We start from the raw sequence: 72,089 nt of genomic DNA on the forward strand, positions 1-72,089 counted from the left end.
GTGAGCTTTGCCTTGGGTGGCGTACCGATGATGAAGAGCCAGCTGCTAATCCCATGTGCTAAACCTTATCTCTACCACATTTCGGTGGACAGTCACGCTTGATATGGCCCGGTCGAGCGCAGGCATAACAAACATCCGAACCCAAGTGACACAGTCCAGAATGTGGCTTACCACACTTAGCACATCGTGGTATAGATAATCTCATTTGGCCTGAATCACCCCTGGTCTGGGAACTAGAAGCTCTAGAACTCTGAACCGGGCCTAAACAAGCAGATCTATCAACCCTGGGTCCAAGAAACTGTTGAGGCACACTAGCTATTGAACGAGCTGAGTTCTTATAAAATTGCTGCCTCGGGGCACCTCTAAACTCGCGATCAAACCTTGAAGACCTGACCCTCTTCCTCCAACCCATGCCACCATGGCCTACACCTTACCACTGAGCTTGAGCGGCTACTAACTGGTTCAGCAAAAGGATGGCCTGTCTCATCTCCTAGCCTGAGGCATCAAGTGGAGGAACTAGGGGTGCAAGAGCTAAAGTTAAGGCTCCTCTTTGCTCCTCTGGAGTAGGCGAAGTATGAGAGAACTGAAATAGAACCTTACTCTGGGACTCGTTCTCCTCCCTATCTGTAGGCGGCTCCCGCTCAATCCTTCTTTCGGTCACTGTCTTGCCCTTCTGGGCTGCTGTAGCTTTTCCTTTCATAGACTTTACTAAAAACATAGTGCACAGTTAAGGAAAAGGGAATTCTTATACCGTGGCTCTATTGCAAGATCTATAATAAGAAGGAAGGTCAATCATTCCTAAATGCCCCGCAGCCTCCTGTTTATAAGTATGGCGCGCTTCACACCTATAAACAAGACTCTACCGGACATGGCTCGTAGACACGCCCTAAGACGAACTGCTCTAATACCATTTTTTTCACAACACAACTAGACGGCCATGACGGGTAGCCAGATCTAGCCTACCGTGCAACGCTTATCATGTTCATTAACATATTCAACCTGGATCAATACAATTCTCAAGCAAAGCTTACTATGAAACGATCCTCAACTACTCCTCAAAATATACATATATGTACAAGCCCAAGAGGCTACAAAATAATATACAAGATATACACTAAGAAGATCATGAGACATCTACTACCCACATATGTCTACGAGCCTCTAACTGGAGTACCAAAATCACAAGGGCGGGACAGGACCCCACCATGCCCCAAATGAACACAAAAGAATATACTAATGAACTGCAACACCGGAGTAGTGGAGTGCTCTTGTGTATATGCTGATAAAGTTCCTAAGGATCTGAACCTTCTCTCTGTCTACCTGCGGGCATGAACGCAGCGTCCACAAAAGAAAGGACGTCAGTACGAACAACGTACTGAGTATGTAAGGCATGTATGATAACATAATCAGGAAATAAGAGAGCATGAGATGAAAAGATAACCTGTAACTGATTGCCTCTTATGGTGGAATCATTCATGCTAGCTTTTACTCTTAAAACAGTATCATAGCACATACATATACATAAGTAAACTGTCTGAATCAAATATCAACATTATCCCGCGTCCGGGGTAATCATCTCACGCCGCCCACTAGTGGTGATTGCCCAACCAACTAGGCCCGATGAAATTATCATCCATAAGCCGCCCACTACACCCAGCATAGTGGTGTCTGCCCGGCCAACTAGGCCCAGTGTAATCATACATATATATAACATAAAGCATGCATGAGAGGTCAAATAAAAGTTGTAAATCTATCAAAGTGACATAAGGTCAGTAACCTCCGATTATATTATGGATCAAACATCATCGCTAGGTCTCACCTTGAAGGAACTAGTATCATAAGGAAAGATGGCCAACAATTAATAACATCAAGGAAATTATAAAATAAGATTTAAGCTCATAATAGCATCACTTCATAAGCTTTGGAATCTCTAGAAGTAAAATCATCATCATCATCATTATCATAGAACACATCTTATCTCTTTCTCATAAGAAGCTCTTAAGAATCTTTAACTTTCAACGGATGTAAGAAGGTCATGGAAACATAGCGAGGAAATCGTAACATAGAAGTCATGCCTTTTAAAGCAAGGGGATAGCCTTACATACCTTTATGTCTCCTTAGCGACTAAACGTTCTCCTTTCAAGCTCGCAACTCTACCTTCAATAGAATTGGTACTAAGATTAGGTCATTAGAAACTTGCTTAAGTTTAAGCTAAAGCGACTAAAAGGCTAACGAAAATTAGGCAGCATTTCCTTTGTTTCAACAACTTTCTCCATTTAGTAAATAATTCCCAACATTGATAGCAACATCCATAGTACCATAATCAAGAGGCTTCTTCAAGTTAAGCATTGTTTAATCCTCAAAACCCCCTTTCAGGGTCATTCATAAAAATAGCTACAACATAAAACCATATTCACTTACCTACAATACTTCCCAATATCATTAGTGTCACCCACAACAAAATTATATTCATGGTATACTAAGAATCATAACCCAAGCTAATTTACTACTCAAGAATATCATTAAATCCATATTTGAGCTTCATATTCTACTTTCTTCCCTCATCCAAGACATTCAACAACCAAATACTCTTAATAACATGAGATGAATGTAAAACTCACCTTTGATCATATAAGGATGAAATTTGGATGAATATACTTCACTCGAGAGAAACCCCAACTTCAATACCAAAGGAAATCTTGACTTTTAAAAACCCTAGTGAGCCTTTCTTCACTTGATTCTCTTGATTCTTGGTAATTAATCATTTATTTTGCTTGGGCTTGAGTTAATATGGTGTGAGGAACTTTATAGATCTCTCAAGAAGTGTGGAGAAGATGGGAAATGAGAAATAATGACTTGGGTCATCTATTTTTAAGTAGGGAAAATCTGACCTGATTGAGTTATGCGGACACATACGGTCCGTATAATTTTATACGGTCCGTGTAGGTGACCGTATAATACTACCAGGGACTAACCTTCTCTGGAACAGTTATACGGACCCTTATACAGACCGTATAAAGTTATACGGACCCTTATAACTCATATTTTCCAAAATTGTTCTTGTCGATTCAGTTGATCTCCAATCCTTATGGAACCTTATTAGAACTTGTATAACACCTTATTAAGCATCTAAGGAGACTTATAGCTCCTCCTCAAGATATTACTAAATACACATTAACTCGATAATTGTGAAACCTTCCCAAACACAACTTGCGCTTCACTTCCTTGGACGAATTTAGTTTCACCGATTTGCATAGCTTCAAAACCTCATAGTGTATGATTTAAAGCTAACAAATACCTTCCTTAAAGTCATAAGGAATTCATGTTCACCTTGAACTTGGATTAGTCTATTCACAGCACGACAACCCGAATTTCCGAGGTGTAACATATACATTACTTAGAATTGCCTTGAGGGGAGATATAGGTCCCTTTAGATTATTAATGAAGTTTCATGCAAGTTACAAGAAGGTTCCATAAGGATTGGAAGTCAAACGAATCGAAAAGGTCACATTTTTGCAAAACTAGGGAAATGGAGCAATATGCGGCTGCATATTGGAAGCAAACTCGCCATTTTGGCTGATGTTTCAGCCCAAAACCACCCCTGTTTTTTGGAGGGAGTATGCAGCCACATACTCAATATGCTGAGCCGTATACTCACCGCAACACGGTGCGGTGGGGCGAATTGGACACCTTTTTAAGCCCCAAAGGACCTCATTTTTCACATTAACTTTCCAAACTTATTTCCCCACATTAAAAGAGGGTTCTTGAAGGTTCAACAATGTTCTAATCCTTTCCATATCATCAAGAGAGAAGATAAACATCAAAACATCAAGATAATCCATAGAAGGTGATTGTTCTTATTTTTCTTCAAGGTGATGATGAACTAGATCTTGGAAAGAGTTGAGTAAGGTGAAGTTCTTCCATTATAAGGTATGTTCTTCCTATTATTTACATGATTGAGTTGATGAAAAGATTTAGGAACCCTTGGAAAGGAAAAGAATTAAAGTGGAGAAGTCATAAATTGTTGAAGTGAAGTTGATGACTATGAGATGAACTTGAGAGGGGATTTTGGAAAACATTGAGATTAAATTAAAAATAACTTCTTGATTATGATATTGCGGATGTTATTGTTGTTGTTTAGGATTTGTTGTATAATATGGTGGAAGTTGACAAAATAGGGGAAGTGTTGCCCAAATTTTGTTAGCTCATTAATTACACTAGTTTGAACTTAAGAGTATTTTCAAGACTTAACCTTGGTATAAATCCTCTTGAATGTATATTTTTCGGACTTTGGAGGAGAACGGTAAGAAGAGGTAAAGGTATGTTAAGGCTAACCCTTTCTTTCCAAAGGCATGATTTCCTTATTGTGAATCCATCTAAGATATCTCTAATGTCCTATTCTTAGAAAATGCTCGAAGCTCATGACTTTCAAGATTCTTAAGATATTATTTATAAAAGCTCTTCATAGTGATAATGATAACGATGGTGATTCCACAATAGAAATCGGGGGTTTACCGACCTTATGTCACCCCGATAGAGTTGTAATGTTTCCTTTGGATACTCATATATGTCATATATGTATATAGCTATTTCTGTGACACCGAGCTTATATGGTCGGGTATGATATCTATTACGCGCACACAACTGCAGTTGGGTATGGACAACACCGTGTCCTGTTATGGTCGGGTATGGACACCATCGAGCCCTGATATGGCCGGGTATGAGCAACATCAAGTCTACATAACCAGATATGGTATAGTATATGTGTATGTATGAAATTTCCCCTTTAGAGAAAGTCGAGTATGCATGACAATCGTCTTAAAAGGTATTATGGGTTATAAATTGTTCTCTTCATCCAATGTTATCTTCACGCTTTCATCATGTTGCTATTCATGCCTTACATACTCAGTACATTGTTCATACTGACGTACTTTTATTTGTGTACGATGTGTTCATGCCCGCAGGTAGATAGGGAGACAGACCAGACCCCTAGGTTGTTTCATCTATGATTGCATAGCGGTGCTCCATTTGATCCGGAGCTGCTGTAGTTGGTACTATTCTTTTGTGTACATATTTAGACATGACGAGGTCATGTCCCATCTTTATGATAGTATATACTCCAGGTAGAGGCTCGTAGATAGATGTATATAGCTAGATATTCCATAGTCTTATCGATTCACATTTTGCATATCATTTTGGTAGCCTTGTGAGCTTGTGTATATATATGTGGGCATAGTTAATGATGTTTATATAGATATGCCTGTGTTCGATAGAAGTTCTGTCTTTTTGGTTCGTCGTGATTATGAGTTAGCCATGGGGCTCACCTAGATATGATTATGAGAGTATGTTGAGAGGTGCTCGGTATGTTAGCTCCGGATACCCGTCATGGCCCCCCGATTGGGTCGTGACAAATGTGGTATCAGAGCAGTTCATCCTAGGGTATGTCGATGAGCCATGTCGAGTAGAGTCTTATTTATGGGTGTGAAGCGCACCACACTTATAAACAGGAGGCTACGGGAATTTAGGAATGATTGACCTTTCTTCCTCAATCATAGATAGTGTGATAGAGCCATGATGTAAGAATCTCTCTTTTCTTAACCATGCATTATGTTTACAGTAATGCTTGTGAAGAGAAAAGCTACAGCAGTCCAGAAGGGTAAGACAGTGACAGGTAGGAAGACTGAACAGGTACTGCCAACAGAAGTAGATGAGGCCGAGTCATAGAATGAGGTTCCATCTCAGTCCTCTCACACACCACCTGCTTCAGAGAAGTATGAAGGAGCCTCAGCTCCAGCTCCAACACCCTCAGTTCCTCCACCAGATGCCTCAGACCAGGAGATGAGAGAGGCTATCTAGTTGCTAACCCAGTTAGTCGCCGCTCAGGCCCAACGACAAGGTATGGGTCATGGTGATAGAGCTGTCAGTGCTAGAGCCCGTGATTTTATTAGTTTGAACCCTCCAGAATTCTTTAGGTCAAAATTAGATGAGGACATGCAGAGCTTCATTGATGGAATTTTGAGAACATTGTAGGTAATACATGCTCCGGATGTTGAGTCGGTAGAATTCGCCTCCTATAGATTACGGGATGTTGTGGTTCATTGGTATACTATTTAGACGTCTTCTAGAGGAGTCAACGCACCTCCATTAGTGTGGCAAGAGTTTGTGGATGCTTTCCTCCGATACTATTTGGCGCCAGACGTTCGACGGGCTAGAGCTAATAGGTTTCTGCATCTTAGACAAGGGACTACGAGTGCCTTAGAGTATAGCCTTCATTTTAATTCTTTAGCCAGGTATGCTTCCACCATGGTAGCTAATATGGGAGACCGTGCCCAGAATCTGGAAGAGCGGCAGCAACAGCGGAGAGGTGAGCGTAAGCATAATAGGGGTTATAGTAAGAGGGCTGGATCCTCAGGCCCTATTAGTGAGTTCAGAGGGTGTCAGAGGCAACAGTATTCCACGCCCGCAGGCCATTCAGCGACTAGTGCACCTCCACGATTTTTAGGCCAGGCTCTACATTATCGGTATCTTCTCATGATGTCTATGCATTGATTGATCCAGGCTCTACATTGTCATATGTTACTCCTTATGTTGCTGGTCGATTTGAGGTGAAACCTAAGTCAATTAAATCTTTCAAAGTATTTACACCCGTTGGTGACCCAGTGATAGCTAGTCGGGTATATAAAAATTGTGTGGTTATAGTCTGTGACTATCGCACCATGGTAGATTTGATTGATTTGAATATGGTAGATTTTGATGTTATTATGGGTATGGATTTTTTTTATTCTTGCTATGTCAATGTAGATTGTAGAACAACAGTGGTTTTTTTCTAGTTTCCAGGAGAACCAATTTTAGAGTGGAAGGGTAATACAACGTCTCTGAGAGATAGGTTTATTTTCTATCTCAAGGCAAGGAAGATGATTGCCAAAGGTTATATATATCATTTAGTCCGGGTTCAGGATATAGAAGCGGAGTCGCCAACTCTTCAATTTGTCCCTGTGGTGAATGAATTTCCAGATGTGTTTTGGATGAGGATCTAGGCCTTCCACCCGAGCGAGAGATTGATTTCACGATTGATGTGCTATCGGATACTAAGCCCATATCTATTCCTCCTTATAGAATGGATCCTGCAGAGTTGAAAGAGTTGAAGGAGCAATTAAAGGATTTACTTGAGAAAGCCTTTATTAGGCCTAGTTCGTTGCCGTAGAGAGCACTTGTGTTATTTGTAAGAAAGAAAGATGGCTCCTTGGGAATGTGTATTCATTACAGACAGCTGAATAAGGTGATGATCAAGAATAAATATATGCTCCCAAGAATTGATAATTTATTTGATCAACTACAGGGTGCTAAATGGTTCTCAAAAACAGATTTAAGATCTAGGTACCATAAAGTTATAGTCTGGGAGGAAGACATTCCGAAGACGGCCTTCAGAACCCGATATGGTCACTTTGAATTTCGGGTAATGTCTTTCGGATTCACTAACACACCGGTAGTGTTCGTAGATTTGATGAACAATGTGTTCAGGCCTTTCCAGATTTGTTTGTGATTGTGTTTATTGACGATACCCTGGTATACTCTCGATTCGAGTTAGAGCATTCAGATCATTTACGTACTGTCCTTAGAGTTCTTCAGGCTCGGGAGCTTTATGCAAAATTTTCAAAATGTGAGTTTTGGTTAAATTCTGTAACTTTTCTAGGGCATATTATTTCAACTGATGGTATTTGGGTGGATACCCAGAAAATTAAAGTTGTAAACACTTGGTCGAGACCTACAACACCTACGAAGGTTCATATTTTTCTGGGCTTAGCAGGTTATTACATAAGATTTGTAGAAGGCTTTTCCTCTATTTTTGCACCATTGAAGAAGTTGACTCAGAAATCAGCTAAATTTCAATGGAAGGATGCTTGTGAGTGCAGTTTTCAGGAGCTGAAGGGTAGATTGACTTCAGCCCCGGTTCTGGCACTTCCAGAAGGGTTGGAGGGCTATGTTTTTTATTGTGATGCCTCAGGCATTGGGTTGGGTTGTATGTTGATGCAGCACGGTAAAGTTATTACTTATGCTTCAAGGCAGTTGGGAAACATTAGAAAAACTATCCAACCCATGATCTAGAGTTAGCTATTATGATTCATACATTGAAGATGTGGAGGCATTATTTGTATGGTTTTCACGTTGATATTTATACAGATCATAAAAGTCTTCAATACATTTTCAAGTAGAGAGAGTTGAATTTACGGCAAAGGCGAGGGTTGGAGCTGTTGAAAGATTATGATGTTAGCATTTTATATCATCCAGGGAAAGTGAACGTTATAGCTGATGCTCTTAGCCGTAGATCTATGGGAAGCTTATGTGATGTTCAGCTAGAGAAGAGAGAGTTAGTTCGTGAGCTTCAGCAGTTAGCTAGCCTAAGAGTTCGGTTAATGGACTTGGGCAATATGGGAGTTGCCATCCAAAATTCAGTTGTTTCATCCTTAGTAGTTGAGGTGAAAGAGCGCCAGTATGAGGATCCCGTATTAGTTCATTTATACAGGAATATACTTCCTCAAAAGAAAAAGTCATCTTTCGAGATCTCTGCATATGGAGTTCTCATATGTCGAGGCAGATTGTGTGTGCCTGATGTTGCAGGATTGCATCACGAGATTTTGGAGGAACCCATTGTTCCCATTATTCTGTTCATCCAGGAGCGAAAAAAATGTATCATGATCTTAAATCCATATATTGGTGGGACGGAATGAAGAAAGGCATAGCATAGTTTGTAGTTTAATGTCCAAACTGTCAACAGGTAAAGATTGAGCATCGGAAGCCTGAGGGATTATTACAAGCTATTGAAATTCAGAATTGGGATTAATATGGATTTCATTGCAGGCTTGCCTCATTCTCAGCGTAAGTATGATTCTATATGGGTAATTTTAGATAGACTTACGAAGTCAGCTCATTTTCTACAAGTCAGAAGTACATACAAAGCTAGGATTATGCAAAACTTTACATTAAAGAGATAGTACGACTCCATGGTGTTCCAGTATCTATTATTTCTAATAGAGGAACACAGTTCACAGCTAATTTCTGGAAATCCTTCCATGAAGGTTTAGGGACTCAGGTGAGTCTTAGCACAGCATTTCATCCACAGACTGATGGACAAGCTGAGCGCACCATCCAGACTCTCGAGGATATGCTACAAGCATGTGTGTTAGATTTTGGAGGTAGCTGGGATGATTATTTACCGCTCATAGAGTTCTCTTATAACAATAGTTATCATTCCAGCATTCAAATGGCCCCCTATGAGGCTTTATCTAGGCGCAAGTGTAGTTCACCAATTGGGTGGTTCGAAGTGGGAGAAACTATGTTAATAGGGCTAGACTTGATCCAGCAAGCCATGGAAAATGTCAAGCTTATTCAGGATCGATTATTGACAGCTCAGAGTCGTCAAAAATCTTATGCAGATAACCACCGAGGAGACTTAGAGTTCCAGGTTAATGATTGGGTATTCTTGAAGGTGTCACCTATGAAAGGTGTGATGAGATTGGTAGGAAGGGCAAGCTTAGCCCTCGGTATATTGGGCCTTACAAGATTGTACGCAAGGTAGGACAGGTGGCTTATGAGTTAGATCTACCTTCGGACTTGGAGTCAGTCCACCAAGTTTTCGATGTGTCAATGCTTCGGAAGTGCATTGGAGATCCTTCCAGAATTGTACCTCTAGATGATGTCCAGGTCATTGAGAAATTATCCTATGAAGAGGTTCTCATTGCTATTCTAGATAGACAAGTTCGGAGATTAATAACTAAAGATGTAGCTTCAGTTAAAGTTCTATGGAGAAATAATAATAGAGAAGAACTGACTTGGAAAGCTGAGGAAGACATGAAGTTCAGGTATCCACATTTTTTTCCACTCCTAGAGGAGGTTCAGGCAGAGTCATCATTGTCTTTAAGTACGCAATGCTTTCTTATGATAATTTCATAGTCGTATGTGGCCATTATTGTTGTAGTTATTGTAGCCCTGTGAGGTGTTGTATATTCTTCAGGTACGTAATGCTTCTTATGATAATTTCATGGTCGTGTATGGCCATTATTATTATGATTATTGTAGCCCTATGAGGTTTTGTATATTTTAGGTTATTGAGACAGGATGGCAATGGCATAATTACAAGGGAAACTCTGGCGAAATTTTCGTAAAATCCCTAAGAGACTAACTCTTAAAGGGGGGAGAATGTTACACCTTGGAAATTTTGTGCCATTTGCAATTATGAGTAAACTAACATAATATCAAAGGGGGAATGAAGCCCTTATAAGGTTAAGGAGAGTATCCAATAATTATAAGCATGTACCTTAAAGTTCTAGAGTCATATGAAGCGGCGGAAGCAAGTTTGTTAAGAGATTGGAAAACTGAGTCATGTTTTTGGAAGATTTTGTATCATTTGAGTTATACATTACTTATAGTTTCCTTGAGGGGGAGCTATAGGTCCCCTTAGATGGTTAATGAAGTTTTATGCAAGAGCCAAGAAGGTTCCATAAGGATTGGAGGTCAAACGAATCGAAAAGATCACATTTCGCGAAACCGGGGAATGGAACAATATGCGGCTGGATACTCAGTATGTTGGGATGCATATTGGCAGAAAACTCACCATTTTGGCTGAGCTTTCTTCCCAACACCACCCCCATGTTGTGGAGGGAGTATGCAGCCGCATACTCACCGCAACATTGAGTAGTGGAGCAAATTGGACACATTTTTAAACCCCAAAGGACCCCATTTTTCACATTAACTTTCCTCACATTAAAATAGGGTTATTGAGATTTCTTGAAGGTTCCACAATGTTCTAATCCTTTCCGTATCATCAAGAGAGAAGATCAACATCAAAACATCAAGATAATCCATGGAAGATGATTGTTCTTGTTTCTCTTCAAGGTGATGATGAACTAGATCTTGGAAAGAGTTAAGTAAGGTGAAGTTCTTCCATTATAAGATATGTTCTTCCTATTATTTACATGATTGAGTTGATGAAAAGATTTAGGAACCCTTGGAAATGAAAAGAATTAAAGTGGAGAAGTCATAAAGTGTTGAAGTGAAGTTGATGACTATGAGATGAACCTGAAAGGGGATTTTGGAAAAATTGAGATTAAATTAAACATAACTTCTTGATTATGATATTGCGGATGTTATTGTTATTGTTTGGGATTTGTTGTATAATATGGTGGAAGTTGACAAAATAGGGGAAGCTCTGCCCAAATTTAGATAGCTCGTTAATTACACTAGTTTGAACTTAAGAGTGTTTTCAAGACTTAACCTTGGTATGGATCCTCTTGAATGTAGATTTTTCGGACTTTGGAGGAGAACGGAAGTAGTTAAGAAGACGTAAAGGTATGTTAAGGCTAACCCTTTCTTTCCAAATGCATGATTTCCTTATTGTGAATCCATCTAAGATATCCATAATGTCCTATTCTTAGAAAATACTAGAAGCTCATGACTTTCAAGATTCTTAAGATATTATTGATAAAAGCTCTTCATAGTGATGATGATGATTCCATAATAGAAATCAAGGGTTTACCGACCTTATGTCACCCCGACAGAGTTGTAATGTTTCCTTTGGATACTCATGTATGTCATATATGTATATAGCTATTCTTTTGACACCGAGCTTATATGGCCGTTTATGATATCTATTGCGTGCACACCACTGTAGTGTGGTATGGACAACACTGATCCTTGTTATGGCCAGGTATAGACACCACCGAGCCCTGATATGGCCGGGTATGAGCAACATCGAGCCTATATGGCTGGGTATGGTATAGTATATGTGTATGTATGAAGTGTCCCCTTTAGAGAAAGTTGAGTATGCATGACAATCGTCTTAAAATTTATTATGAGTTATAAATTGTTCTCTTCATCCTATGTTATCTTCATGCTTTCATCATGTTGCTATTCATGCCTTACATACTCAGTACATTGTTCGTACTGACGTAATTTTGTTTGTGGACGCTGTGTTCATGCCCGCAGGTAGACAGGAAGACAGACCAGACCCCTAGGTTGCTTCATTAGTGATGGCATAGCGGTGCTCCATTTGATCCGGAGCTGCAGTAGTTGGTACTATTCTTTTGTGTACATATTTACGCATGGCGGGGTCCTGTCCCGTCTTTATGATAGTACATACTCCAGGTAGAGGCTCGTAGTCAGATGTATATAGCTAGATATTCCATAGTCTTATCGATTCACATTTTGTGTATCGTTTTAGTAGCCTTGTCGGCTTGTGTGTGTGTGTGTCTATATATATGTGTGTGTGTGTGTGTGTGAGAGAGAGAGCTAATGATGTTTATATAGATATGCCTATGTTCGATAGAACTTGTGTCTTTTTGGTTCGTGTTGATTATGAGTTAGCCATCACCTAGATATGATTATGAGAGTATGTTAAGAGGTGCTCGGTAGGTTAGCTCTGGGTGCCTGTCATGGCCCTTCGGTTGGGTCGTGACAAAAATGTTAGAAATGAGAGATGAATTGGACCATGAGATCAGGTGGGAAGTTAAAGGAGGATACAACAATGTGTGGTATGATAACTGGACTAAATTGGGGATCTTCATCTTATAATACCTATTGAATACCCTCTCAATGAAGAGTTAGAGGATGTGGCTGATCTGATTGAATGAGGATGCTAGAAAGAGGAATTCCTACAACAATCTTGTAGTACCTATTGAATACCCTCTCAAACAAGGCTCGCCCAATCTCTCCGGGAATCATGCTATCCATCGCCACAAGTCAAACACACTCTAGCGAGGCTAGAAAAAAGTCAACAGGAGTAAAAGGCCAAAAATGCAATAACGACCAAACGGGTCGTTACACTTATGGCATGATTTGATTACTTTTCTGGAGGACTACAAGCCCATTGTAGTTACTAAAACTTTTTGCTGGAAATTTTGCTGATGAGAGATTGTACAAATGCAACAGTGATGGAGCATCTAGAGGAAATCCTGGACCAAGTTCTCATGGGTTTTGTGTGAGAGATTGGAGGGTCATTTGGTATATGCTCAATGTCAAGAGATTGGGCATAATACTAATGTAGTTACAGAAGAAAAAGCATTACCGGAAGGGCTGTTGTATTGTGTGGAGAATGATTTGCATCCTTTAATTATGGAGACTGATTCTATGATGATGAAGAATATTTTAGAGGGTAGGTGGGAAGCTCCATGGTGCATAATCACAATAGTGGATAGAATAGGACAGTTGCGGGAGAATTTTTAATGTGATCTAACATGTATTTAGGGAAGACAACTGTGTGGCTAATTTTTTAACTAACATAGCTTTTTGTTTTGCAGGTACATCAAGATGTAATACTTTTTCTTAAATGCCCAGTGCAGGGAGGAAATGACAAGCATCAAGTTCCAAATCTTGGGCTTAGGAATGCCAAGAATACTGGATAAAGGATTATACTCGTCCTCCTTTGTAACTCAAATATTGATAAGATCTCTAATGGTGGTATTAGCTTTGACTCGTCTAATTGAAATTTTAGCAATAAATAAAAACGAAGGGGCAATATCATCACTTCAACCAGAATTTTGGCTTGAATGTTTTTGTAGGAAATCAATCTGTGATCTGTATTGATGTATGAAAGTCATTATATACAAAGTAGGTATCTCACTAGCAGCATAATAATAGGCTAAATTATAGGACCTAATTACTATACATAAGGAAGAGAATATTTACAATATTTACGTAGACTTATTACATAGTCTATCACACCCCCGCAGTCGAAGCGAGAGGTTATCGTACGCTTAGACTGTCCCTGAAATCATCAAAGAGCACGCGCGGAAGACCTTTAGTGAAGATGTCTGCGATCTGGTAACGAGACGGGACGTGAAGAACACGGACTTCTCCACGGGCAACTTTCTCACGTACGAAATGTATGTCCATCTCAATATGTTTAGTGCGGTGGTGCTGAACTGGGTTACCTGATAGGTATATGGCACTAACATTATCACAATAAACCAATGTAGCTGTCCAGATGGAACAACGGAGCTCCAACAGAAGGTTGCGAAGCCAACAAGACTCAGAGACGACATTAGCGACGCCACGGTATTCGGCCTCGGCACTGGACTTAGACATAGTAGGTTGCCGTTTCGATGACCATGAGAGGAGATTATCGCCAAGGAAAACACAGTAACCGGATGTGGATCAGCGAGTGTCCGGACAACCACCCCAATCTGCATCTGTATAAGAAACCAGAGAGGCAATGGAGGATTTGTACAGCTGGAGACCAAACTCAATAGTACCTTGAATGTATCGGATTATGCGTTTAAGAGCATGCATATGTGCAACCTTTGGATCATGCATGTGAAGGCATACTTACTGAACCGCATAGGAGATATCTGGTCTTGTGAATGTAAGGTACTGCAACACGCCGGCCACCTTGCAATATTGTGTGGGATCATCACAAGAAGGTCCGATCGTGGCACCAAGTTTGGCTTTGGTGTCGACCGGTGTCTAACTCGGCTTACAGGCAGTCATGCCCGCACGCTCTATAATATCTGTTGCATAATATTTCTGAGAGAGAAACATGCCGTATGAAGTCCGGGTAACAGCAATACCCATAAAATAGCTTAAAGGACCCAAATCCTTCATAGCAAATTCGGCACTAAGCAGAGACATGATGGATTTTCTGAGGGCATCTGAAGAAGCTGTGAGAATAATATCATCAACATATAGCAAAATATAAGCAGTGTCAGAACCTCGACAATAAATAAAGAGAGAGCGATCATATAGGCTATGTGAAAAACCAATAGTAGAGACATAGTCTGCAAAGCGTTGGAACCATGCACGGGGAGCTTGCTTAAGTCCGTACAGCGATTTCTTCAAAAGACGGACATGATGGGGATACTTTGGATCCTTAAACCCAATAGGCTGATGCATATAAACAGTCTCATTAAGATTACCATGTAAGAAAGCATTCTTGACGTCCAACTGATGAATGGGCCAAGAGTGTGCGAGTGCAATGCTCAAGACAGCGTGAATAGTAGCCGGTTTGACAACCGGACTGAAAGTCTCGTCGCAGTCAACTCCAACCTGTTGAGACCTGCCATCACAGACAAGACGAGCTTTGTGCCTCTCAAAAGAACCATCAGATTTCTTTTTATGACGAAAAATCCACATAGAACGAATCAAATTCACATCAATAGGACGTGGAACCAACTCCCACGTCTTATTTTTAATTAGAGCATTATATTCATCAACCATGGCGGCTTTCCAATTGTGGTCATTTAGAGCACTTATAGGATTTCGTGGGATAGGCGAGATGGTGGCAGTGTTTAAGTTAAATGGTTGTTTGGGCTTGAAAATCCCATGTTGGCTTCTAGTGACCATGCGGGTGGGATGCTGGGCAGGCACGGGTGGGGCAGTGGGGAGAGGCTGCTGGGCAGTGGGCGTGCGGGTGGACTGCTGGGCAGTGGGGGGAGGGGGCTGCTGAGCAGTCACGGGTGGAGCAGGAGGGGGGAGGAGCTGCTGGGCAGTGGGGGGTCGGGTTGTACTGAGGGAACGACAGGTGGAGTAGGCTGCGCCAGAAAATGCAGGGTGTATGGAGAAATCCCATGGTCCAAAAAATCATAAGATGTTTGGGTTGGGGAGTGCAACTTTGAGTAGGGAAATTGAGTTTCCTCAAAGATGACATGCCTTGATATGATGATTTTGTTGGTGGATAAATCATAACATTTATATCCTCTATGATTCAACGGATAGCCCAAAAATACACACAGGGTGGATCTTGCTTGCAACTTATGAATAGTTGTAGATGGGAAAAGTGGATAGCATAGACACCCAAAAACCCGGAGATGAGAATAGGAGGGGGTTCGTTGATAGAGAACTTGCGTTGGTGATTTATACCTAAGGACTTTGGTGGGAAGGACATTAAGGAGGTATGTGGCCATTTGGAGAGCATGATGCCAAAAGGAAGGGGGGCATGGAGGAGTGGACAAGAAGAGTGCGCACTATGTTGTTAATGGATTTAATTTTTCTTTCCGCTTTGCCGTTTTGGGGAGAGGTATGGGGGCAAGAAAATCAGAAATTTAAACCATTGGAGGCGCAAAAAGATTGAAAATGCCCATTGGCGAACTCCCGCCCATTGTCACATTGAATGTTTTTAATGTCTCTTTCGAATTGAGTCCGTATTAATGCCTTAAAAGATATAAAAGTGGAATAGACTTGGGACTTGTTAGAAATTGGAAAAGTCCAAAAAAATTACTATAATCATCAAGAAAGAAAACATAATAGCGGTGCCCATTAGAACTTAAAACAGGAGATGTCCATAAATCACTATGAATGATATCAAATAGCGTAGTAGTAGATGACAATGAATCATAAAATGGCAATTTAACATGTTTCCCCAAAGGACAAGAGGTATAAAAATAAGTTCGGGCCCTATTACAGTCAATTAAGGCATTACTATGAAGGGAACTAAGGATAGCATTTCCCGGATGGCCGAGTCGGGAATGCCACAAGCTAGGTGATGCGGCAATGAAGGTGGATGGTGGAGTGGTCCATTTTGTGGCAGTGATAGGATACAATTCCCCGGTGCTCTCACATCTCATTAGGCGGCTCCCCGTCGGTAAATCCTTCACAGAAAACCCAAGAGGATCAAACTCAACAGAAACATTATTGTCCTTAGTGAATTTACGTACGGAAATAAGGTTTTTAATGAGTTTTGGAGCATGCAAGACATGTTGGAGACGTAATTGGAGATTAGGTGGGGGTAGAGATGTATGACCATAGCCACGAATTGGAATAGTGCTACCATTACCAACAATGATTCCAGAATTATTGCTCAAATTAAAATAAGACGTGAGAGTACCTGAGTTGGCAGTCATGTGGGAAGTCGCTCCGGTGTCCATGTACAAATTATCATCCGGTTGATGCATGGGCAGAGTGTGCATGGCTGCCTCCACATCTGTTGGAGTGTACCCAGAATACGTCGGACCATGCATGGAATAGGCCTGCTGAGGCCGTAGACCCGCACAGAGAATGCCACTGCCGGGCCGCGGTGTGGTGGGACGCTGCTGCTACGGTCTGGTCGGATACGGGCAGGGGGGCAGTGGCCACTGCTGGGGCAGCCAGGCTGGCCAATAGTATCCCCCTGCCGGTGGCTGTCCCGTCGGCCACTGACCGTTGCTGGTCTGTCCGCCGCCGCCGCGATCGGATTTCCCGCGGTTGGTGTTGTTGTTGTTCCCCTTTCCCTTGTTCCTGTTGGAATTCCTGCCACGATTATTATCACGACAGTTAGTTGAATTAGTGTTGCAGCCAGGTGGCGGGGAGGGAGTAACATTATCAACAAGTAGAGCCGCGGGACTAGAATCGTGAGCACGTTCCTTGGCTGCGACGTCTTCGAGCTTGAGTCTGGAGCACACTTCAGAGAAAGAGGGCAGCACATCCTTCTGCTGGATGGTGGTGACAAAGTGTGCATATGTCTCTGGTAAGCCTGCAAGGAGGCGCAAGACCAGACGTTGGTCAGACACCGGCGACCCCACGTTGGCAAGCTGATCCGCGAGAGACTTGAGCCTATTATAATAGGCCATAACTGAGCCGAAGTCGGCCATTTTTGTGGTGGTGAACTCGGTTTCAAGGTACGCTGCCCTTGAGTGCTTATTGTCTTGGAAAAGTTGAGCAACTCGATTCCAAGCCTTCTCCGCAACATCATCCGCCATGAGAATAGAGGTAAGAATATCATGGGATACGGTGGCATATATCCATTGAAGGACGACCGCATCTAGCCGTTTCCAGAGCGGAAGAATAGCCGCCTTCGTTGCGTTATACGCGGTGAGTTCAGTGGTGTCAGTTGGTGGTATGATGTGCTCAAGTACGGAGTGGACACGGGCTAGAACTTTGAATAGTGTCGCCCATTCGTGATAATGGCCGGTTTCCATGTCTAGAGTGATTGGAATTAAAGATTTCACATTCGTGACAATTAAAGCAGAATGGAAATTTTTGTTGTCAGTCATTGAAGAGAGAAGAGGGAGGAGAAAGGAGAGGGGGGGGGGGGGGGGGGGGGGCTACGGCTAGGGTTAGGAGAGAGGGAGGTGGACGGCTAGGGTTTTGGATGCTAGGGTTTTTAGGAGAAATCTAGTCTGATACCATGTAGGAAATCAATCCGTGATCTGTATTGATGTATGAAAATCATTATATACAAAGTAGGTATCTCACTAGCAGCATAATACTAGGCTAAATTATAGGACCTAATTACTATACATAAGGAAGAGAATATTTACAATATTTACGTAGACTTATTACATAGTCTATCAGTTTTTTCTTTTTTTCTAGTGATGTGATTTTATCCCTATAGAGAGGAAAGTTTTGTGATAGTTCATATCATCTAAAAGGATAATCAGTAACCAGAAGATGAAGAGTTCCTAATTTATAAGTCGAGGATCTTAAGGAGAGCAACACAAATCGGATCAACACTAACAACAACAACATCAGCACCACACAGCAATCAAAAGCATCAACAAATCGCAAATTTCCAGCTTAGACAAATCTACCCTTCAACCCAAAAGCTTATGGAGTATGTAAGATGATCTATAGATGGAAACTTTTTATTTCAATGCTCACATGAACTACATCGAGAAGATTTTAGGTACAATCGAAGTTTGGGATGAAGATTTAACTCTTTAGAAAAGACCTTGCTTTTTTCAGAGATTCAAATTCACGGTGTCTAGTGAGAACTTGAGATGCAAAGAACTGACTCCAAAACAACGAAGCTTGGTTCTAATATGAGGTGATGTCCGATTGACGGTATCGACAATCGGAAAATTCCATGCTCAGAGAACTTTCCTAATTTCTTTTGTTATGTTTTGTCTTAGTCGTATGTGTGTCAATCTGAGTTTTCCTTTTCCTTTTATTTATGTTTTGTTGGACTTTTTGATTTTATTATATTAATAAAATATCGCTCCACTAAGGTTACTTAGTGGTTATTTAAAAAAAAACGACAGATAATTTGAGACGAAGGGAGTAGAGTTTAAGCAAGAAAGAATATACTCCATCCGTTCACTTGTCACTTTTAGCATATCAAGATAAAAAAAAAAATCATGTTTTACCCTTGGCATTAATTAATTATTTCCAAATTATTTTTTAAGATCTAAGACTAAATATCAATTAATATGAAATAAAATACCAATATTTTTTATTGTTTCTTTAAGGATGTGAAAAATCCAAACTACAAAAGTGAACGAGGAGTATTATACAAGAAGTATAAGAGGTAAATGAATAGCCTACTCCACTAAGGGAGAATACACTGTCACACGATCTTTTTCTTCTTTCTTTCTTTCTTTTTTTTTTTTTTTTTTTTGGTCCACTGAACAGAGTGTAAGTAAATTTTGTATTGAACATTAATGACAGAACTCAAGAAAGCTTAACTTCAAGCATGTTTATAAGCATCTTAGCTTAGATTTCCATTTCTAGCATACTTATCAATTTGACTGACATCGAGTATTTTGTCCATCCCGCTAGGCAAGAGAAACCTAAAAAATAAAATAAACATAAGAAATGTGTTAGCACTCAAACTATTAAAACAGAAACAAAAAAGAAATAGAATATGAAAGAAGCAGCGAGATTAAAAAGAACATACTCTATTTATTAAAGAATTTAACTTAGTAAATTATTTTACACCACCAGTGACAATTTAACCAGTTTATAATAGGTCAACTTAATAAGTATCAGGATATCATATCAGATCCGTAATGATCAGTTACGTGTCATTATAATTCAATTAAACATGATGGTTTAAGAAAATAAACACTATCATTGCACATAAGTTAAACTCTTTATGAAAGAGAGCAAAAGATCGTACCGATCTCTTAGAACTTTTGCCATGTATTGACACCCACCAGGAACAGTGGATTGGAGATTAACTGCAGTATTTGGATTGTGGATACTTTGTCGAAGGTGAACCCATCCATGTTCCCCATTTTGTTCATCTGAAACTTTGGCCCTGAATATAAATTAACATTCAAAAATTTCCTTAGCTTAGATAAGGAAAAAGAAATGATGTTCAATAAAGTGCTCCCTCTGTCTCAACTTAAGTGTCTTCGTTTGACTAGACACAGAGTTTAAGAAATAACACGAGACTTTGAATCCCATGATCCTAAATTAAAGATGCGTATAATTTACTAAAATAACTTTTGAATTTTGTAGTTACAAATTTGCTATATATGATGTTTGAATGGTTAACTTACTAAATATAGAAAAAAGGCACTTTTTTTGGAACAAACCAAAAAGGAAAGTAAGACACTTAAATTGGGAATGTAATTTTTATGAGGAAAGTAAGACACTTAAATTGGGAATGTAATTCTTATGTTTAATTTATGAGCTTCTTACCTGTACATATAAGCATCAATTGCAGCTGGATCATCATTAGTGTCCACAAGACAACCATCACTTACCCAGCAGTCTCCACAAGCGTCAAGATTCCATCCCGGTAAGCTTCCTTGCTACAGGTGAACACGCATCTGTTTAATATTCATTTCTTTGCGATATTCCAGCAGACACTGTTGAAGATATAACTTACTAAATAAACTATGCTCTTTCTAATATAGCTTTTAGATGAGACAACTTTAACATGGTATATACAAAGGTCTTGAGCCGAGTCTCATCGCCGTCCAATATCAAAAGAAAAAAAATTCACATGTTTGGCGGATGAAAATAAAAACTCACACATGGAGACATGTTGAAGACATAACTAAATAAGTAAAAGTGTATTCGTTCTAACAGTTTCAGTTTTTAAATAAGGCAGGTCATACACGTCAACAAGTAAGTTAGACAATTTTAATGTTTTTTTATATCTGATGAAAACTCTAGCCCGACCAATTAAGTGAAATTAAAACATGTACCTAATGAAGAGATCAAAACATGTACCTCAACATAGGTTCTGAATGCTTCAATGGCTTCAAATGCTTTTGCTTTAGCATATCTAGGCTCAGAAAGGACAACCATTCTGAGTTCTGCCGACTCTAATGGCTCTTCAAGTTCTTTTATGAGACTGCCAATCCCTCCTTCTGATCCCTCAAGCTTCATTCTTACCATTTGAATTATAATTTTCACAACCATGTATGCACCTGCGAAATTAAGGCATAATTGAAAGGGAACCATGAAAGAATATACTATGTACTTGGAATAATTGAAGAAGACAAACTTACCATCATCAAGAAAGTGATTTTCTTTCAAGGCACCATGGCCACTAGTTTCCATCATGAGATGTGTTTCAATGCCATCTTTATTAAGATTGACACCCTTGTCAATAACATTCCTATAACCAACTCTATACAAGCAATGTTGTCCTCCTTTGTTGGTAATAAATTTAGTTAAGGCAATACTCGTACGAGCATCAGTGACAATAGTGGTACCAGGGTATTCCTTGAGAACAACAGCGGACATAAGTGCAATAAATCTGTCACCATTAATGGGATTTCCTTCACTGTCCACTACGCCACTCCTGTCCACGTCTGTGTCAAAAACAATGCCGAGATCAGCCTTGTTTTCGAGCACGGCGGCTCTGGTTAAGGACTTTGCTACTTTGTCCTCAGGGTTAGGAATGTGGTTAGGGAACATTCCATCTGGATTTAAGTGGAGAGAGCCAAATGTGTCTGCACCAAGCTTGTCTAACACATCCCATGTAAAGAACCCTCCTGATCCATTTCCAGCATTAACAATTATCTGCATTTTAAACCGAAATGATTCATAAGGATTGAAGTTACACACCGACAATGATACTTTTTTTATTTTTGTTACAATAATGCTATTTTGGTAACTTAAAAGGGATGGCTCTAGTGGTAACACCCTGCTTAAAAAACTCATAGTGGCCAATGTTTTACTATTACATTAATTACAACAGTTGTATGAATACATGATGGCTTCTTCCTCATGACTTTTCACCACTGCTACTGCCTGGCAACAGGTTAGGCAGCCTAGATGCAATGAAGACATTCTGAAAGGAGTCTGGCACAGATTTTTGCCTTTTAAAATGTCCTTTATGAGCAGGAGGTTGATTAAACAGAAATTACCATTTGACAACATCATACTCAAATTTGGCAGTTGTTGCATAGACACGGAATCTAAATGACCCAAGAAAAGTCTTAAGTAACCAAAATAGTCCAATAAAAACAAAAATACCTTTAACACACTAATTAACTGTGTTATATAAAAGTGACTTAACGTTCCATGTTAAAAAATCGTAACCTAAGTTTTGAGTTTTTTTTTTTTTTTTTCAAGTTACATAACCCAATTTTTTCTTGCGTTTTGCAGAAGCAGCCAACCCACGTTCCCCACCCCTTCTCTGCCGAGTCTGCGACTTTTGTAAGACAAAAAAAAAAAGTTAAACCAAACTAACACAAAAAAAAAAAAACATAAGTAGGTTTCACGCACTAATTTAGTGCGTGAAAGGACCAAATTGCAAAAATGAGAGTGTGGCCTTTCACGCACGAAATTTGTGTGTGAATGAGCCCAAAGTCAATTCTTGATTGTGTGTTGTATGTGTGCATATTTGATTGCCACGTTTTGGTAATGTGGGCCACTTTTGTCTTTCCATTCTAGACCTCTCTATTTTTCTGCATTGTTTTCTTTCCTTTAAAAACTTTGGTTATCTGCCTTAACATAGGCTTGACATTTTTATTTTTCTTTCTGTGTAAAAATATTTCTCACATTTTCTTAATAGAAAGAACTCAATCAACTGAACAAATATTAGTTAGAATACACAGAATTGATGCATTTAAGGATAATAAGTTACAACTATAAGAAAAGTATGTGGCTTCTCTCTTTGTTTTTTTTTTTTTTTTTTGCATATTTTCTTCTGTGACTAAAATTGTCAAACATGTTTTTCGTATAGCACAAAAGAGCGTGCATAACATTTATGTATATAGCTTAATGTATTGTAAGTTTGCTTAAGCACATAGTTTAGTACAAGCTAACCTAACTTATATGCTAAACCGTTAAGATAGGATACCACATCAAATAATGCAGATATTTAAAAACTAATTAAATTCAGGTTATGCATAAAAATTTGTAGAGATTTATGTAGCATTTATAAAATAAAATTCAAAAATTGTCCAAAATAATTTCTTCTTTAAAGTGCAATTTACATTACTAAATAAAAATTATCTTATCTTAGAAAAAAATTAATTACCAATTTCAACAATTTCACTTGTGTTGGGCCCGTGCACAACACGGGATTTTGTATATATATATATATATAGTAAAGTTTATTATAACTAGTTTCAGCTTACGTGCATTGCATGTGTATATGGCGTCAAGCAAAAAAAAAAGAATATGGAAGAAAAATAAATCATTGAAAGAAATAATTAACGTTAAAATAAATGCAACATTTATTTAAGTGATGAAAACTAATAAATACATTGATGAAAGGAAAGACAAAAGTGGTCCACATTACCAAAACGTGGCAATCAAATATGCACACATACAGCACACAATCAAGAATTGACTTTGGGCTAATTCTGGCACAAATTCCGTGCGTGAAAGGTCAAACTCTTATTTTTGCAGTTTGATCCTTTCACGCACTAAATTAGTGCGTGAAACCTACTTATATTATTATTATTTATTATTAACTTAGTTCAACTTTTTTTTTTGTCCTATAAAAGTCGTGGACTCCTTCTCTGCCCTGTCCTCCTTATACTCCCCCACTCCTTATACTATTTATATTACATTATTTGGAACAATGGAACTATCTATATGAAAGCATATATGTAATATATAGTCCCAGTGAAACTACAAATAGATTATTACAAATATAATGTAATATTATTGCAAATATTATCTTGTTCACAATGACTAGATTATATTTTTAATATCACATAATACTTTAAATTTTTATAAAGACAAACTCTCTAATAAAAAAGTAGAACGGCATTTAAATTATGCTAATAACTTAATTAAAGTGGAGGAAAAATTAGACGCTTCTACATAAAAATAAAGAGGAAAAGGAGGAATTAGTTGAGGTCTAGAAGACACCGATGGAGTATAAGGGTTTAAAAAAGTAATAAAAATATTAATTGTTATGCCTTACCTTGAGCATGAAAATGATTCCATTTCAAACAAAGATTGGAGACCAATATTAAGGAGATCAAATGACAAAATAATTAGAGGACATAGAATTAAAATATGATATTCTTAAAAATGAATTGTTATCATATTAAAAATATAAAACAAAAATTAGATAGTTTAACCCTCATATTATGCTGCTATAGCTTAATGTTGGATCTTATTGCATTTTATTAAATACCCCATTTTCCTCGAGCGTGATTTTCATTTTGATCTTAACTCATTAATAATAATAATAACAATAATAATAATAATAATAATAATTTTCATTTTGATCTTAACTCATTAATAATAATAATAATAATAATAATAATAATAATAATAATAATAATAATAATAATAATAATATAAAATATTTAACAAAAATCAAGCATGTATTTTTTATAACTTACATATTTTAATAACTTATTCAATATTTCAAATTTTAATGAACAATTGAATAAGCTATTATGTATTTTAATTTTTGTGTAATGTATACAGATACATGACTAAATCTAATAACTTATTCAATTAAAATTTAGAATAACTTATTCAATTGTTTTCTAAATTTTCAGAATGAATGTTAGTTTATTATATTTGATTTTGAAAAAGTACAAAATATATAAAACAACAGTCCAAATAATGCCTTTTGTTTTTCTTAAGAATGAAATTTAAATTGACGTTGACAAACTGAAGATTTGTCAATTATACTTTTATAAATAAAAAATACAAGCTTGATTTTTTTATTTTTAAAAAAATAGTTTTAACTATTATTAATGAGTTAAGATTAACAGTTAAATAGTTTTATATATTTTGAGAAAGTAAAAAATGCATAAAACAACAGTCAAATAATACCTTTTTTTTTTTCTTAAGAATGAAATTTAAAATTTATGTTGACAAACTGAAGATTTTCTCTATTATACTTTTATAAATAAAAAATGCATGCTTTATTTATTTCTTGTTTTAAATAGTTTATACTATTATTAATGAGTTGAGATTAAAATGAATATCACGCTCGAGAAAAATGGGGTATATAGTAAAATACTAAGATCCAACATTAAGCTATAGCAACATAATATGAGGGTTAAACTATCTATTTTTTATTTTTAATATGATCATATTTCATTTTTTAAAAATATTATAATTTAATTCTCTGTCCTCTAATTATTTTGTCACTATCTCCTTAATATTGGCTCTCCAATCTTTGTTTGAAATGAAATCGTTTCTTCCTCAAGGCAGAAAATTTAATATTTTTTTATTGGTTTTTAAAAACTATCTAAGTTTTCCTCCACTTTAATTTAGTTATTAGCTAGAGAGTTTGTCTTTACAAAAAATTTAAGGGATATCTATAGGACGTGGCAAACTATTAATACCTAATAACGTTTAGTACCTATAGTTTGAATTAATTACTTCCTACAGTTAAAAGTTGTATTTGAATTACCTATCATAGCAACATTATATATTTAAAGTAGAATACTCTATTTTGTTATTTTATCGTGACTGAGAATTTTAGGGCTAGCTTTGAGATTTTGTTCTCCCTCCGCCGCCGCCGGCCACCACGAATCACCGCCGGAGCTCCGGCGAAAAGCACTGCCAATAACGGCGTATTAACGGCGCCGCTGTCGTTTGCCTAGATCTAAACGTCGGCGTTATAACCACGAATTCTGATGTATATTCTCAGATCTGAATGCTGGCGATAGGGACGTCGTTTCCACCATGCCGCCGTCGTTTGTTGTAGATGTTTCCGGCTTCGTTTACATCGCCGTCGCCGTCATTTGCTACAGTTGTCTTCTCAGATATGAGAATTCTCACATCCGGTGTCGTTTATTAGCAAACTTGGTGAAAATTGTATAACATCTTATCCCACGTTAAACCTCACTAACGTGTGTATACAGATTTTTATATTATGAGTGAATATAACTCAATGCTAGTCCCTTCTTTTTCTTGCTACGTAGTTTAACATGTGAAGTGAAATCCAACTTAATTAGACTAAGGTCAATTAAGATCTTACTGGTGTGTTCTTACCGGCGGTGAAAAAATATCCGGTGGTGTATTTAAGATCTGAGTATTTTTTTTTCTGTGTATCTCAAATCCGAGTGTATGTATTTTCTTGTATTCGGTATTTTTAGTGTATATATTACAACTGAATTTATTTTTTTGTATTTATGTTATTCGAATAAAATCGAATTTAAAATACAATAAGTTGAATACAATATTTTTTTTTGTATTTATATTGTTTGAATACAACCAATTTTTAAATACCTATAAATTGAATACAATGTAAAAGTAGCTACACATGAATACATTTGACGTGAATACAACTGAGTTGAATACATCTCACTTGAATACATCGAAAAAAAATTGAATATATTTTTACTCGCTGTATTCATGAATACAGTCAGGCCGTTTTATGAATACAGTGAGCCATTTTATGAATACAACGAAAAAAAGTAGCTATGCCATGTAAATATTGAAAATTCGGCTATGGAAAATTTTAAACCCCCAAAATGTAGTCATTTATGTAAAATTCCCAAAATTTAAAGTATTATCTGATACTATTAGTATAATCTATCATTGTGAACAAGATAATACTTGCAAATATTACATTATATTTGTAATAATCTCCTTATACTCTCACCGGGACTATATGCTTTACATATATGCTTTTATATAAATAATTCCCATTGTTCCAAATAAAGTAATAGTATAAGTAGTGGGGGAGTATAAGGAGGAGAGGGCAGAGAAGGGGTGCGGACGCCGGTTGGTTATTTGAAAAAATTGCGTTATGTAATTTGTCCAAAAAAAAGAAAAAAAAAAACTTGTGTGACGGTTTTTAACGTGGGACGTTAAGTCACTTTTATATAACACAATTAATTAGTGCGTTAAGAAATTTTTTTAATTTTTTTTTTTCATTGGGGCATTTTGATTACTTTAGACTTTTCTTGGGTCAATTAGGTTCAGGACCCTCAAATAGAAGTTTGAGTTTCGTTTCAAATTTGTATCTACTAACAATGTTATCAATTGATGTTTGGGGATTCAAGAAAAAAGTAAACTGGTAATAGGAAATAAAACTTCTCGTAAATGATGAGACTTTAATGATCATAACTTTGTCCTCGTTTATTTGATTTATATGATTTTTTTTTTGTTTCGTGTATTGTTTTTTGAGATCTAGACGGACAAGCAGCCGTAAGAGATTTGTCCGAGCCAATTTCGAGAAAAATAATCATTTTCCTATTCATCAATATACAATGTTTCTCAAATTGGTAAAAAAAATTAATCTTTCAATATATAAATTTTTGTGCAAAAAAATAGATTTTATATTCAAATGGATGTCTGTAAATTACGTGAATGTCATTTTAATATTACAGAAAAATAAAAGAAATAGTCGAGCCTGGCTAACCTAAATTCCCTAATGTATACGGGGTTGGGTCGGTCACCATTTTCTCACCCCCAACATGGTCCCCTAAGGGTGGCCCGGCCTGGCACCAAGATGGTAGAGCCCATCAACCTGGCCCAACCCAGTTGACATGTTTAGTTTTGCCCTATGGGAATTGTTTTTGACTTTTAACCTTGAAGCTTGCACACGGGGCAAGCGCAGGTTAAAAGTTCAAGGGTACCCATATCCAAGGTCATTGGGTGTAATTTTCTGCTTTTTTTAATGGGAAATTTACACATTTGGCCACTCGCAAAAAATACTAACAATCGCTAGACAAATGTACAATAAGATATACACTAGTTATGTATAAAATAAGCATATTATGTAATATATATATATATATATATATATATATATATATATATATATATATATATATATATGTTAATATACAAAAATATATATTAATGGTTGTTATTTGTGCGGGCTACACAGTGTAAACCGAATTTTATCTTTTTTTTTTTTTTTTGCGTGGATAGTCCTTCATTTGGGGTGGTCTTTAAGTTTTGTCCTTCAAATTAGTTGTCCTTAAGTTTTACTCCTCGCCTCACACCCTGAGGTTGTGGGTTCGAACCCCAGCTCAAAAAAAAAAAAATCGCAAGACAGAATTTCGCAAGACAAACTTTGCCTCAGGCAAAATCTGGCAAATCTGTCCAGTGAATTTCTACCTTCAGGCAGAATTTGCATGGGCAGAAATTCTGCCTGTGCCATGTAAATTTTGCAATTCTGCCCGAAGAGCAAAATTTAAAGACCCTCATTTTGAGGGTAAAATTAAAGACCACCCCCAGCCAAGGACAATCCTGCAAATTGCTCGATTTTTATGCCTGAACCTTAAAGTTACTTTTCGCAGAAAGTCCAAAGAGGTATAAATCTAGGCCCAAATATATGTCCGCTTTTAATCGAAAGCAGATTATTACAGCTTTTATGGTCACTGTTATCCTGTATTTAGATAAGGTTGCTGTGGCTATGCATGCATGGCAGGCAAGAAAACAAAAGATAGGAAATCCACCAGATGCTAACATAAACAAATAAACAATAACAGCCTAGTAAGTGGATTGAGAAGAAGAACCTCAAATCCTTTGAGAGGAGTGTCATAATGGGAAGGATGGTTCACTCTTTCCTTTATAATATCTCGTAGATGCTCCGCGTAAGCGCTCATGAAATCAACCTTAGTAGGAGGCGTTGGCAGTGTTGAGACTTTTGCAAGTCTATTTGCATATTTTCGAGCTGCTTTGTCGCATATTTCCTCCACTTCTGGTGACGTTAAACCTCCCTTTTTTGTGAAGAATTTAAGACCATTTCGAGTGTAGGGTAAGTGAGAGGCAGTCATCTGCATGCATATACTAATATTAGCAGAGAAAGTTTCTTAAAATTAAATAAACACTATCATTGTTTTTAATTTGTACGACACCACGAGACATATATAAATTGGGTTACTGCAGCAGTTTAGCTTCATTTGCAATAACTATGCTTAGAATACCTAGTAATTTCTCCTTGGGGATGTCATATTTTCTTTCTTTTGGAACAAAGTTATGGTTATCACAATTTTCCAAAGACATGTCGTAAGTATAAGATGGTTTGCCATAAAGCAATAGAAGAAAACTTTTCCACACCATCAATTAAGAAGACTTATAATTAACATTTAGTGCCCACGGTTTATAACGATATTCTTAATTTGGTAATTAACATAGAAAATCAAGTACAATAAACAGTTTAGAAGTATCGATTATAAAATTGTTGTTGTCTGCGTATATATGTTAGATCAATCCCTTAGGTGGAGGTGTGAAACACCGATGCGATCCATCAAAAGGATATCCTACCATTATTGAGGCATCATATTCAAATGGAGGGAGAACAGTGCTCATGAAGCATGCTGGTGTTGTTGCAAGTCCCATGTCAAACACCATGCAACCAGCCCTAGAAAGCCCTGCAAATACAGCCACACTCAACATATTACCCGAAATTCGAGGGTCTCTTCCAAGAGAAACCCTTATAACATCTTCCACTTTCTCCTTTACCAACCCTTTAATCACCCATTCACCAAAGCTTTCAGCTATTGCCTCAACAGCAGGCGGTGTAAGATCTACACTTCGGCCTTGCTCACCTTGCCAAGCCACCCCACGAACATCCGATCCATTTTGTAGCCTTCTAATCTTATCCATTTCTTCATCCACCACAACTTCATTGTACTTTGCAGTACTAGAAGACTCTACTCTAAGAGAAACGGTTTTTGACAAAGAGATATGTAAGTTCTTGTGAAATGGTTTGTTTATTGGTAGAGAAGGGAAGTTGGTTCTTGAAGCATTAATGGTTTGTACAGAATGTGATGGGGAAGAAGTGGAAGCCATTGTTGTGGAAAGCTTTTAGGAGGAGTTCTTTTAGACCAAATTAAAACAAGAAGCTTAATTGGAGGGATAAGAATTGACTCAATGAACCATTAGCCTGCACTTGTGTATCCATCCAAGGGAAAATATCTTTCTACATGCTTCCAAATTGACTGATATTTTTCTTGTTTTATTCAAGGCATATCCTCTGGTTCAGGAAGAGCATGTGCCTTTTGAAATATAACAAGTATTTGTTCCTGTTACGCAATAACAAAAGAGAAAATTGCACCACTGGGACCAGACTGCACAGCCCAACTTAAACCATCCAACCTAGCTCAGAAATAGTCCTATTCCAAAATAATGATATTGTGTGATCTGGAGAACAAGATGTGTGAATTTGGACATTAATTACTTGATATTCCACTACAACATAAGGCATTTATTGCTACAAAATAAGTCATAGCTAAATATGAAATTTTCCGTGGCTAAACATTTATAGCTATAAAAAAAAAAAATCCGTAGCATTCGTAGCAAAATATAGCATAGCTAAAAGTTAGCCACAAACTTTACATGGTCCGAGGCTAAGGACTTATACATATTGATATGAATTTTTTTGGTGTTATAGCTGTGATGGAAAAACGTTTTTGCCACGAAATTTACACTTATGGAAAGTAATCTTTTTTTTTCTTTGCCATGACGGATAAAAGTTGTAGCTATATCATATTGTAGCAAAAAAGTTAATTTGTTTGCCACACAAACTCAAATTTTGTGGCTATTTATAGAGCTTAATATCATGGCAATAGTACTTGTAATTAGCTATGGATTAAAAGTCTCATAGCTATAAAGTGAAGTATTTGCCACAAATATGTTCATATTGTAGCTAAGAGTCCATACCTTTTGCCATGAAATATACAGAACCATAGCTAAAGTTTTTCTTCATTTTGCTACGGAAAGTAAAATATCCTATCATGTTTTTGTTACATACCAATTATATATACCTTTAGTTGCGAATAAAAAAAAAAAAAAATTGCTACAAATTAAAGAACTTCCCACAAGCATTGTTAGCCACAAGAACTTTATAATCTAGTTAAGAATTCAATTTTTGTAGATTGCAAAACATGTTCCAAGTTACAGGTTGTATATTTCAATTTAAATATATCCACAATACACAATTCTTCTACCACACCCCTCTTTTGAGATCTAAAATAGCATAGTCTTTTCCTATCTCTCGTCCCACAGTCTCCAAGTGCACTTTAGTTTGATCAACATCGTTTTAACTTGTCATTTCTACTATAATTCCACAACTCTACCTATCACTGTAAAGCATTTTAATATTAGGAAGCAGAAACAACCAACCATATATATATATATATATATATATATATATATATATATATATATATATATATATATATATATACATTCTTAACATGCATAAATTATTTACTAAAAAGATGCAAATTTGATTAACAAGAGTATTAAATAGAAGTTAAAGAGAGAAAATGTCTTGATAATTCTTTTACTAAAAATTTTTACCTATGACAAAAGGGAAAATGCAAAGCACAAAAGAGGTATGTGTTTTGATTGGTTAAGTATGCATTTGTTTGAAGTATCTGTTAGAAGTATCTCTTGTGGTGAATTGCCAAATGACCTTAAAGCTATTTAGATACTCGTAAACAAGATTGAACTGTATTTGAGTTCTATAGTTGATCAATTTACTTTTGATTAGGGTTAAATATCACTTAAAACTCTACCTATGTATTGATACAGAGGAATTATAACAGCTGACTCGACAAGCTCAGATTGATGGCTAACTGATATAATGGTGAAAATATTAATTAACTCATGAGGCTTAAACACACACACAAAGCTATTCTACCTGCTAGTGTTTGGTAATGGTTAAATAAGCGAATTTTGAAAATGACTATAATAATACCTACAAATATTTTGAGATTAAACATAACAAGTTCATATGAACCTTAGTAATGCCAAGTGCAGACTGAATCACATAGTCAGCAAAAGGATCTAGCAGCAATTGATCAAAATGAGGTTCTGATACTAACTCATTGATGATTCTTGTTTAGGAAATTTTGAATAGTATGAATGCTAAACTTTTGCTTTGAAAGGTATACATAATCAGAATTCACTCTTTAGCAAGCCCCTTTAAACGAAAAATTATAACTTTGACCAGAGAAGCATGATGCTTGGAACTACAATACCAATAATAAAGTACATTTTGTAGAGATGTAGAATTGAGTACCTATCCGCCCTTCTAATGCTGCAAATGTTCGTCAATTGTTGTATCTTCATAACTTTCAAGAAGTTTGTTATATAAATGATAAAGTTTTCTTTGAAAAGAATGAAGGGCCAAGAAATGAGTTCAGAAGCATAACTTACCCTTTAGTGCCTAACGTACCAGCATCATTGTTGACATCTAATTTTTGACCTCCCGCAATATATTTCAATCACTCAGTGTTCCCGAATAATAAATAAAATGAGCTGAGCATTTTGAAAAGCTTTAAATGATTTTTATAAATTGTCCAGGTCAATATTTCATTCTCTTAAATTAATAAAAAGGGATTTTCATGCATCATAAATTCATTTAGAAATTAATGAGTATTTTCATCATATTTTATGAGATTTTGTTAAAAGAAGAAGAAGAAGAACAACAAGAAGAAGAAGAAGCAGAAGCATAAGAAGAAGAAGCAGAAGGAGAAAAAGCAGAAGGAGGAGAAGCAGAAGGAGAATGAGAAGGAGCAGGAAGAGCAGGAGGAGCAGGAGGAGGAGCAGCAGCAGCAGGGTTTTATTTATTTGATTATCTAAAATTGTCAAGAAGTCAAAATTTTGCAAATACTTCATTCTCTTTTTAATCTTTGAAAGTTTGAGTAATTTAAATAATTTAAGTAATTAACTATTTAACCCTTTAAATTTCTGATTTTTATATAATTTACATGATTTGTCAAATAATTTTCTACAGTTACCAATTTAAAAAAACAATTGCATGATTTGTCAAAAAATAGTCATAATTGCCCATAAATGTTTTAATTAGGTTAATTAATTAATTGAGTGATAACTATTGCAAAATTGATCCCTTATATATATATATATATATATATATATATATATATATATATATATATATATATATATATATATATATATATATATTGCCTTGGCCATAATTAAATTAATCAGTTCATGATTTAACGAAATTAAAGTTTTTGCAAAAAAATCAGTCTGTTGATGTTTTTATTTGAAATACCAGTTTAATTTAATTTCAAAAAATTTCTAATTAGGCCAAAAAGGCCATAATTGAAATAATCATGCTAGGTTAGAATTAATTAAGGTCATTTTAGGCCCATTAACAATTTGGCCGACTTTTTAAGTTATTTTAATAAAATAATTACGGCCTAATTTTTCCTATAATTAAAACTTCTTCAATTATAATATTTTTTTCTGATTATTTGTTTTTATGTACTAAATATACATATGTATACACTTGGTTTATACATGAACCCATAAGGCCCCTTTTAAATTATTTCAGATTTGGACCGAGTCCAGCCCAAGCCAGGCTGAGACCCGGCCCAATTCATTTAAATGAATAAGAGGGGTATACCCCCTTTAGATTTTTATATTCCCCATTTTGCAACACCCCCCCCCCCCCCCCCTCCCCTCGTCTCTCTCTCTTCCCTATTTCGTGAAACCCTAGCAGCCGCCTTAGTTTTCCTCGGCTCTCTCATGCCAAAAATGGCATATTTGCAGAGTTTTATTACACGCTTGTTATAGTGAAAGCATTAGAAGTTTTACTTTATTTCGTATTCCTCTTGCACAAAAATGGTAATGAATCCTTATTTTACTCTTTATTTTCATTTTTGTAGTTAAAATCATGATTTTCTCTTTACTTTAAGTTTTTTTATCACATTTTTTCTATTGGCTCATGGTTGTTGGGTCAGATCAACCCAAGAAGGGTCAGATCTGACCGCATGTTTGGCTACCCCTTAGATCTGGGTCGTTGGATTGTTGTTTACAGAGTTTTGGTTGTTGAAAAGGGTTTATCCCACATCGATGGTTGTTAGTTTGGTTGAACTCTTGGGGGTTCTATAATTATAGATAAGAAATATAGAGGAAAATTTGAGTTGGAGAAGTTGAAAATTTTAGATTTTTCAAAAACTTCTCAGTAAAAGAATTTTAAAACCTAGACTGAAATAGTTGAGTTTTTTTTTAGTTAAAATATTTGTTCTTACTTCATTTATTTTCGTATGTGGCTGAGTTATTGAGGTTTGGAAGCACAAAGGCTCCCAAATTTATTCTTTTCCTGGCTGCGCGCACAAAAGGTAATTCCTTATTCATTTTATATTTTTTGTTATTTAGAGTTTTGCCTAGTCAAAGTATATTTATGTTAGTTAAGTTGGCTTATGGTTTAGTGTTTGTTCATGGTGGTTCTCATTTGCTAAAAAAGCTACCTTATTTAGTTCGGTGCTTAACTTGTGGTTTATTTAAGGTAAAAACAGTAGAACTAAAGTGAATGTGGCATTGAATTTCATTTAAGAAATAGGCTGCTTGAATCTTCCTATTGGTTTGTCTGTTCATGTGATTCTAGTGTTCCTATGTTTGTTGTGAAAGGATGTGGTTGAAGTACTTTATAAGCTTCATGTTTTTGCTCTTTTCTCCCTTCCTTATTAAAGTCACATTAGTTTGTTAATTATAATCCTAAGTAGGATCAATGTAGTGAAATCCTAGGTGTTGCTTAAAGGAAATTAGGCAGGTCATGTGTTGGTTTGGATGAATATGAATAGACTTCCTGCAATTTGTGCTTGTGCTTCTAATCTGAAATCACATCTTCTTACTAATCAGTCATGAACTAATCTCTCTTGTGAAACAAAGTCTCTTATCAAGATCTTCTTAACTACAGATGTTTTGGTTTAACAAATTGGTTTAGATACAGTTCCTGGTGTGCTCTCTTCTTTTAAAATGAATAAATACTTAAATATAAGTTGAATCTGCTTGCTGATTCCTGGAAGATGTAACAGGGATTATTTTATTTTTTCCTTTTCTTCCCTCTTAAATAATCTTGCTCACATAGAATAGAGCTAAGACAAGATAAATCAATGGCTTGTTTGTTTTGTCAATTAATATTAAAATTAAAAGGGAGTCAAATTCAGCTTGAAATTGTGGGATGGTTGACTGTTGATGGAAAGGTCTGTGATCATGTCCTCACCTAATGTAGGTCAGTTGATGTGTAATTATCTGTGGTTTGTAGCAGATGTGTTTTGGTTGTCTATGACTTGTGGTAAATGTGTGATAATTGTCTATGAGTGGTAGAAGATCCTAGAACTGTTATGATCAAGGTGTTTGAGTTTTGAAATATGTTCTTTCTTTTGGTTTGATTACGGCTTAGTTTTCTGTCTGAACTTGTTGCTTGAACAAATATAGTCCATAACCTGTGTTGTGTAATTCATGTCACAAGTCTTACATTTGGAATTGGTCCACTTCTAAAGGTTCAGAATCTAGTAAAAAGGGAAAATGAGAAGGAAGTGATTAATTTTAGGAACTGTAAGACTGGATCCATTTGAAGATTAATTAGAGTTAATCTAACTAGTAACTAACTAATAAGGTGGCTGTCAAATCTGTAACTTGAATAGTGATTATGTTGGAATTGAGAAATATAAGAATGGAAAGAAATAATGTCTAGGAGGAAAGTCTGTTCTTCTATTTGTGATTTCTTGTTGTTGGTCCTATCCTCATTAGTTATTTTTATCTAAAGGGTGGAGTAAATTTGCCATGAGAATGGATTGATTCGCTATATTTCTTGCATCTGTGTTGCATTTCATTCATGTGTAGGTCTTGATTTAGAAGATGATCCCGAGTGTCAAAATTTAATAAGTTTTAAGTACTAAAAGGAGGTTGTAATGAAGCAATTTGGTTTTGATTTGTGCAGTCCTGAACAATTTGAAGACTGAGGTTTTTGTTTTGAGACATGAATTCAGTTTTGCTTGTCTGTGTGTGCAAATGAAGGATATAGTGATAATAACTCACGGTCTTTAATTTGTCTAGGCTTAAAAAATGGAAAAAAGTAGGAAAGATCCTATAAAGCTAGTCTAAATAAAAGAAAATGACAAAAAGGATTAAAAAAACAGGGAAAATAGTAGTTGAAACTTTAAGAGGATGTTTGGCTTTGACATGTGAACTGTCAAGTTATTCTTTGATATGTCCTAAAGGGTAATAAAAGGGACTATAAATGTAGATATGGGAGTTGAAAACCACTTGTCTAAATGGGGAAAGTCTTTTAAAGACATCTTAGGAGAGGATTGAGAAAGGGTCAAGCATCAATTGGCCCATAGTATCTTTCTTCCCAAATAAGAGATTGTCATGACATTCTTCATAGCCTATGGGGTGCAACCTCCTACCTTTACATTTGGCGTTTCCTTGCCATTTTGTTAAGTTCATTGGATCCTAAAAAATGAAATTTCTTGTGCATTTATTAGTTGTTCACTAGGGTTGATAGTCTGGCCTTGTTGTATTTGTTTTGATGTGCCTTAAGAAAAGTGGTTGGACTAGTCCAGATGTTGTATGATTATTTGAAAGGTTGTGGTAAAACTGGAAAGAGGAAAGGCTTTTCCAAAAGAGAATACTGTCTATTTTGAAAACCAGGCAAAAGAGTTTTTATGAAGACAATATGATAATATATAACAGATTCTTTAACAATTGGTTCAGTTAGGCTCGTGAGTTAGATCCTCATATAAGTTCTATGTTCATTGATGTGGTTCCATTGTGCCTGAAAGATGGCCTGTTTTCTCTTTATTTCGTAAGTCATAATAATACTTTAAAAATGAGGAAATCAGCGGTTTGCATTCATTCAAGGTGGCAGTATAGGCTGAGGGGTATATTTGACCCTTTTCTTTGTGATACTTTGGAAAATATGCCATGCTTTCCATCTTGAAATATGTTTTGAGTCCATCAGTCCAAAGTTTAGATAGAAGATAAAGGCTAAACTTGGCATGTTGGATAGGGGTGTTTTCCCCTCTGTGCAGCATTAAAACCAATTAAGGATGTGTGGCACTTGCCTAGTTTTTTTTTTTTTTTTTTTTTTTGAAGAAGTGAAAACTAAGAGTAGGCCAACCTAAATTGTGTGCATCCCTTAAAATCAATTTGGTTTTTCTGCAACAGAATAGGTTAAGGAGAAAAGATTTAAAAGAAATTTCAAACGCTGGACTAAAATTGTGAATCTTTTGTGCATCCATGGGCTGTTTCAATAAGAAGAACTCTGATTTTACCAATTTGGATTGGTACATATCATGTCTGTTAAATTTTAGTCCCTCTGTTTACTTCATGCACTCTCTGTGAGGATCACATATATTTTAGAACATAGATCTTAAAAGTGGCAAGAACCTTTACTTGAACTATGCATAAAAGGTCTAGGCTCATTTGAGGATTTTGCTCAGATAGTTTTACATGTACTTTAGGAATGCCAAATCTGTAGTGTTGTGCCATGTCAAGAAGCATATTCACCCCCATCCTTGTATGTCTTTATACTTTGCCATATCTACTTGAAGTTAATATTATTAAGAACTGAATTACTCGTATGTGGTTGCAAGTGTTTTGATTACTTGTTTTTAAGTTCAGTATTGGCCATACTGGGCCCATGCAGATTGCCTTCTCTTTTCCATGTTTAAGTTATACTTGATGTTTTGGCTTTGGTTCATGAGATTAAGTTGCCTGCTGAATCTATTCATCTTTTTCCCCTTTGTCTTCATCTCTTCTCGTGGACTTATAGTTATGCCATATACATGTATATTAAACTTATCCTGCTTATTCCAAGCCATGTGAGTGTGTATGTGGATCTCTGTCTTCCTTATTTATTGTTGGTTAAGAGGCAGTTTAGGTGAAAGGGGGGTCTAGTTTGAGTCTTCCCCTGGTGACCAGCCATGCTGGAGGTTCATAAAACATTTTGGAACTTGTGTGGCATCAGGAATAAGGAGGGTGATGACTTGGCCTTCCCACCACCTAGGTTTGGGGTTTGAGTTTAAGGACATGGAAAACACATATACACATCATATGGGCTTATGAATGAATAGGATATGTTGCTAGTATACGTATATATTTATCTATAGAATAGGACTTGTAAACAGCAGTGCATTGTGTATTGTGTGTGTATATCATGTGTATGATAGGAACAGTAAAATATAAATTAACCGGGGTTTTTGTTTCTTTCCCCTCTTTACTGCATGGCCACTTGGGCCGAAGTCCAGCCACCCCATTGGGTTAATAGCCCAATAGGGAAAATTCTTTCCAGTGTCGTTGAGTCCAAAAAATAAGAAAGGGAAGCTAATATATTGAAGCCCAGTCATGGGTAAAAATGACATGAAGGCCCAACCATGGGTGAAAGTGGTTGGGGTTTGGTACACCTCAATTTATTTCCTTACTATGTATATATATATACACACACACTTTTCTCTATTTGCTTAACTTGCTTTCTTGTATTGTATTTGTTGACACTTCATTTTTGACCTCCCGTAATTTATTTCAATCACTCAAAATCCCCGGATAATAAATGAATGAGCTGAGCATTTTTAAAAGCCTTAAATGATTTTTATAAATTGTCCAGATCAATATTTCTTCCCCTTAATTAACAAAAAAGGGATTTTCATGCACCATAAATTTTATTTAGAGATTAATGAGCATTTTCATGATATTTTATGAGATTTTATTAAATTTAATTTAAAAGAAAAAGAGAGAGAGAGAAGAAGGGTTCTTATTTAATTATTTTGCAAACACTTCTTTCCTTTTTATTTTATCTTTGAAAGTTTGAATAATTTAAGTAATTAACTATTTAACCTTTTAAACTTCTGATTTTTTAATAATCTGCGTGATTTGTCAAAATAGGCATAATTGCCCTTAAGTTTTTTAATTAGGCTAATCAATTAATTAAGTGATAATTACTGCAAAATTGATCCTTTTATATAAATATATTTTTTTTTATTGACCATAGTTAATTTAGTCAGTTCATAATTTAAAGAAATTACAGTTGTTTTGCAAAATCAGCCTGTTAACATTTTATTTGAAATGATAGGTTTTATTTAATTTCCAAAAATTGTTAAAAAGTCTATAATTAAAATATTATGCTAGGCTAATTAATTAAGGTCATTTTAGGCCCATTAGCAATTTGACCGACTTTTTAAAATTATTTTAACAAAATAATTACGGCCTAATTTTTCCCGTAATTAAAATTTTCTTCAACTTTAGTATTCTTTCTAATTATTTGTTTTTAGGTATTATATATACTCAATGCATACACCAATTATATATATGTATACACTCGGTGTATACATGAACTTATAAGGCCACTTAATTAAATTCAGAATTTGGACCGAGTCCAGCCCAAGCCAGGCTGAGACCCGGCCCAATTCCTTTTAATTAAACAATAGGTATACCCCCCCCCCCTTTCCCCCCTACCCGCTTCTCTCTCTCTCTCTCTCTCTCTCTCTCTCACTCTCTTTCCTTTCTCATGAAACCCTAGTAGCCGCCATGCTCTCCCTCGTCTCTCTCATGCCAAAAATGGCATATTTATAGACGTATGCTAACATGCATAGCATTTGTATGCTCTTTGTGGTGAAATATCAAAAGATTTACTTGGTTCCACGATTTCTTTTACCCGAATGTGGTAACAAATCCTTACTTTATCTGTTTTTCAGATTTTCAGTCAAAATCGTCATTTTTCTTTGTTTTGAAGTTTATTTTGCTTGCATTATTGCTATTGGTTCATGTTTGTTGGGTCAAATCGACCCAAAAAGGGCCAGATTTGACCGTGTGTTGGCTCGCTTTAAATCTGGGTCATTGATTTGTTGTTATTGGGTTTGATTATGGAACGGAGTTTTGTCCCACACCGTGGTTGTTTGGTTTCAGTTGAACTTTTAGGGTTCTATAAATAGAACCCCAACCCTCGTACAAGAACAAGCTTGGAAAGGAAAAAATAGGAGATAAAAAAATATAGAGAGATTTGAGAGTAAGTTTTTTCAACTTCTTAGTAAAAGAATTTTAAAACCTAAACTGAATAGTTGGGTTTTTTTTAGTTAAAATATTGGCCCTTACTTTATTTATTTTCGTGTGTGGCTGGTTTGCTGAGGTTTGGAAGCACAAAGGCTCCCAAATCTGTTCTTTTCTTGGTTTTGCACACAAAAGGTAAACCTTAATTCATTTCTTTTTTGTTATTTAGTGTTCTGCTTAGTTTAAGTGTGTTTACAAGATGGCTCTGTTAATGATGGTGCTTATTTGCTAAGTATGCCTAATTCTATGCTTAACATGTGCTTTATTTGATACAAACACAATAGGAGTTAGTGTAAATGTTATTGTGAAGTTCAATTAAGAAGTAGGCTGCTTGAATCACTTGTTGGTTTTGTTTGTTCATGTGATCTTAAGGTTCTATGTTCACTATAAAGAAGTGTGTGTGAAGTGCTTTTGAAAACCCCTTTCCTTTTCCTTCCTTTCTTGAATGCTTTATTAGTTCGTCGATTATGATCCTAAGCAAAATCAACATAGGGAAGTTCAACTTATTTTTTTTTTAAAATGAGACAGTCTATGTGTTGATTTAGATGATAGTGGGTAGTTTACTTGTAATATGTGCTTATGATTATAGTTAGAAGTCCCATACGTTACTAATCAGTCATGAACTGCCCCTCTAGTGGGGTGAAGTCCCTTGTCAAAGTCTTAACTGTGGTTGTTTGAACTTGACAAGTTGGTTTTGACACAATTCCTGGTGTGTTCTCTTTCTTTTATAATAAATAAGTGAATAAACATTAGGTAGGATTTAAACCTGTTTGATGAATCCTTGAAGATATAACAGTAGATTACCTTATTTCTTCTTTCTTTTTCTTCTTAAATGATCTTGCTCACTTAGAATAGAGTAAGACAAGATAAATCAATGGTTTGTTTGTTTGTCAATCAATACTAAAACAAAGGGGTCTCAAGCTCATGTTTTAAATTTTTAGATTGATAAACTGTTCATGGCAGTATATGTGGTTGTATTATCATCTAATGTAGGCTAGGCTATGTGTAGTTACTTCTGATTTGTAGCAAAGGTGCACTAACTGTCTATGATTTGTGGCAAATCCTAGAACTAATGTGACTAAGGGACTTTAATGTGAAATATGTTCTTTCCTTTGAATTGATCAAGGCTTAGTTTCTTATCTGGATTTGTTTGCTTAAACCTACAGAGTCCATAACTTGTTTTGTGCAGTCCATGTCATAAACCCCTCACCTCCAAATACTGTATTCTCAAATGTGCAGAGTTTGATAAAAAGGGGAAAGGTGAAAATGAAATGAAGTGATTAACTGTAGGAACTATAGGATTAAGTTCTCATTCGAAGACTAATTAAAGTTAATCTAGTTGGTAACTAGCTAATAGGTTGGTTGTCAATCTGTAACTTAGTCATGATCATGTTGGAACTGGAAAAATATAAAAAAGAATGGAATGAGGTGATGCCTAGGAAAGAGGTATGTCCTCCTATTTGTGATTTCCTCCTGTTGGTCTTGCCCCCGTTAGTTATTTTATCTAAAGAGTGAAGTAAGTTTACTATATGATAGACTAATATGCTACACTCTTGCATTTGTGTTGTTTTTTCATCCATGTGTGGGTCTTAATTTGATAAAAGGTCATAAGTGTTCTAATTTTATGAGTTTAAGTATTAAAAGAAGAATGAAATGAAGCATCTTGGTTTTGATTTTTCCAAGTCCTGAACAGTTTAGGAACTAAGGCTTTTGTCTTGAGACATGAATTCTTTCTTTGCATTCCTGTGTGCATAAGTGGATGATGTAATAATAATAACCCCTGGTCTTCAATGTGCCTAGGTTTAAAGATGGAAACAGATAGAAAGAAAAAACTTATGATGCTAGTCTAAGTAAAGAAGAGTATAAAAAGATATAAAAGAGGAGAACAGTAGTTGAGAACTTAAGAAAAACATTTTTCTTTGATCTGTAAACTGTCAAGTCTCTTTTGGTATGTGATACAGGGTAATAAAAGATCATAAGTGAAGGGGTTGGGATTTAAAACCACTTGGCTAGATGGGGAAGGTCTTTTAAAGACATCTTAGGAGAGGATTGAGAAAGGGTCAAGCATTGCTTGACCCATAGTATCTTTTCTCCCAACTAAAAGACTATCATGGCATCCCTCACAAGCCTATGGGGGTATAACCTCCTACCTTTGCACCTTTGGTGTTTTCTTGTCACGACCCGACTAGAGGCCATGACGGGTACCCGGAGCTGACTATCGAGCACCAATCATTAAGCTAATCATCATACCCAACCTGAACATGCACAGTCTCCAAGGCAACACAAATATATACACACATAAGCCCTCACGGCTGCAAAAATGATATACAAGAATATACACTAATGTATCCATGAGAGAACTACTACCCACGCATACGTATCTATGAGCCTCTACTAGAGTACTGAGACATAAGGACGGGACAGGACCTCGTCATACCCGAATATGTACACAAAATAATATATCAAAAACTGCACCTCCGGAGTAGGGAAGTGCTCCTGTGCAAGCAAATCTGGCTCCTAAGGATCTGGATCGTTCCCCTATCTACCTGTGGGCATGAACATAGCATTCAAAAGAAAAGGACATCAGTACGAACAATGTACTGAGTATGTAAGGCATACATGGTAACATAATAAGGAAATGTATAAAACATGAGAAGAAGAGATAACTGTAACTGCTTGCCTCTTGAGGCGGAATCATGCATGCTTACTTTTTACCTTCATAACATATCACACATACATCCATGAACTGTCTGAATCATTAACATCATTAGCCCGCTTCCGGGGTAATCATGTCACGCCCCCACTAGTAGGGTCATGTCCGGGAAAATAGGCACGGTGTTATCATAAGTCGCCCACCTTAGCGGTGCCATGCCTGGCCATCTAGGCACGGTGTAATCTCATCATTATATACTTATCATAAAGCATGCATTAGAACTCAAGTAAAAGCTACAATTCTATCGGGGTGACGTAAGGTCGAGAACCCCCCGATGCCATTATGGAGTAATCATGATCATCATGTCTCACCTTGAAGGAACTAGCGTCATAAGGTGAGTCTAACACCAATGAATAACATCAAAGAATCATATAAGGATCATTAGCTTCATAAGACTATCATATCATAAACTTTTGAGTCTCTACATTTAGATACACCATTATCATTATCACATTCATAACACGTCTCTTATCATTATCTTATGAGTAGCCCTCAACAACCATGGATTTATAATTTCCGGAATATGAGAAAGTCATGGAAAGGTAAAGGAATGTCATTTTATAGGAATCATGCCTGAGGAAAGAAGGGACTATCCTCACATACCTTTACGTCTTCTTACGCTATTGACTAATTGGTTTCCTTCCACACTCACAATTCTACATTCAAGAGAATCCGTACTAGATTAGATAATCGAAAACATTCTTAAACTTAAGCTAAAGTGGCTAAGAGCTAACGAAAATTGGGCAGCATTTCCTTTGTTTCAACAAATTCCTCCATATACTAAACAACTCCTAAACATCATTAACAACACCACAATTTCATAATCAATAATCTTCATCAAACTATACATCATTCAATTCTCACCATTCCATTTCAAAATCGTCCATAACCATAATTACCACACCACATCGTATTCGTTCACACACAATGCTTCTTCAACAATCTTAATATCATTTATAACAAGATTATATTCATAATATGTAAAGAGCTATAATTCAAGTCAAGTCACTATTCAAGAATACCATTATTACCATATTTAGACTCCATATTCCACTTTCTCCCATAATCCAAGTCTTTCAACCATTCAATACTCTTAATAATATGAGATGAACATAAAAATCACCTTTGATTATGTAGGGATGGTCTTTGGGTTGAAATACTTCACTTGGAGAAAACACTCACTTCATTTCCAAGGAGATTTCTAGCTTCCATCAACCCTAGTTAGCATTCTTGCACTTGATTCTACTAATTTTTGGTGTTTGATCTTTGATTTTCCCTTGGATATGTGTTGGTATGGTGTGGAGAAGGTTCTAGAGGTTTTGAGAGTGTTGGGGAGAAATGGGAAATGAAGAAAATGAAATTAAGGTCTCTTTTAAAAGAATTAAAAATCTGCCCGACGGTGTTATACGGAAACATATACGGTCCGTATATGTGACCGTATAATACTTCCAGTGGAGGACCCTTCTCTGGACAGGTTATACGATCCCTTATACGGACTGTATAAGTTATACGGGCCGTATAAGTTGGCCGTATAACTCACAGTTTTTTTGAAGTTGTTCTCGTCGTTTCGTTTGATCTCTAATCCTTAGGAAACCTTCGTAGCACTCGTTTAACACTTCATTAACAATCTAAGGGGTATCATAACTCTTTCTCAAGACTTTATTAAATCAAAATTAGCTCGGTACTTTACAAAACCTTTCCAAACCATGACGTATGCTTCGCCTTCCTCAACGAGCTTTCTTCTCTTGCCTCAAATGTCTTTGGAATCTTAATTAGAACCACTAAGTACCCTTTTCTTACTTGTAGGGACATCATATACTTCTTACCCTGCGTCAGTCTAATTACCGCACAACGACATGAAATTTTCCGAGGTGTAACACTCTTCCCCCCTTTAAAAATATTCGTCCTCGAATGTTAAGTTCTCGGGAATTCTACAGAAATTTTGCCAGAGTTTCCCCTGTAATATGGCGCTACCATCCTGTCACAGCAACCTACAATAACATCGCCTCACAGGGCTACAACACAATGGCAAGAAAATATGGCCTCACACGACCAAAAGCAATAAAAAGAAAGTATACATACCTTATGATAATGGCGTCTCATCTTGAATCTCTTCCGGGGGTGGAGACCATTGCGGGTACTTGGACTTGATGTCTTTTTCCGCTTCCCAAGTCATCTCCTATCAGTTATTGTTTCTCCATATGACCTTAACTGAGGCTACATCTTTATTTCTTAGTTTCTGTACTTGCCTATATAGTATGGCAATGGGTACCTCTTCATAAGCCAATTTCTCCGCAACTTGAATATCATCTACAAACACGATTCTAGTAGGATCTCCGACACACCTACGAAGCATTGATACATGGAAAACTGGATGGACTACTTCAAGTTCTGAAGGTAAGTCCAGTTCATATGCTACTTGGCCTATCTTGCGGACAAAGTTATAAGGTCCAATGTATCGAGGACTTAATTTTCCCTTCTTACCAAATCTCATCACGCCCTTCATCGGTGATACCCTCAGAAATACCCAATCATTAACTTGGAATTCTAAGTCTCGCCGACGGTTGTCCGCATAAGATTTCTGGCAACTTTGGGCTGTCAACAATCGATCTCGGATAACCTTGATCTTTTCCACCGCTTGTTGAATCAATTCTGAAACTATTAATTGTGTCTCCTCGACTTCAAACCATCCAATTGGCGACTTGCACTTCCTTCCATATAGAGCTTCATATGGAGCCATCTGGATGCTTGAGTGATAACTGTTGTTGTAGGCAAATTCAATAAGTGGCAAATGTTCATCCCAATTTCCTCCGAAGTCTAGCATACATGCCCGCAACATGTCTTCCAAGGTCTGAATATTGCATTCAGCTTGTCTATCAGTTTGTGGGTGAAATGTCATGCTAAGTCTCTCTTGAGTACCCAAATCTTCTTGGAAAGGCTTCCAGAATACAGCAGTAAATTGTGCTCCCCTATCTGTGATAATAGATACTGGATACCATTAAGTCACACTATCTCCTTAAGATACAACCTTGCATAATCTTCTGCTGAATATGTGGTTCTGACTGGAAGAAAATGGGCTGATTTTGTGAGTCTGTCAACAATCACCCATACGGAGTAATACTTACGTCGGGAACGAGGCAAACCTACAATGAAATCCATGTTGATCACTTCCCATTTCCATGTCGGAATTTCCATAGCTTGCAATAATCCTCCCGGTTTTTGGTGCTCAATTTTCACTTGTTGGCAATTTGGACATTGAGCTACAAATTCTGATATGTCCTTCTTCATTCCATCCCACCAATATATTAGCTTAAGATCGTGATACATCTTTGTCGCTCCTGGGTGAATGGAATAGCGTGAGTAATGAGCTTCTTCCAGAATCTGACGATGTAGTCCTACTATATCTGGCATACATAGCCTATCTCGGTACCTAAGAACTCCATCTACAGAAACTTCAAATGGAGACTTCTCTTTCTCAGGAAATGTATCACTATGGTGACTCAACTGGGGATTTTCTTATTAGCGCCTTTTTACTTCCGTGTCTACAGATGAAATAGCTGAATTATGAATACCAACCCCTGCATTGCCTGAATTAGTTAGACGAACTCCAAGGCTAGCTAGCTGGTGAATCTCACAGATTAATTCTTTCTTCTCCGGAGGGACCTCACATAGACTTCTCATTGATTTGCGGCTAAGTGTATCAGCTACTATATTCGCCTTTCCAGGGTGGTGTAAAATACTCACATCATAATCTTTTAATAGTTCTAACCACCATCTCTGTCGTAGATTTAACTCCTTCTGCTTGAAAATATATTGGAGACTCTTGTGATCTGTATAAATATCAACGTGTACACCGTACAAGTAGTGTCTCCACATTTTTAGCACATGAATAACCGCAGCCAATTCAAGATCATAGGTCGGGTAATTCCTCTCATGTTTTCACAACTGGCTTTAAGCATAGGCAATAACTTTATCGTGTTGCATCAACACACAGCCCAATCCGACACCGGAGGCGTCACAATAAACAACATAATATTCTGATCCTTCCGGAAGAGTCAGGACTAGGGCTGAAGTCAATCTGTCTTTTAATTCTTGGAAGCTACGTTTACAGGCATCAGTCTATTGAAATTTTGTTGATTTCTATAATAGCCTGCTAAACTCAAAAAGCTTCGAACCTCTGTAGTGGTTGTAGGCCTTGGCCAAGTCTTCAAGGCCTCGATCATTTGAGTATCAACATCGATGCCGTCAGGTGAAATAATATGGCCCAGAAAAGTCACAGAATTCAGCCAAAATTCACATTTCGAAAACTTAGCATACAATTCACGAGTCCGAAGAATTCCAAAAACAATACGCAAATGGTCTGCATGCTATGTTTTTGACTGAGAATATACCAAGTGTCATCGATGAACATTATCACAAATAGACCTAAGAAAGGCCTGAACACATTATTCATCAAATTCATGAACACCGCTGGGATATTTGTCAACCCGAACGACATTACTCGAAATTCATAATGACCATATCTGGTTCTGAAAGTCGTCTTGGGAATATCTTCTTCTCTAACTCTCACTTGATGATACCCCGATCTCAAATCAATTTTGAAAAACCACTTGGCACCTTGTAATTGATCAAACAAATCATCGATTCTTGGAAGCGAATATTTATTCTTGAATGTCATCTTTTCCAACTGTCTATAACCAATGAACATTAGTAGGGAGCCGTCTTTCTTTCTCACAAACAGGACAAGTGCTCCCCATGGCGATGAACTAGACCTAATGAATCCCTTCTCTATCAAATCTTACAATTGCGCTTTTAACCCTTTTAATTCTGCAGGAGCCATTCTATAGGGAGGAATAGATATAGGTTCGGTATCCGGCAATACATCAATAGTAAAGTCAATTTCCCATTCCGATGGAAGGCTTGGGAGTTCATCTGGAAATACATCCGGAAACTCATTTACTACTGGAACGGATTGAAAAGTTGGCGGCGTTGCTTCGGTGTCATGAACTCGGACTAGATGATAAATATAGCCTTTCGCAATCATTTTCCTTGCCTTAAGGTAGGACATAAACCTATCTCTAGGAGATGCTGTATTGCCCTTCCATTTAAGCACTGGTTCTCCTGGAAATTGGAACCAAACTATTTTCATTCTACAATCCACATTAGGATAACAAGAGGCCAACCAGTCCATACCCATAATCACATCAAAATCCAACATTTCTAGTTCAATCAAATCAGCTGTAGTCTGGCGATAACATACCACAGCCACACAATTTTTGTATACTTGTCTAGCTATTACTGGATCACCAATCGGAGTAGATACCTCGAAAGGTTTAATTGGCTCGGGTTTCACCCCAATACGGCCAGCAATATAAGGAGTAATATAAGACAACGTCGAACCCGGATCAATCAATGCATAAACACCATGAGAGAATATGGATAATATACATGTAACCACGTCAGGGGAGGGCTCAAGATCCTGACGTCCGGCTAAAGCATAAATACGGGGCTGGTTGCCACTTGAATTGGATGCTACCCCTCTGCCTCTACCACGGCCTGCTGAAACCTAGGGAGTCTGCCCTACAGGGTGTACAGATGAAGAAGAACCGGCTACTGATCTTGTGGGCTGAACCCCACCTCTACCGTGCCTCGAGAGGCAATCACGCATCACATGCCCTGTCTGTCCACAAACATAACACACATCTAAACCCTGCCGACACGGGCCAGAATGTAACTTTTTGCACAGACTGCATCGTGGAACCGGTGGTCTCCTCTGGCTAGGATCACCTCCAAACTAGGAACCTGAGGCCCTCGAACTCTGACCCGGACTAGAACAAATAGGGCGATCAAATCTCCTACCCGCGAACCGAGGAGGTGCACTAGTCGCGGACTGGCCCGAATACCCGGAATACTATTGCTGACCCCCTCTATACTCACTGCTATCAGATTTGGCCCTCTTACTCTGCCCTCTATCAATATCGCGTTCACCTCATTGAGGCTGTTGCCGCTCTTCTAAATTCTGGGCGTGGGCCTGAATACGAGAAATGTCCATCTCCTCCTTCTTCATTCCATCCCACCAATATATTAGCTTAAGATCGTGATACATCTTTGTCGCTCCTGGGTGAATGGAATAGCGTGAGTAATGAGCTTCTTCCAGAATCTGACGATGTAGTCCTACTATATCTGGCATACATAGCCTATCTCGGTACCTAAGAACTCCATCTACAGAAACTTCAAATGGAGACTTCTCTTTCTTAGGAAATGTATCACTATGGTGACTCAACTGGGGATTTTCTTATTAGCGCCTTTTTACTTCCGTGTCTACAGATGAAATAGCTGAATTATGAATACCAGCCCCTGCATTGCCTGAATTAGTTAGACGAACTCCAAGGCTAGCTAGCTGGTGAATCTCACAGATTAATTCTTTCTTCTCCGGAAGGACCTCACATAGACTTCTCATTGATTTGCGGCTAAGTGTATCAGCTACTATATTCGCCTTTCCGGGGTGGTGTAAAGTACTCACATCATAATCTTTTAATAGTTCTAACCACCATCTCTGTCGTAGATTTAAATCCTTCTGCTTGAAAATATATTGGAGACTCTTGTGATCTGTATAAATATCAACGTGTACACCGTACATGTAATGTCTCCACATTTTTAGCACATGAATAACCGCAGCCAATTCAAGATCATAGGTCGGGTAATTCCTCTCATGTTTTCACAACTGCCTTGAAGCATAGGCAATAACTTTATTGTGTTGCATCAACACACAGCCAAATCCGACACCGGAGGCGTCACAATAAACAACATAATATTCTGATCCTTCCGGAAGAGTCAGGACTAGGGCTGAAGTCAATCTGTCTTTTAATTCTTGGAAGCTACGTTCACAGGCATCAGTCCATTGAAATTTTGTTGATTTCTATAATAGCCTGCTAAACTCAAAAAGCTTCGAACCTCTGTAGTGGTTGTAGGCCTTGGCCAAGTCTTCAAGGCCTCGATCATTTGAGTATCAACATGGATGCCGTCAGCTGAAATAATATGGCCCAGAAAAGTCACAGAATTCAGCCAAAATTCACATTTCGAAAACTTAGCATACAATTCACGAGTCCGAAGAATTCCAAAAACAATACGCAAATGGTCTGCATGCTATGTTTTTGACTGAGAATATACCAAGTGTCATCGATGAACATTATCACAAATAGACCTAAGAAAGGCCTGAACACATTATTCATCAAATTCATGAACACCGCTGGGATATTTGTCAACCCGAACGACATTACTCGAAATTCATAATGACCATATCTGGTTCTGAAAGTCGTCTTGGGAATATCTTCTTCTCTAACTCTCACTTGATGATACCCCGATCTCAAATCAATTTTGAAAAACCACTTGGCACCTTGTAATTGATCAAACAAATCATCGATTCTTGGAAGCGAATATTTATTCTTGAATGTCATCTTTTCCAACTGTCTATAACCAATGAACATTAGTAGGGAGCCGTCTTTCTTTCTCACAAACAGGACAAGTGCTCCCCATGGCGATGAACTAGACCTAATGAACCCCTTCTATATCAAATCTTTCAATTGCGCTTTTAGCCCTTTTAATTCTGCAGGAGCCATTCTATATGGAGGAATAGATATAGGTTCGGTATCAGGCAATACATCAATAGTAAAGTCAATTTCCCATTCCGATGGAAGGCCTGGGAGTTCATCTGGAAATGCATCTGGAAACTCATTTACTACTGGAACGGATTGAAAAGTCGGCGGCGTTGCTTCGGTGTCATGAACTCGGACTAGATGATAAATATAGCCTTTCGCAATCATTTTCCTTGCCTTAAGGTAGGACATAAACCTATCTCTAGGAGATGCTGTATTGCCCTTCCATTCAAGCACTGGTTCTCCTGGAAATTGGAACCGAACTATTTTCATTCTACAATCCACATTAGCATAACAAGAGGCCAACCAGTCCATACCCATAATCACATCAAAATCCAACATTTCTAGTTCAATCAAATCAGCTGTAGTCTGGCGATAACATACCACAGCCACACAATTTTTGTATACTTGTCTATCTATTACTGGATCACCAACCGGAGTAGATACCTCGAAAGGTTTAATTGGCTCGGGTTTCACCCCAATACGGCCAGCAATATAAGGAGTAATATAAGACAACGTCGAACCCGGATCAATCAATGCATAAACACCATGAGAGAATATGGATAATATACATGTAACCACGTCAGGGGAGGGCTCAAGATCCTGACGTCCGGCTAAAGCATAAATACGGGGCTGGTTGCCACTTGAATTGGATGCTACCCCTCTGCCTCTACCACGGCCTGCTGAAACCTAGGGAGTCTGCCCTACAGGGTGTACAGATGAAGAAGAACCGGCTACTGATCTTGTGGGCTGAACCCCACCTCTACCGTGCCTCGAGAGGCAATCACGCATCACATGCCCTGTCTGTCCACAAACATAACACACATCTGAACCCTGCCGACACGGGCCAGAATGTAACTTTTTGCACAGACTGCATCGTGGAACCGGTGGTCTCCCATGGCTAGGATCACCTCCAAACTAGGAACCTGAGGCCCTCGAACTCTGACCCGGACTAGAACAAATAGGGCGATCAAATCTCCTACCCGCGAACCGAGGAGGTGCACTAGTCGCGGACTGGCCCGAATACCCGGAATACTATTGCTGACCCCCTCTATACTCACTGCTATCAGATTTGGCCCTCTTACTCTGCCCTCTATCAATATCGCGTTCACCTCATTGAGGCTGTTGCCGCTCTTCTAAATTCTGGGCGTGGGCCTGAATACGAGAAATGTCCATCTCCTCCTTCTTCATTCCATCCCACCAATATATTAGCTTAAGATCGTGATACATCTTTGTCGCTCCTGGGTGAATGGAATAGCGTGAGTAATGAGCTTCTTCCAGAATCTGACGATGTAGTCCTACTATATCTGGCATACATAGCCTATCTCGGTACCTAAGAACTCCATCTACAGAAACTTCAAATGGAGACTTCTCTTTCTCAGGAAATGTATCACTATGGTGACTCAACTGGGGATTTTCTTATTAGCGCCTTTTTACTTCCGTGTCTACAGATGAAATAGCTGAATTATGAATACCAGCCCCTGCATTGCCTGAATTAGTTAGACGAACTCCAAGGCTAGCTAGCTGGTGAATCTCACAGATTAATTCTTTCTTCTCCGGAAGGACCTCACATAGACTTCTCATTGATTTGCGGCTAAGTGTATCAGCTACTATATTCGCCTTTCCGGGGTGGTGTAAAGTACTCACATCATAATCTTTTAATAGTTCTAACCACCATCTCTGTCGTAGATTTAAATCCTTCTGCTTGAAAATATATTGGAGACTCTTGTGATCTGTATAAATATCAACGTGTACACCGTACATGTAATGTCTCCACATTTTTAGCACATGAATAACCGCAGCCAATTCAAGATCATAGGTCGGGTAATTCCTTTCATGTTTTCACAACTGCCTTGAAGCATAGGCAATAACTTTATTGTGTTGCATCAACACACAGCCAAATCCGACACCGGAGGCGTCACAATAAACAACATAATATTCTGATCCTTCCGGAAGAGTCAGGACTAGGGCTGAAGTCAATCTGTCTTTTAATTCTTGGAAGCTCCGTTCACAGGCATCAGTCCATTGAAATTTTGTTGATTTCTATAATAGCCTGCTAAACTCAAAAAGTTTCGAACCTCTGTAGTGGTTGTAGGCCTTGGCCAAGTCTTCAAGGCCTCGATCATTTGAGTATCAACATGGATGCCGTCAGCTGAAATAATATGGCCCAGAAAAGTCACAGAATTCAGCCAAAATTCACATTTCGAAAACTTAGCATACAATTCACGAGTCCGAAGAATTCCAAAAACAATACGCAAATGGTCTGCATGCTATGTTTTTGACTGAGAATATACCAAGTGTCATCGATGAACATTATCACAAATAGACCTAAGAAAGGCCTGAACACATTATTCATCAAATTCATGAACACCGGTGGGATATTTGTCAACCCGAACGACATTACTCGAAATTCATAATGACCATATCTGGTTCTGAAAGTCGTCTTGGGAATATCTTCTTCTCTAACTCTCACTTGATGATACCCCGATCTCAAATCAATTTTGAAAAACCACTTGGCACCTTGTAATTGATCAAACAAATCATCGATTCTTGGAAGCGAATATTTATTCTTGAATGTCATCTTTTCCAACTGTCTATAACCAATGAACATTAGTAGGGAGCCGTCTTTCTTTCTCACAAACAGGACAAGTGCTCCCCATGGCGATGAACTAGACCTAATGAACCCCTTCTATATCAAATCTTTCAATTGCGCTTTTAGCCCTTTTAATTCTGCAGGAGCCATTCTATAGGGAGGAATAGATATAGGTTCGGTATCAGGCAATACATCAATAGTAAAGTCAATTTCCCATTCCGATGGAAGGCCTGGGAGTTCATCTGGAAATGCATCTGGAAACTCATTTACTACTGGAACGGATTGAAAAGTCGGCGGCGTTGCTTCGGTGTCATGAACTCGGACTAGATGATAAATATAGCCTTTCGCAATCATTTTCCTTGCCTTAAGGTAGGACATAAACCTATCTCTAGGAGATGCTGTATTGCCCTTCCATTCAAGCACTGGTTCTCCTGGAAATTGGAACCGAACTATTTTCATTCTACAATCCACATTAGCATAACAAGAGGCCAACCAGTCCATACCCAAAATCACATCAAAATCCAACATTTCTAGTTCAATCAAATCAGCTGTAGTCTGGCGATAACATACCACAGCCACACAATTTTTGTATACTTGTCTATCTATTACTGGATCACCAACCGGAGTAGATACCTCGAAAGGTTTAATTGGCTCGGGTTTCACCCCAATACGGCCAGCAATATAAGGAGTAATATAAGACAACGTAGAACCCGGATCAATCAATGCATAAACACCATGAGAGAATATGGATAATATACATGTAACCACGTCAGGGGAGGGCTCAAGATCCTGACGTCCGGCTAAAGCATAAATACGGGGCTGGTTGCCACCTGAACTGGATGCTACCCCTTTGCCTCTACCACGGCCTGCTGAAACCTAGGGAGTCTGCCCTACAGGGCATACAGATGAAGAAGAACCGGCTACTGATCTTGTGGGCTGAACCCCACCTCTACCGTGCCTCGAGAGGCAATCACGCATCACATGCCCAGTCTGTCCACAAACATAACACACATCTGAACCTTGCCGACACGGGCCAGAATGTAACTTTTTGCACTGACTGCATCGTGGAACCGGTGGTCTCCCATGGCTAGGATCACCTCCAAACTAGGAACCTGAGGCCCTCGAACTCTGACCCGGACTAGAATAAATGGGGCGATCAAATCTCCTACCCGCGAACCGGGGAAGTGCACTAGTCGCGGACCGGCCCGAATACCTGGAATACTATTGCTGACCCCTCTATACTCACTGCTAGCAGATCTGGCCCTCTTACTCTGCCCTTTATCAATATCGCGTTCACCTCTTTGCGGCTGTTGCGGCTCTTCTAAATTCTGGGCGTGGGCCTGAATACGAGAAATGTCCATCTCCTCCTACAATGAAGCAGTCAAGCAATCTTTGAACAAATGTGGCCCTAAGCCACTCACAAATCTATGTACTCTATCTCCCATATTGGCTACCATATTCGGAGCATACCGGGCTAATGAATTAAAATGGAGACTATACTCACAAGCACTCATATTTCCTTGCTTTAAATTTAAAAACCTGTTAGCTCGGGCCCTTCGAACTTCGGGTGGAAAATAATGACAAAGGAAAGCATCTACGAATTCCTGCCAAACCGGGGGAGGTGCATTTTCCTTCCTCGAAGATATCCAATTATTATACCATAGGACCGCTACATCCCGGTGTCTATAAGATGCCAGCTCCACTGACTCGGTATCTGAAGCATGGATGATCCTCAACGTCCTCAATATCTCATCTATAAAACCTTGCGGGTCTTCGTCCGACTTTGACCCGAAAAATTCTGGAGAATTTAAACTCATAATATCACGAGCCCCTGCACTAACCACCCGATCACTTGGGCCTGCACTTTGCCCTTGAGCCTGAGCGGCAACCAACTGAGTCAATAACTGAATAGCCTTAGTCATCTGTTGACCCGAAGCACCTAGAGGCATAGGAGCTGGAGTAGAGACACCTTCTTGTTCTTCTAGAATAGGCTGAGTGTGGGAGGTATGGGATGGAGCCTCATTATGGGATTCACCTTCTTCTATATTCGTTGGCGGCTCCCTTTCCATTCATCGTGCTGTAGTAGCCTTGCCTTTCTAGGCGGTTGTGGCCTTTCTCTTTACCGGCATCGCTGAAATCATAATGCACAATTAGGAAAAAGGAAATCTTATGACATAGCTCTATCGCACGATCTATTAAGAAGACGGTCAATTTCCTAAATGCCCCACAGCCTCTTGTTTATAAGTGTGGCGCGCTTCACACCCATAAACAAGACTCTACTGGACAAGGCTCGTAGACACACCCTAGGACGAAACTGCTCTGATACCACTTTTGTCACGGCTGGACTAGGGGCCATGACGGGTACCCGGAGCTGACTATCGAGCACCAATCATTAAGCTAATCATCATACCCAACCTGAACATGCACAGTCTCCAAGGCAACACATATATATACACACATAAGCCCTCACGGCTGCAAAAATGATATACAAGAATATACACTAATGTATCCATGAGACAACTACTACCCACGCATATGTATCTACGAGCCTCTACTAGAGTACTGAGACATAAGGATAGGACAGGACCTCGTCATACCCGAATATGTACACAAAATAATATATCAAAAACTGCACCTCCGGAGTAGGGAAGTGCTCCTGTGCAAGCAGATCTGGCTCCTAAGGATCTGGATCGTTCCCCTGTCTACCTGTGGGCATGAACATAGCGTTCAAAAGAAAAGGACATCAGTACGAATAATGTACTGAGTATGTAAGGCATACATGGTAACATAATAAGGAAATGTATAAAGCATGAGAAGAAGTGATAACTGTAACTGCTTGCCTCTTGAGGCGGAATCATGCATGCTTACTTTTTACCTTCATAACATATAACACATACATCCATGAACTGTCTGAATCATTAACATCATTAGCCCGCTTCCGGGGTAATCATGTCACGCCGCCCACTAGTAGTGTCATGTCCGGGAAAATAGGCATGGTGTTATCATAAGTCGCCCACCTTAGTGGTGCCATGCCCGGCCATCTAGGCACGGTGTAATCTCATCACTATATACTTATCATAAAGCATGCATTAGAACTCAAGTAAAAGCTACAATTCTATCGGGGTGACGTAAGGTCGAGAACCCCCCGATGCCATTATGGAGTAATCATGATCATCATGTCTCACCTTGAAGGAACTATCATCATAAGGTGAGTCTAACAACAATGAATAACATGAAGTAAACTTTTATATTAATCCAAAGATATTTAGTAAATTGGGCATCCCCCTTTCCATCCTTATCCAAAGTATTATAAATTACTTTTGTGACATGAAGCACCTCTCATTTTTCATTCTCTTCATGCCAAATAAACCCCAATTCTCTCTTCTTCTTATCATTAGAGATAATTCATTAAAACCATCAAATTCTTCCACCAAATCAACCAAAAAGACTTGTTCTTGTTGAACCACAAGCTACTCCTCTCTTTTGCGGTAAGTTACTAATCCCGTTTTTGAACTGATTAGCTGTTAGTATTTTGAGCCTATCTCCTCGTATAAATTTTAATTTTAAGTGAGCCAAGATCATCTAGAAAGCTATTTCATAGCTCTACAACTTTTGTTTAGTCTCAAAAACCTAGTTTTGCTTGTATTTACTTGAAAAGAGGTGATGAAGTACAAGGCAGGTGCTACCTAGATTTCTATTTTACAAACCCTCCATGTACTACTGTTAGTATTTTGAGCATATATTTTGGTACGAAATTGATATTGGGGTGATTTAAATTTCTATGGAACCCCAAGACATATATCTACAACTTTCATTAAGACCATAAAGTCTATTTTTGTCGTTTACCCCTTTGAAACTGAGCCACAATACAAGACAGTAGTACTGTCTAGATTTTCTGTTTTGATAGTTCAGGGTGATTTTCACTGATATCATGTTTAGTTTTGACGTGCTGAAAACATTGAACTTAATTAGATATTTTATTGTGTATTTAAGGTGTATATATATACTCTTGTACAAGCTAAGGGAAATTGGCTAAGGAGGTCGACATATTTATTTGATCATTGCTTTGGGGATTTATAAGTTCTTGATGTTTGTTTGAGCTCTAAAAGCACTAAAGCTCCAAGGGTTGCACCTAAACTTAAACTTTTCTTTCAATTTATTTTGTTTGAGATATTGTGAGAAGCTTGAATTTTGGTGAAATAATATCTACTTTGAATTGTTGTCATATTGATTTTGCTGGTACTTTAATAGTTTACTTGCTTTGTTGGTTGAGAAAGAATATCTTGAGACACTTCAATATGATAACGTTATCATTGAGGGTATAATTTTGTAATTGAGTTATGAGTATGTTAGTGGTGTTATGTGAAGTATTTTATTAAGACGACTTAATTCGCCCACACATACGGATTGCTTGAGCATTATTGCATTCTTGTTGGGACATTGTCCTTCTTGTGATAGTGACCTTGTCACTTATAATGACAAACCTCATGGTATTGTTCGGATCTTTCCCATCTTGACTTTGGATTTATATTTCATCTTGATGATGGACTTTTGTCCATTTTCGAGTATGAGTGGAAATCCACTTTCAACATGGCTCTTGATTCTCTTGATTATTGGGTAACGATTCTTCTTGATTTCGGATCTTGTCCATCTTGACTTTGGATTTATATTTTGTCTTGGTGATGGACTTTTGTCCATTTTCGAGTATGAGTGGAAAACCACTTTCAACATGGCTCATGATTCTCTTGATTATTGGGTGACGACACTTCTTGATTTGGGCTTCGGTCCTTCTCGTTAGTTGACTGTGCTTGATGTGATGGCATGATGTATGTGTTTGGCGCAATTAACTAACTGAATGACTTTCTCGGATTATCTTGGGAAGCTTTCTTGACACTAGAGATATGAATATTGTTATATTGAACTACTTCTCGGGTTGATATTTGATTCTCTTGAATATAGTATATAGCTTACTTTGATAAGTCTATTCCTTGAATTTAGTTCTTGGACTCATTTTTTATACATAGCTCACTATTAAATTAACTAATTGAATGACGTTTCATGAATTATCTTCGAAAGTTTTCTTGACACTTGGTATTTGAAATATTAGTATCTAGAACTATCTTATGGTCTGGTGGTTCTCTGGAAATGTCGTACATTGATTAAGTACTTGATGATAAATCAGATAAGCTTATGTCTTGAATTTACTTCTTGCACTCATATTTGATACATAGCTCACTATTCAATTAACTAATCGGTGGACCTTTTTGAATTACCTTTGGAAAGCTTCTTGACATTTGAGATATTGAATATTGATAAATTGAACTATTTTATTATTTGATATTTGATTCTCTTGAAACAATTGTACATTCATTAAGTGCTTGGTGATGATTTTGGCATGCTTATTTCTAGAATTTATTTTTGTACTCCTTACATAGCATACTTTTTGATATGAAATATTAGTTAAGTTTATGTGCCACTAAGATTTATGCTCAGCGATAGTTTGTTACTATCGTAGCTGATGTTCCGAGGGAGACTTAAGGATGGTTATTTGAAGTAGACTATTTGGAAGCTTAGATGAAGATTACATTTGCATGAGCATGTTCATTTTGTATACTTTTGGGGACTTTTACTTTATCCATGTGATACACTTAGATATGCACTTTTGAATGAAATTTGGGTCATGATGCTAATATTTTGAAACTTGTTCACATGGGCCTATTTCTGCTACCACATGATAAAGTCATTGTTTTAAATTTGTTTCATCTACATTTTGCGGTACGCTCGAATACATAGTTATTTATTATTTTGTTCTACTCGTGAACATGTTGTCAAATAAATTTTATCCTTAAATTTAGTTATTAGTCTATTTTGCAAACGATTATTAAAATTAGTTAGTATGGATTAATTCATTAAGTAGCATCCTCCCTAGGGGGTTGCTACTTTAGGCACCCTAGTATTAAGGATCCGTAAAATACGGTTGACCTATGGGTTCTAATAGTATGCCTTGTAGATATAAATTGTTTTTGATAAAAACTATTTTTGTTTTATATTTCCACAAATAAAGGTTAATCATTTATGCAAAAACTATTCATTTTCAAGAAATAAAAATGGTAGAGTGTTGCCCAAAATTGGGCATTTTGGGTTTCGGACTAGAACACCTAGGTTAAAACCCGAAGGCGTTAACTTAAGTAGAACACCACGTAAACCTACTCGAGTTTTTTAGAAAAAAGGTTTTTAGTTTTAAGTTTTAACAAAATCTCTTTGGCATACTATTATTGTCCATATGTTAACCATTTTCTAGATTTTTTATTTCTTTAGTCCAAAGTAATTTTAAGCTCATTTGTCAAAATTGTCCATAGGTACGGTCCCAATTTGTCTCAATGCCCATAAAATTTATCAAGTCCTTTTTTGTCCAAAATCATAGTTTACGTTTCAAAAAAATGTCCATTTTTATCCATAAAGCAGTTTTTGTCCCAAAATCATTTTTTTACACGTCAATTTTTATCAAAATCAGTTTTTATAACTTAGAAATAATTTTTTGGCAACTCCAAATTTGTGAAATTTTTTAAAGGGTTCCAATAAGCATATATTTTCAAATAAATAATATCAAGTGAAGGGGTTGGGCCTACCAAGCCCAACAGAAAAATAATGCAATTTACACTTATTCCACTCTAAATTCGCTCCAATGCTTAGCTCGTCCATGGTTGAGGTCGACTCGATCTAATGGAGTTGATGGGCCTCATTGGACCCACCAACGGATAGGGGGGTTTACAAAATAAAAGGTATACAATACATTAGTACTCGATCTTAGGGACATCAATTAAATTACATGGCCAAAAATTAAATTACAAAACAATTGGGTCGGGCCCATAATTACAAACTATCATGGGAAGGGAACATTTATGCAAAAAGGGACAAATTTTAAAATGAATCTCAGCTGAACCAATGCCCAGGCCCAAACTGTGAAGCAAACATGAACTTTTCTAAGTGTAGGACAGTGATATTCAAGATATACTAGGTGATATACCTATATATGGAGAGCAAAAACCCCTTAGAGGGGCATACCCTCCATATACTACTATATGTTCCCCATATTTCTCCTTCAAAATAACTCATCAAAACTACCCAGAATCAACATCAAACTCCCAGTAAATACTCAGAATCCAACAATGGAACAAACTAATAGGTAAGCAAGTTTACCTTCTCAAATGACGAGTTTTAGGCAAGTAAACCAAGCAATATTTCAGTAAAACAAATAGCAAAAGATCTATAGTTTAAGCTAAGCAAATCAGCATCCAAAACTCCATACATTAAGCAGTTTTTGAAGTCAAGGAGCTCATGATTAACCTAGTCTAAAATGAGAGCAACTCTTAGTCAAATAGAGATTTTCAAAATTCCAGTTTGAGGGGATTAATACACAGTTTTCATGAGCACAGCTGCAAACAAGATTTTCAGTTTGCCTTGGCTTAATTTGAAAGATTCAGAGATGACAAGCACACAAGCCTTTATAATTTCAAACTAGAGATTCCAACTTGTTTTCAAAGTTCAAATATGCACAGCCTCTTATTGTAAACTCAAGTCAGTCAATGTTACCAGTTAAGGCAGTTTTGTACAAATATTATGTAGGAAAATTAACAACAACCCTCAGTTATTATGAATTCCCTACCAGTATACAACAAAGAAAGAAACAGAGATATATTTGTGTTCTTGCAGGTTTTCCTTTAACGTGATCATGTCAAGTTCAAATAGAGTCCAAGAAATGCATAAGATCACAAAGAGGCTCAAAACTAGTTGATCACACTAGGTGTGATGAGGCAGTGCCAAGCTAATTAACAAGACAAAGAAACAGTTTCTTATCTTCAAAATTTATAGTTTACCTTTTCAAAATTTCTAGTTCAAATACCAAGTCTTCATTCTTAGTTGTTTTGATCATAATGCATGCTTTCAAACTCAAATGAGACACAGGCATCCAAGTAGAAGTAATGACAAGCAACACATAGACAGTTTAAATTACTCATATGCACAGAATTCCTTTTTCTTTTTCCTAAAGGTCATGTTTGGCAAATAACAAGTTCAAATTTTAAGGACAAGTTCATGGAAATACCAAACTGCAAACTGGAATTAATAGCAACATCCAAGAGCAAGTTCTAAATTAAAATGGATCATCATGACCCCATATAACACTTAAGCAAGCATTTTGGTTCAACTGATGAATTTCAAGGTAAATTTTCCACTTTAAATCACATAGTCACACAGTTCTTACAAGAAACTAATGCCAGTTTTCAGCAAATCTCAAGGAAAGAAATTCAAGGGTGCATGATCCCTATTCTAAGTCATAGAAACACACTAGGAGGTAAACACACATAGGAGACTGTACCAAAATAGATTTGACAAGTTTATAATTTTTGAATCATTTTTAGGTAAAAAGGACACAGAATTGACTTTCAATAAAACTTCACACCTTTTGAAACTATTTTCTTATTCTTAAAAGTTCAACTAGAGAGATTCAGAGAAAAGGAAACATGTCATTTTTTTTTAAAACAAGTGGTTAACTAAGAAACTTTAAGGAAAGACTAAATCATGGAAATAAAACAAATTGTTCACTCAAATCACACATAGGAAAGAAATTCATCTTTTGGAAATTCTGAGAATGTATAACAATTGTAATACTCAACCTAGCCTGTGTTGCTTATTTTTTACAAACTGGTTCATTTTAAACCTTACATGACTTAAGTGGTTCAAAAACTAGAGTAAGTGTCAAAATGAAAGAACATTTTTACTCTATTTTACTACTTCAAACCCAAAAATTTCAAATAGCACACATATAAGCATATAAAGCTAAGTAGACTCCATGTTTTATTTAAAAAAAAATGAAAGTCTCAATGTACTCATTAACTTTCATATTGACAACTTTTGATTTCAACATCTTTCAAACTATATATTAGAGCATTTACTGAACCACTTAGTCAAGTCAACAAGTTATAAAACTCATTTATTTTCTACTTTCCAAAATAGTGATGATACGTAAGCAACTTCCAGAGCTTTAAACTACAAATCCATTTCTAAGTACGACTTAAGACCATCTTCACATAAAATGTAAATACACCAGTAATAAACCAAGTTATAGAAGACACTTAGCAAGTTTCAGGTCATATTTTAACAATTTAAATAGCAACAAGATGTTAAACTCTAAGTCTCAGACCCAAATATATTCAAGATATTAGACAGTGTTCACAAGAAATTCATTTAACCCTAACAAATAATTCCAACATTCATTCTGAAGGTAGAATCTCGTTAAGCTGAGACAGTTTTCACACTGGAGCAAATATATCACTAAAATGAATTAAGATGGCTAATAAAGATCACATTTGGCTAAGTTAATGCCAAGTGAAGTTCAATATCACAAAATCCATTTCAGGATATTAAACATAACTTCAATCTAACTAAAATAGTTACTATTTGGTACAGTTTCATTGCAAAGGTCTCAAACATCCAAATTTCAAAAACACAACACATAACTGAGACTATACCCTCCACCCCTTTAAACCTATTTCTTCTCATTTTTAACCTAACAAATTATAACACCTATTTAGTTATAATAAGCCCACTTTTAATTCGTTCCTTATATCTTAAATAATCAAAACATGGATAGAATCATCATTGTAAGTAAGAAATTGACAGTTTATAACACTTTACATAATAAATAAGCTAGAATAGCAAATATTAAAAAACTGAAAATAAAAGTAAAGATTTAGAAAAGGATTTACCTTTTGTAGGGGCAACCTAAAGACCAAAGGGGATTGAAATTCACCTTCAAGTAATCCAAACTCCTTTTTATCTTCAAAAATCCCTTTTTCTATACTCTCTTCTTATATATGTATCTGTATATTGAGTGAATGCCTATATATATATAACCCATGATCTGGAGTTAGCGGTAGTGATTCATGCCTTAAAGATATGGAGGCACTACTTATATGGTGTCCATGTTGATATTTATACTGATCATAAGAGTCTCCAGTACATCTTTACGCATAAGGATTTGAACTTGCATCAGAGGCGATGGTTGGAGAGGTTAAAAGATTATAATATGGATATTCTGTATCATCCCGGGAAGGCTAATGTAGTAGTCGATGCCCTCAGTCGTAAGTCTATGGGTAGCTTGTCTCACGTGTTGCCAGAGAGAACACAAATGGTCCGTGAGGTTCATCGATTGGCTAGCCTCGGAGTTTGATTGCTAGATTCGGGTGATGCAGGAGTTACTGTTCAAGACACAGCGGTATCATCCTTGGCAGTTGAGATAAAGGAGCGTCAGTATGAGGATCCTGTTCAAGTCCTTTACAGAGATGCAGCCCCTCAGAAAGAAAGACACCCTTTGTGATCACATATGATGGAGTACTCAGGTATCGAGGTAGATTGTGTGTCCCTAGTGTTGTAGGACTCCGTCAGCAGGTTATGGGAGAGGCACATTACTCCCGCTATTCTATTCATCCAGGCTTAACGAATATATACCATGATCTCAAGGAAGTTTATTGGTGGGATGGCATGAAGAGAGATGTAGCAGAATTTGTCGCTCAGTGTCCAAATTGTCAGCAGGTCAAAATAGAACACCAGAAGCCTGGAGGTCTATTACATACGATGGATATTCCGACATTGAAGTGAAAGGTAATTAATATGAACTTTATTACCGGGTTGTCCCGTACTCAGCGGAAGTGTGACTCAATATGGGTCATAGTTGATAGGCTCACAAAGTCAGCTCATTTTCTGCCTGTCAGAACTACTTAAGCAGCTGAGGATTATGTAAGGCTTTATCTTAAGGAGATTGTACGACTTCATGGTGTTATTTCAACCATTATTTCAGATAGGGGAGCGCAGTTCACAACCAAATTCTGGAAGCCTTTTCAGCAGGGATTGGGGACTCAGGTAAGTCTTAGTACGGCGTTTCACCCCCCCCCCCCCCTAAACATATGGACAAGCAGAACGTACTATACAGACCCTTGAGGATATGCTTAGGGCTTATGTACTTGACTTCCAAGGCTGTTGGGATGATCATTTTCCTCTTATTGAGTTTGCGTACAACAACAATTATCATTCCAGTATTCAGATGGCTCCTTATGAGGCCTTATATGGGCGGAGATGCAGATCGCCCATAGGATGGTTCGATGTCGGGGAGAATCATTTACTAGGCCCAGACTTAATTCAGCAAGAAGTTGATATGGTGAAAGTGATTAGAGAAAGGTTGCTAACAGCTCAAAGCCAACAGAAATCCTATGCGGATAACCGACGATGTAAGCTAGAGTTCAAGATGGGTGACTGGGTGTTCCTGAAAGTTTCGCCTATGAAGGGAGTGATGAGGATTGGTAAGAAGGGTAAGTTGAGCTCTCGATATATTGGGCCATATAAGATCATTCGTATAGTGGGTACGGTGGCATATGAACTAGAATTGCCTTCTGAGTTAGAATCGGTACATCCAGTGTTTCATGTATCAATGCTTCGTAGGTGTATCAGAGATCCTTCAAGAGTGATACCAGTGAATGACATCCAGGTGACCGAGCAGTTATCATACGAGGAAGTTGCAGTGGCTATATTGGACAGACAGGTCCGTCGGTTATGGACCAAGGATGTAGCTTCGGTTAAAGTCTTGTGGAGGAGTAAGAATGTTGAGAAAGTGACTTGGGAAGAATAAGAGGCAATGAAGACTGAGTATCCGCATTTGTTCCCAGCAGTACGGGAGGTTCAGTGTAAGGCATTATCGCCCCCCAACTATTATTTCATTTCAGTTGTTGTGACTAGTCGTATGAGGCCATGGTATTGTGTGTTATAGTATATGGCCATGTGTGGCATTATTTTAGGTTGTTGCGTGCAGGGTGGATAGGTATAAGTACAGGGGAAACTCTGCTGAAATTTTTATAACCCGAGATTGTTCGAACATTCGAGGACAAATGTTCCTAAGGGGGACAGAATGTTACACCCCTCGTGTTCATAGTGGTAGAACCTATGGTTTCCTAGTCGGGTATGCCCTTGGAATAGAGACCCGAGCCTAAGTTGGAGGTAGAAAATGTCTTACCCCGTGTACAAGGGTACCAGCAGATATTCCTGGCAATTTATAGAGTTAAAAGTTGAACGAATCGAATCGACATGATCCAAACTGAACCAGAAAACCGGCAGGACACTAGTCATCATCGCCAGGTCGTCGACATGTTCGATGGGCAGTCGACGTGCGGCGTCGATGGGATCCCGCAGCCATGCATCTGCAGGCGCAGATCAACGAGCAAGTCGACGGACCGTCGACACGTCGAAGGGTCATCGACCCGCTCGTCGAACCAGATCGCTGTAGCTTTTTTGGCTTCCAAGTATAAATAGGTGGTCCACGGCCCTATTTGATATTTTCCTCCTTCTAAAAATCAGAAAACCCTAATATATTCTCTCCCAATATTTTCCATCATATTAGTGAAGATTTGACAAGACCCAGGCCCCGTAAACCCGAGATGGTGCAGAAGAAGGTTGCTTCTAGGGTTTCTTCAAGTTGTGGAGTTTAGGGAGTTGAAGTTGAAGTGATTCTTGGGATTCTTGACCCCTCAAGGTATGTAAATGATTTCTACCCTTATATTTAAGTTGGTTATCAAGAGTTTAGTGATGTTAAGTGAAGAGAAGGTAATTGTGGAAGTGTTAAGTTGATGAAGGGCAATGTAGTGATATAGGGTTGTTTTAGGAGATGATTTCAAATGGGTTTACGTATATTTTGATATATATATATATATGTGTGTGTGTGTGTGTGTGTGTGTGTGTGTGTTGTCATTGTTGATGTGAGTATTGTAGTTGATGTGGAATTGAATGAGAAGTTGGAGAGTTGTAAGCTTACAAGGAAATTATTGTCTATAGTTCGTTGAGCTTTATACGCATTTGAGGATAGCTAGTAAGCGAAGTAAATAGCCTAATTAAGCCCTATGTTATCTTAATTGTAGACTTACAAGTTCAAGAGGTAGAATTTGGGCGATTGCGTATACTTCAAGGTATGATAAGACTAACCTTTCCTTTTTTTGGCATGATCCTATGATATGATCCAACAAGCGAGTAAGTGAGATTACATATTACTCTACTCTGAGAAGTATTAGGAGTACTTCAGTCTTTGATGTTCATGTACCTCATTTATGAGTGATCCTTCTGTTCAAGGGTCCAGTCTTATGTAGCCAGTTCTGTGCATACAGTCTATTCATGCATTACATTCATTGTATATTATGTATATTGACCCGTGACTAGAAGGCGTTATACACGCACATATATCAGGCGTTATATACGCGAATATTAGACATATGCAAAGCATGAGAAGAGATATAGGCGTTAGATACGCATTACTACTATGATGATGATATTGATTATGGCCACAGCGGAGCTAATATGATATGACGAGATGCCATAGAGGCTTACAGGTGTTACATACGCACATACATCAGGCGTTATATACGCACTCATATAGATGCACGATCATCATTGATAGGTATGAGCATTCAAATTATGTGCCCATAGAGGCATGATCAGTTGCGCAGATTTATGCAGATTTAGGCAGATACTAGTTCATACAAGTACATGCAGTCAGTCATTTCAGTTTATGAGTTCAGATTTTATCCATGATTCCCATGTATATTTATGTATAGGTTGTTCTTATGCCTTACATACTCGGTACATTATCCGTACTGACTCCCCGTTGCTCGGGGGGCTGCATTCATGCCCGCAGGTACAGGGAGACAGACAGGTGGTCCAGCTCAGTAGGACCTCTAGATCTAGCAGTGGTCAGTACGCTCCATTCGATCCGGAGCTACAGTCAGTTTGGTATGCCCCTTTTGAGATGTGTATGCATATGGGTATGATGGGGCCCTGTCCCGTCCTTTCTACAGTTTTCATTCCAGTAGAGGTCTGTAGACAGTTGTATGTAGTAGTCAGATGATGTAGCCTTGTCAGCTTCTATTCTTTTGTGTACAGTATATGTAGCAGCCTAGCTGGCTTGCACTGTTCTTCCGTATGTTGTGTATATATATATATGCAGATTGTACAGAGTTCTGATGTTTCCTTTTTATGAGACCAGTTTGTGCCATTTATGGGCCTTTGATGTTCAGTATGTCCCAGATAAGTATTTAGGGGTGCTTGGTCGCTAGAGGTCAGACTCCCGTCACGGCTCATCGGGTTGGGTCATGACAGTATGATTCGAAGAGAAGGGATTTCTACCTCGGCCGGTATCACTGCCTCAGTGCCATAGACCAGCAAATATGGAATGGCTTCGGTTGAAGTTCTGGCTATTGTGTGATATCCCAGTAATGCATATGGCAATTGTTCATGCCAGTCTTTGTTGTTATCAAGCATCTTTGTGAGGATCTTCTTGATGTTTCTATTGGTGGCTTCCACAGCTCCATTCATTTGTGATCGGTATGCGGTCAAATTCCGGTGAGTGATTCGGAATTGCGCACACATTTCTTTCATCAAGTGGCTGTTCAAATTAGCCCTTGTGGTCTGTTATGATCGATTCTGGGATACTGAATAGGCACATGATTTTGTTGTACACAAAATCCGCTACTACTTTCTTTGTTACTGACGCATAAGATGCCGCTTCCACCCACTTTGTGAAATAGTCTATGGCAACCAAAATGTAATGGTGCTTGTTTGATGCAGCTAGCTCAATCGGTCCTATGATATCCATGCCCCAAGCGGCGAATGGCCAAGGGTTTAACGACCCATTTGGTCATTATAGTCTTTTCGGCATTTTTACCTTTTTTGAGCACTGACTAGAGCATGTTGACCCGAAGTTGACTTCTGGGTAAATGGACTTTTGTCAAAAATCTATCTATTCCGAGAGATCCGGATGGTTCCTTATGACTTATGTGTATATTGGTTTTGGTTCCCAATGCACCTCGAAACATTTTGGGACTTGGTTTGGAAATTAGAACTAAGGCGCCGGGGGTTGACTCGGGGGATTCTGGTACCTAGTGCCCACTATGGCGGCACCGCTGTTGCAGTGTGTTAGCCGCTGGAGCGACCATGTGTATTCCTGGGTAGACCACTATGGAGGCCTTAAGGGCGTTGTAGCAATGCCGCTGTAGCGACCCCGCTACTATCGTGGAGGTAACTGGCCAGGTATTTTCATTAAGTGTAATTTAAATAAACCCTTAGACCCTCATTATTTCCCATTTCGAAATTAGAACTTTGGGGAACAATTCTTAGAGATATTTTGGAGACATTCTTGGAGGTAAATCTTGCCTAATCCTTTACGATTCCTTAATCACAATCATCTTAGATTTCCACATTCCCTGTAACAATCCCTTAGTGATGGAAGTTAAAAGAGGGTTTTGATGAACTTTTCCTTAGGCTCATGTATGAGAAAATTGATGATGTTTGTGTCAGATTTTGACTAATCTAAGCTTATTAATCATATATCTTCCACTTCTAGCGTTGAATTTTGGAATCAAAGACTTAGGGTTTATACCTAATTTGGGGGTTTCGCTCGAAATCAAAAATTAGGCTAATCTTTGAGTTAAATCAGCAATTAGTGGTTGGGTTATGATCACCTAGTACTTAATTTGGCATTTTACTTCCGAATTTCTCGTTTTGCCCTTGTGGGCCCGTTTTCCCAATCTCTAGGGCTAGATTGACCTAATTTGAATAGTAGCAATATTAGTATCATTCTTCCTGATTTCTAATCTAGAATTCGATTATGCTTAGACTACTTTGGTTCTGAGGTTCGGCGGAAGGGCAAGGCAAAAGAGTGAGTTGTTGGTGCAGCGGTTCAGCTATTCAGGTAGGTTATGGCTTACCCTTGATGAGACTTCGTATAACGAAGCGCATATTTAGATTATATTATTGGAAATAGCATGTGAACCTTCGGGTATGAAGTCGGGTTGGATATTGCCTTAGGTTGGGCCCTATTCTATGTTTGGGGCTAGCCACCCTGTTATGTGTGATTTGATTGTTCTATTGTGTCGGCTTGATGCCATGAGTCGTTGGTAGATATTGAATTCTGTTTTTTCATCTTAATTATTATATTATTGGCATACCCATTGTTGGTATTTGTACTTGGATATATTGTTGGCGTACCCACAGTTTGTACTGGTTATTCGGCTATATTATTGGCATCCACACTGTTGGTACTTGTGATTCAACTATATTATTGGTATACCCACTGTCGTTATTGTGATTTGGATATATTGTTGGCATACCCATTTTTGGTATTTGTGATATTGAGCATGATTATTGATGTGATAAATGCATTGCACACACTCTCACTTTCATGAAACACTGTTAAGATATCGATGATATTTGATGAAACACTTGATGAGTTGGGCACAGTTTTACTTGAGTGACATGAGATGGCAGATGTCCGATGTTCATCCCGGAATCGTTGATTCAGTGAAATTGATACTTGATAAAACTCTTTTACTTGAGTGTCGTGAGATGGACGATATCCGATGATTAACACCGGAAACGTTGTTGCATGGCTGATATTCGATGTTAGTTCTGGAATCGTTGTTAGTGCATGGACTCCGCGGGTCCCCCAGGGTGGTGCCAGTGAGAACACCCTGTGGGCAAAGATCTGGGGCCCAGTCTATCTGTTGGGCAAAGATCCGGGATGGGTGGCACTTAGACCTTACAAGTCACGCTGGGTTATGCTACCGAGATGTCGATATTTCCGTCCGGAATACATGTGTACACCTCATTTGCATGGCATTGCATTGCATTCATACCATCATTGCGTTGCATTGCATTATGACTGCATTGAGATGGTTGGTGTTGTATTGTGATGAGGAATGAGATCGGATATATTCAGATGCGGCACATTTGGGGATTAGATGCTTTACATAGGTGACGACGAATAATTGGAATTAATTGTATTGTCATATACTTGTTGGTTTATTTGCTTATCTGCTTTATTGTATGAATTTTGTTAGCTATGCTTAGTCGGCCGCTGATGCCTACCAGTACTGTTGTTTGTACAGACCTGCACTTGCTGCATTCTTTTATGAATGCAGAGTATTAGGTCGGATCCACTTCTGTGACGCATGGATGATCATTGCTTCAGCTTTCTCTTGAGTCTTTAGGGTGAGCATGGTCGTCCGCTGCCATAAAGACTTTCTATCTTTATGTCCTATTCTATTCGGAGACATAGAAACTTCATGTATTAGTATTCTAGAATTGCATTATTTCCCGTTTAGACGCTCTTGTGTTATTTAGACTAGACCCTTGGGGTGTTATTATCATTCCGCACTATTCTACTACTTATATTTATATCGTGAGACTTATATATTTATTCTATTCCGCTGCTTAATTTTATTCTTTTACGTATTTATTCATTGTTGGGTTGAGGGTTCGCTTACCGAGGTGAAAAGGTAAGTGCCCGCACGACTTAGGCAAAATCGATCGTGACAAAGTTGGTATCAGAGCCTTAGGTTAACCGGTCTTTAATACAAGAGCGTGTCTAGTACAGTCTCGTGAATCGGTACGATGAGCTCCGTACTTATCTGCGGGAGGCCATAGGACATTTAGGAAATCTCACTTTCTTTTCATTCTTCGTGCTACTTTGTTCAAATTTGAGATCTAAAAAGGTCAAATTGGTATCTGACTTTCTTCTCTTCCCTCACATATGGTGAGGATTCGCGACACGCCCACATGGAGTATGTACATGAGGTTCTCTCCACCGATTTGTACTGGCACATAAGACGAGGATGCCTATGATTTTATCGTGATCACGCACGAGCTACTTCATACGACCGGGATTACGGATACTCTCGGAGTCGTCTATGTTACCCATCGACTCCACGGTGGCGCGAGGTCATGGTGGAGAGGCTACCTTGCTAGCAGACCAGTAGGTGCGCATCCACTTACTTGGGAGCAGTTTTATGGGGCATTTCTGGAGAGGTACGTGCCCCTTTCACGAAAGGACGAGCGTCGAGGCCAGTTTCTCGATCTCCGTCAGGAGGGTATGCCGGTTGCTACCTAAGACTGTCCTTCTTCTAACTGGCCCATTACTCCTACCCCTTGATTCCGACAGAGACTGGCAGGATCCGGTGGTTTTTTAGTGGGCTGGATGGTCTTCTCCAGCTGCCCTATGTCCAGCTGGAGGCCGAGGGCGTGTCATTCCAGGCCATTGTTGATTGTGCAGCAAGAGTTGAGGCCGCGGGGGCTAAAGCAGCTAGACCCTAGGTAGAGATCCGTGGTGCAGCGACAGCAAGTACAATTTTTGTCCGTCATAGAGCAGCATCTGTTTATTTGATCCTGGATCCACTTATTCCTATGTATCTGCATTTCATGTCGTTGGTTGGGATTTGCCTTGTGATAGAATAGATATACTTGTTCATGTGTTTACTCGGGTCAGAGATTCAGTGATTGTTGATCGAGTCCACCGGTCTTGTTTGGTTACTTTTATGGGGTATGACACTTGGGTAGATTTGATGATCCTTGATATGGTGGACTTTAATTTGATGTTATATTGGGTATGTCCTATCTTTCTTTCTATCACACGATCTTGGACTGTCATGCCAAGATGACCTTAGCCATGCCAGGCATTCCTAGACTTAAGTGGAGGGGTACTCCTAGTCCCGCCCGGAAGAAGATCATTTCCTTTCTTCGGGCAAAGAAGTTAGTAAGTAAGGGGTGTCTAGCCTATTTAGCTCATGTTCGTGATACGATTGTTGCATCTCCACCCCTTGAGTCTATCCCTGTTGTGAGCGAGTTTGCAGAGTTATTCCCGTCGGATCTGTCGGGTATGCCACCCAATCGTGACATCGTGGACCCGGGCACTCATCCTATTTCCATCCCACCACATCGGATGGCACCTACCGAGTTGAGAGAGCTTAAGGAGCAATTACAGGATCTGTTGAGCAAGGGGTTCATTAGACCGAGTGTCTCCCTTTAGGGTGCTCCTGTGTTATTTGTGAAGAAGAAAAATGGGACCATGAGGACGTGTATTGATTACCGGCAATTGAACAAAGTCACTATTCGGAACAATTGCCCTATGCCTCGTATTGATGATCTGTTTGACTAGCTTCAGGGGGCTTCGGTGTTTCGACTATCACCAGTTGAAGATCAGGGCAGACGATATTCCGAAGATAGCATTCGAACAAGATATGGCCACTATGAGTTTCTAGTGATGTCTTTTAGGATTACAAATACCCCGGCTGCATTTATGACCTTGATGAATGGCATCTTTAGCCCGTTCCTTGATTCCTTCGTAATTGTGTTTATTGATGACATCTTGGTGTATTCTATGAGTAGAGAGGAGCATGAGAGCCATCTCCGTACTGTT

At 38.0% G+C, this 72,089-nt stretch overlaps 1 protein-coding gene across 1 annotated transcript; it reads right to left on the reverse strand.

Annotated features, from left to right (window-relative positions):
• Positions 1–19,113: 19,113 nt before the first annotated feature.
• Positions 19,114–30,033, reverse strand: LOC132614856 (uncharacterized). The gene is made up of 7 exons (XM_060329407.1): positions 29,296–30,033; positions 28,545–28,805; positions 21,147–21,663; positions 20,866–21,065; positions 20,329–20,441; positions 19,802–19,942; positions 19,114–19,472 (listed from the first exon to the last, which is right to left on the reverse strand). The coding sequence occupies exons 1-7, from the start codon at positions 29,821–29,823 to the stop codon at positions 19,391–19,393; spliced, it is 1,842 nt and encodes a 613-aa protein (XP_060185390.1). The 5' UTR covers positions 29,824–30,033; the 3' UTR covers positions 19,114–19,390.
• Between the last annotated feature and the right edge of the window lie 42,056 nt (positions 30,034–72,089).

This window comes from Lycium barbarum, chromosome 10 (assembly GCF_019175385.1).
Source record: "Lycium barbarum isolate Lr01 chromosome 10, ASM1917538v2, whole genome shotgun sequence".
Classification (NCBI taxonomy): Eukaryota; Viridiplantae; Streptophyta; class Magnoliopsida; order Solanales; family Solanaceae; genus Lycium; species Lycium barbarum.

What these genes read in the sequence shown, in the direction of transcription:
- LOC132614856 (XM_060329407.1), bottom strand. Translation starts at nt 29,823, where the DNA reads ATGGCTTCCACTTCTTCCCCATCACATTCTGTACAAACCATTAATGCT. An exon ending in AAATCACTTTCTTGATGATG is followed by an intron (nt 21,066 to 21,146) that starts GTAAGTTTGTCT and finishes TTAATTTCGCAG; the next exon opens with GTGCATACATGGTTGTGAAA. An exon ending in CATTCAGAACCTATGTTGAG is followed by an intron (nt 20,442 to 20,865) that starts GTACATGTTTTG and finishes GTTCACCTGTAG; the next exon opens with CAAGGAAGCTTACCGGGATG.